A 68,965-nucleotide genomic window follows, 5' to 3' on the forward strand; every position below is an offset into this window, starting at 1 on the left:
TTTTTGCAGTTTTACAAGCCCTCACGGTAAAAATATGGAATTAAATGTCACTAATGGGCTCTTCTCAAAAAACATCAGCGTCTGTGTCACACTGATTTTGATTAACTGACTATTTTATTGTAATCAAACCTATTTTGATATTGTTGTCTTGTTTTTCCTTTAGCGAGGTGGTTTCCTTCCAATTGTAGCAGGACCAGTACGTCTGCCAGCTCCAATAGAGCTCCAGTGACCAGGAAGACCTCAGCATTCGCCAATTCCTGCTGAATTACCGCAAACAGAAAGAACTGGCAGAGGGCATTGGAATAGAGGACGATGACACTGAAGACGAGGTAATAGGTCTGTCTAAGGGCCAGTGGAATATCAGCTGTAGACTGTAGTGGTGGTTATATTAGATTCAGAGTGTAGAGGAGATGACCCTTTTATGACCAGCAGGAAGGCACACACACACACGCAGTGTCTTAGGTTAATGACACACCATATGGGGTTTACAATGGGGGTTGCTTTTATAAAACTGTTTGTAACAAAGAGTTGAGATTTGCAGAGGGACTCCCGGGCCATGCACATCTCCATTCTCGAAGATGAATAAGTGATAGAAGACGAATAAATGGTTGGGAAGTAACTATTAACCCTCACTATAAAGACATAAATGGTAACTATAAGTAACCACACAAGAGGTTTACTGCAGTGTAACTAAGGGAGGGTTCAGGGTCACCTGATCCAAGGCTGACTATATGCTTTATCAAATAGGAAAGTTGTAAGTGTAATGTTGAAAGTACAGAGGGTGTCTGTCTCCTGAATCCAGACTGGGAGCTGGTTCAGAGCAGAGCCCTGAAAGCTGAAGGCTCTGCCTCCCATTCTACTTTTAGAAAGAGCTAGTCTGAGAGTGAAGAGCTGTACCGGGGTGATGTGGTACCTTAATGTGTTTAAGATATGACGGGGCCTCATAATTCAAGACCTTGTTGAAATATTGCCATGTCTTTATAACTCAGTCTTCCTACGTGTCGCATCATTGCTGGAGATTTGTTAGGACAGCTCAGTGATCTGTGGTTTGTTGGGCTCCTCTGAAAATATGACACAGTGTCTGAGAGTAGTGGAAGACAGAGTCAGTGAGCCTTCACTACCATAACTTAGCCAGTGAGTATGTAGACATGAACTGACCTGTCACTGGAGATACTGTCACAACAGCTAGATATGTAGTTCTTTACTCCAGGACACCGTCCAGCTGCTGGGAGCAAGCCCTGAAGCAGTCAATGACATCTGCTGCAGCAAAACTTGCATTTTGCTAGTGTTTATACTCAAAATCAGTATATAATCAGTCTCAGAAAGCTCTTGTGGTTGTTAGTCAGTCCTACCTTCTCTGTTTCAATGTATATGTGAGAAGGGAATTGCATAAAAAGGTAGATGTGACTTTATAATCTGTAATATCTCAGGTATGAACCAAATTGGTGGATACCGTGCTGTTGGAGGCAAAGGAGCCAATGAGTAGAGAGGCGGTACCCCAAAGTTTAAAGCCAACTACAACTAATATTAATTTATTTTACGTGCATTTTCTTGAATATTGACTTGCTTGAATATTTGAATTTTAACATTGAAAACTAGTGATAAATATTACTAAGATTGTATGGATTAACTTTTTTCTTAGGTGCACCAGCACAAAAGTTAGGTGCACCCAAATTTTTCATCGCATCGCTTAACCCCACTGTTTTACATGTTTCACTTTATTTTAATTGCTGTCATACAGACAATATTGATTTGTAAATGATTAACTAACAAGCTTGTCGACACAAAGTTCTTTATTTGGAGCACAGTTCTACAGGAAAGATAAGTTACTGAAATAGTGCTTGTGCTTAAAGTGCTTTGGCACTCTTTGGCAATATTGTAGACAATGTTAAACTTGATCATCATCTGGGCCTCCTCTGACAATCTGTTTGCTGCTGCCTGCCGCTGAAAGGCAGTGGGGAGAGGGGCACTTGGGCAGGGCATTTATCACGACATGTAATGTGTTTTCTGGATACACTGGTGCTTTTTAAGCGTTCAGAGGTTGATGGCTCTGTGTCAGAGCACTGGCTATGAACTTCACACAGATCAGACGTAACGAAAAAGTTATCAATTGTTCTTTTCATCTTTTCTCATTACCCACAGCTACATCCACTTCTCAAGCGCCACAGCCTGGTGAGTATGTGATCTGCGTTCGCTTTGGAGGGGAGCACATCCCTAGCAGTCCATTCCAAGTCGCAGTGAGTGAGCTGCATTTAATCCTACGTGCCTACATGCTGTTTTGGCAACTTTCATGAATAAAACTGAGTTTTCAGTCTCAGTCAAAACAATCGCAAACAGGCAGAGTACAGTTGTCAAGAATGACCCTCGAGTTAGAGAAGCAGTAGTGTCTTATGATGAGTCTTAAGCTGCGTCAAGTCAACGACATGAAGCACCTATGGGCGAGATAACTCGAGTAGATAGGACGTGGGCAAGACCCAAGATAAGCTTTTCTCAAATTCTACATAAGCAATTTAAGTGAGTGCTAATAAGAGTGACAGATGCCACCGACTGAAGTAAATGCATAAGCAGTCCCAGATGCCAAAGCCCTGATTGAATATCTTTGTTAAAGCCAATAAAGTCACATATGTTGTGTTGCTGTGAAAGCAGGAAACTGCCCATGCTGTCCAAAAACAGCTTTTTTTCCTGCTGTAAAGGTGGACATGGGAGCTTATATGAGAATGACTCTTGGAGGAATCACATTGTTTGTCACAGCTGTACTGGCTTCATTTTTAATTGTTTTTATTTTTCAGCCATTTAGTACTGATGAAGTACTTTTAAAGTGCATTTAAGGAAAGTTCTCATTTCTCAGTGGAGTGTCAGTAAGACGGTATAAAGGAGTGGGGTCTGTATAAGAACACATTTTCAGATGAATAGGCAGTTGATGTAGAAATGGCGCGCATTACAAGTCGAACTTGATAATGAAGAGTGTTTACGTTGCTCCTCAGTACAGTAACTGCTGAGGTTACAGGATTTACGAGTGCCCTGGAGCACAGATCCATTCCCCTACAGAGGCTTTGTGATTGGTCCTGATGGCTGCAGCCGTTTCGCTATATCACTTTGACGCCGTTTTAATCCGCTCCAATGCCTTATCTTTTTCCCTCTCTCAATTCCCTCCATCATCCCTGCCTACACCCTCCAAGTACTGGAAGGAGCTCCGTCAGACAGCTCATGCAACAGAGCCAAATGCCCCAACAGCCCTGGGTATCTAAACTCAGCCTCCGGTCTCTCGGCTTCTCAGCTTCAGTTTTTGTTCAGCTTCTCCCTGTTGTCCCTTTGTCATCTATAGCACACATGGTCTCCTTTCATCAGACTGCATCATTGTCTGCTGTCTCTCATTGCAGGTGTTTCATCACTGAGAGGGTGCGTTCTCTCATTTCTCTCTCTCCATGTCAAAAACGGGATGCCTGAAACACATGGACAGTTCAGCAGAGCTGCATAATGTTAAGAAGCCACAGCCTTCTGATGTTACCGGTCCTGTATTAATTTCCTGTGTTCATTTAGTCTGTGACATGTTGTCGCTGTAACCAGAACTGTTGCCACAATCTCTTAACAACCTGTGATCTGACGTGTGCACTTGCGTGTCTCTCAGGCAACAGACCGACCAATGGGAATGATCTGGCTGGATGTGGCAAGTCTGAGACCATTTGACCTGGTGATTCCATTCACCATCCAGAAAGGAGAGGTCACAGGTAACAAGTCTACTTAATAAACAGATAGTTTGATCATAATGATGTGTGTGTGTCATTGTTTTTGTCCTCTGCTTTAGGTGAGGTCCGAATGGCATCAGGCAAAGTTGCTAAGCTTGACATCACAGACAACAACGATGGCACAGTTGCTGACAAGTACGCTCCCACAGAGGCCGGTCTGCATGAGATGGATATCAAATACGATGGCACCCACATCCCAGGTATCTGCATATGGTCAGGAGAAATGCGTGGGAATGAAGTGCATGGAGAAAATAGTTTGGAAGGAAGTCACTAACCGCTCTTTTTCTGTCTGTCAACAGGAAGTCCCTTGCAGTTCTACATGGATTGCATGAACGGTGCCTATGGCCCTGGCCTTATCCACGATCCATCTGGAGATGTTCCAAGACTACATGCCTGGAAACATTCTGCCCGAAACCCACTGCTCAGCTGCAGATATTCACTGGACATAGGAGAGCTTGACCTCATAATGACCTGTCCCCTCCACCCCCTGCATGAGACTGTACGAGCATTGAGCAGCTCCTTCAGCAGTGGACTTTTACACCCACAGTGTAGGAAGGAGCGCGACCGCAGGTCATTCTTACCAGCAGCTGTCAGACTCTATAATCCAGTTTAACATGGTTATCTCACTCATCACCTGTTTAATTGACATATCAAATGTTTTTAATTGCTGCTGCTCACTTTACAGCTTGTTTCTACACTGTATATTTCACCAGGATCATTCACCCCTTGTGTAAATATCTCTGTACACTTTATCTGTATATCTGTGTGTATGTATATAGAACCACTCTGCGTCTTCCTTCTATATTTTATATTCCTCTTGCTGTGTAACACCCACATTTCTCATTTGTGGGATAAAAAGGTTTATTCTATTCTATTTCAACATTAAACTCGATACTTTGTGAAAAAGTCAAAATATGGAGATTAAAGGTTCCATTTCAAGGCAAACAAATCTATTGTCGATGAGTCTGTAGGTGGGCGGCTTGATCCAAATATTTATAATATTGACAAACCAGCACTGGTATTGGTATCAGATCGATACTAGCTTTGTTTCTCTCTTCAGTCTGTCTGTAGACCACTGAACTGTATAAATGATTTTTTGGAATGAAAAAATCGTTAACTTTCCTTTTCCCTGGGGCTTTGCATCAGTCGCCTCCTCCCAGCCTCGTATTTCTGACAGTGTAATCAAACAGGTGCTTTGGTTTCATCTTCTCCACAACTGTATTTCCCCTCATGGTGGTTCTTATCATAAGTAATGTGCCAAAACGTTATTACTTGCATGGGCTCACAGTGGGTAGTTGTGGGCGGGAGTGTGTGAGCAGGGCAAACCCACGCTTAACCTCCACAGGGCAACAGAAGTTTGACCTTTGATGTCCCTATATGGGCCCAGATGGACAAATTATTCTGGATGGGTTTTCTAAAACCTGTAGTGGTCCAGTTCTTTAACCTGAGCCCCAAAGGGTTTTCTGAGCTTCCTGCTCGAAAATGAAATGCCCAAATTAATTGAGTGCAATCAAAACTCTGTGTATACAATCGTGGTATCAAAAGAAAGCTAACACTTGTGAAATGTCATCAGAGGTGTAAATATTGCAGCAGATATTACTGTGTCAAAGTTACTGAGACTGGAACACAGAAAAAGTGAGTAGATTTTATTCCCGCCTAATTTTTTTATTTATTTTTTTAACATATAACCCTTTTAAAAGCATGCTTCAGTTCACATTTCACAACAAACAAAGAAACAAACAACCTTTATTTGTCACATACACAATCATACAGGGTACAACATGTAGTGAAATGCTTGTGTCTGAGCTGCAGACATTTAATTCCCGAAATTCAGTATAAACATCATCTGTGCAAAGTTTTATGTTTCTAAAGTGAAACCGTGAAAAATGACAGCACTGCCAACACATAAATATCCAGACGTTGAACAAAAGGCCCAATTTTGCACACATTGAACACCATGTCAGTTGAATTTTTTAGGTATTAAACAGCAGAAATTATTTAATTTTATTAACAGGCCTAAAAATACTTTTTGAGCCAATATTTTTTCTTTTTTTACTTTTTTAAGTTGAACAACTAAACAACAAATATACATAATAATGCAGTTATAGAAAGGGCAGGAAAAATGTCACAGCTTGCAGTATCTTTTACAACTCATGTATACAAATACAAGTCGGTAAACAAAAAAGGAATACATTAGGAGAAAAAAACAAAAAAAATGATTAAGAAAGAAAAAAGGGTGCTCGAGGTATAAATAACGTATAAATCAAGTGAAACATTTGACACAGCTCCTGTGTTTTACATGCTTTGGAATTTGTGCTGTTCTTTAGATTCTCTAGATAACTGTGGTGGTTTTTGTGGTCTTCTTTTGCGGCTCTTTCAGTGAATTTTAGTCAGAGCGTGGTGAAGCTTGGTGTTTGGAATCGGTGATAGCTCTGGAAGATAACCAGCCTTTCTTTATCCGGTTACATGAGGTCTGATGAATTTGTGGTTCAGTTTTGTTTGTTTAGTGGACTTGTGTGCATTTACGTAACTGCTCTTTTAATCATGGCTTGTTTTCGTTGTGTTTGGTGGTTGTAGAAATGGTTTATATGAGATTTTAGCGGAGATGTGCCCACAGAGTGAATGTAAAATGCAAATGAAGCAGTAGAAACAGTCTACGTCATTTCCTGGATGCTGTACGAAAAGTAGCGGTAAGAAATCGAAGGCGTGACCGTTATGATTTTGAATATAATATCTGTGTGTGCGCTGAGTAAGTACTGAGTAAGTACTTTCAAGGCATAGAAATGACTCAAAATATTTATAACACTGTCTTTGCTCACTTATAGATCGTTAGACACACAGATAACATTGCATGTGCATGTGGTGTTTGAAGTACTTTCAAGTACAGATGAGATAACACCTTATCATATTATCATCGTCAGAAGTGAGCATATACGCACGCACTCTTATCTCTTCCATGTAAAGTTTTGAATATACCTATAATCCAGGTAACGTTTGATAACAGCGCACTAATACTATTAGCTTAATCTAAGATATGGGTGTCGGAATAGGTGTTCTCCCACTTATTGCGCTACCATGAAGTGAGGGGTACAAGTTAAACTGCCCAGGGTTAACATAGAAAGACAATCATCCACACTCACATTCACACCTACGGTCAGTTTAGAATCCGAAAAACGATGTGGGCTTCATAGATAATTGGCAAACCTTCTGGAGGAAACCTGGTCTTGTTAGGAGAGACGGCATCCATCCCACTTTGGATGGAGCAGCTCTCATTTCTAGAAATATGGACCAATTTATTAAACCCCCCAAAATATGACTATCCAGAGTTGGGACCAGGAAGCAGAGTTGCAGTCTTACACGCCTCTCTGCAGCTTCTCTCCTCTTGCTACCCCCCAAAAACCCATCTCCATAGAGACTGTGTCAGCTCCCAAACAGACAAAAAACAAACTAAAAACCAGCAATAAACAACTTAAACATAAAAAATCACAAAGAAAGAACAATACAGTATCCACATCTGAACCAAAGAGTAAAACAGTGAAATGTGGATTATTAAATATTAGGTCTCTCTCCTCCAAGTCTCTGTTAGTACATGACTTAATAATTGATCAACAAATCGATTTACTCTGCCTTACAGAAACCTGGTTGCAGCAGGATGATTATGTTAGTTTAAAGGAATCAACACCCCCGAGTCATTCTAACTACCAGAAACCTCGAAGCACAGGCCGAGGGGCGGTGTGGCAGCAATTTTTCACACCAGCCTATTTATCAACGAAAGACCAAGACAGACTTTTAATTCATTTGAAAGCCTGATGCTTAGCCTCGTCCACCCCAGCTGTAAAACTCAGAAACCAGTCTTACTTGTTATCATCTATCGTCCACCTGGGCCTTACACAGAGTTTCTGTCTGATTTCTCAGACTTTTTATCTGATTTAGTGCTCAGCTCAGATAAAATAATTATTGTGGGTGATTTTAACATCCATGTAGATGCTAAGAATGACAGCCTCAACATGGCATTTAATCTGTTATTAGACTCAATTGGCTTCTCTCAAAATGTAAAAGAACCCACCCACCACTTTAACCACACCCTAGATCTTGTTTTAACATATGGCATAGAAACTGAAGATTTAACAGTGTTTCCTGAAAACCACCTCCTGTCTGATCATTTCCTGATAACATTTACATTTACAATAATTGATTACACAGCAGTGGGGAGTAGACTTTATCAAAGTAGATGTCTTTCTGAAAGTGCTGTAACTAAGTTTAAGAATATAATCCACCCATTGTTATCATCTTCAATGCCCTGTACCAACATAGAACAGAGCAGCTATCTGAACGCTACTCCAACAGAGGTCGATCATCTTGTTAATAATTTTACCTCCTCACTACGTACGACTCTGGATACTGTAGCTCCGGTGAAAACTAAGGTCTCAAATCAGAAGTACCTGACTCCGTGGTATAATTCTCAAACACATAGCCTAAAGCAGATAACTCGTAAGCTGGAGAGGAAATGGCGTGTCACAAATTTCGAAGATGATCATTTAGCCTGGAGAAATAGTTTGTTGCTTTATAAGAAAGCCCTCCGCAAAGCCAGAACATCTTACTATTCATCACTGATTGAAGAAAATAAGAACAACCCCAGGTTTCTCTTCAGCACTGTAGCCAGGCTGACAAAAAGTCAGCTCTACTGAGCCAACCATCCCTTTAACGTTAACTAGTAATGACTTCATGAACTTCTTCACAAATAAAATTGTAATCATTAGAGAAAAAATTACTAATAATCATCCCACAGATGTAATATTATCTACAGCTACTCTCAGTACCATTGATATTCATTTAGACTCTTTTTCTCCAATTGATCTTTCTGAGTTAACTTCAATAATTACTTCCTCCAAACCATCAACGTGTCTTTTAGACCCCATTCCTACAAAACTGCTCAAAGAAGTCCTGCCATTAATTAATGCTTCAATCTTAAATATGATCAACCTATCTCTAATAATCGGCTATGTACCACAGGCCTTCAAGGTGGCTGTAGTTAAGCCTTTACTCAAAAAGCCATCCCTAGACCCAGCTGTCTTAGCTAATTATAGGCCAATCTCCAACCTTCCTTTCATATCAAACATCCTTGAAAGAGTGGTTGTCAAACAGCTAACAGATCATCTGCAGAGGAATGGCTTATTTGAAGAGTTTCAGTCAGGTTTCAGAGCTCATCACAGCACAGAAACAGCTTTAGTGAAGGTCACAAATGATCTTCTTATGGCCTCTGACAGTGGACTCATCTCTGTGCTTGTCCTGCTAGACCTCAGTGCAGCGTTCGATACTGTTGACCATAATAATCTATTAGCGCGATTAGAGCACGCTGTAGGTATTACAGGTACTGCGCTGCAGTGGTTTGTATCATGTCTATCTAATAGACTCCAGTTTGTTCATGTAAATGGAGAGTCCTCTCCACACACTAAGGTCAATTATGGCGTTCCACAGGGTTCGGTGCTAGGACAAATGCTGTTTACATTATACATGCTTCCCTTAGGCAGCATCATTAGAAGACATAGCATACATTTTCACTGCTATGCAGATGACACCCAGCTCTATCTGTCCATGAAGCCAGGTAACACACACCAATTAGTTAAACTGCAGGAATGTCTTAAAGACATAAAGACCTGGATGGCCGCTAACTTTCTGCTTCTTAATTCAGATCAAACTGAGGTTATTGTACTCGGCCCTGAAAATCTTAGAAATATGGTATCTAACCAGATTCTTACTCTGGATGGCATTACCTTGGCCTCCAGTAACGCTGTGAGGAACCTTGGAGTCATTTTTGACCAGGACATGTCCTTCAACGCACATATTAAACAAATATGTAAGACTGCTTTCTTCCACTTGCGCAACATCTCTAAAATTAGAAATATCCTGTCTCGGAGTGATGCTAAAAACTAGTTCATGCATTTATTACTTCCAGGCTGGACTACTGTAATTCTTTATTATCAGGAAGTCCTAAAAACTCGCTGAAAAGCCTTCAGTTAATCCAAAATGCTGCAGCAAGAGTACTGACGGGGACTAGAAAGAGAGAGCAGATTTCTCCTGTTTTGGCTTCCCTTCATTGGCTTCCTGTTAAATCCAGAATTGAATTCAAAATCCTGCTCCTCACATACAAGGTCTTAAATAATCAGGCCCTGTTAAAAGGGAGTTTTCCTTCCCCACTGTCGCCAAAGTGCTTGCTCATAGGGGTCATATGATTGTTGGGTTTTTCTCTGAATCTATTATTGTACCATCTACTGTACAATATAAAGCGCCTTGAGGCGACTGTTGTTGTGATTTCGCGCTATATAAATAAAACTGAATTGAATTGAACTTCAGAAAAAACCCAATCAACAGCTGTAACCATATTTATACAATTTTCATGTATTTTTTAGCGGCTCCTTGGTGGAGGAGACAGCCACCCTCAGGGCTTCCAAAGCTAGTATACTCTTACTGCTGGTCCCAAGCCTGGATAAATGAGAGGATTACATCAAGAAGGTCATATGATGTAAAAATGTGTTTGGATTCATCTGCTGTGATTCCCTCCTGGGTAAATAAGGCAAGAGCCAAAATATCAGATACGGTACTTTTTGTTTTTTCTTTTTAATCAAACATAACTCAGTAGTGCTCCATTTTCACCTAATGTTAATGTACAGTAAGTACTAATTGTGGGCTAGCAGAAGCTAGGAGGTTAGATAATCAAGGTGATGACTAAGTAATATTTGTAAATGACAGAGTAGCTCTTGATTCCACAGAGCTAGGTGATCAACTATTTGGCACAGCTGACAGACTTTCTTTCAGCTAATTGACCTGTTGGAGTCGTGGTTCAATAAGCCGTCCGTTTGTGAGGTGAGTCAATTTCATCAAGCAGCAGCTCATTAGCTGACTGGCTGGTTAACTGTCTCAGTAACGGAGCCAAACTCCTCCTTGAGCAGTTTGAACACGTTGTCCGAGAACTCGTCTCTCGGCCTGCCCGTGCGTTCAGCAGGAGGTCGGGGTGGTGTGGGATGTAAGAGGACGGGCAGTGCAGCTCATTGAGAGTAAACCAGAAGGTGTCCGGACCCACCTGGATTAAGTGTCGGAACACACTGTGCAGGAAAGGGAAAGAAACACAGGAACAGGATTAGCTCTGAGCTGTGTTTTGCTTTGTATGTAATATCTATTGTATGGAAAACACCTTCCTATGATCCAAAGTGACAGACTGAACCAGTTTTGCTGGCTTTAACATGCGAACCAACAGTTTAACTATAAGCTCATTAACTCAACACTGCCTTTCTCTTCAGGTTTGTTTTTTAAATCACCTCCAAGCAGGAAAATACTTAAGTATATTAAAGCATGTGTTTTTACTTGTGGCTGCTATGTTGCTACCCAAACACTTAGATCAATAATTCAGAATGATGTGAGTTATTAAAGGCTGCTTGCATACTGCATTCTGAGCTATTTTTTTATTCATTTACTTTGTTTATTCACAGCTTCCATCTGTCCTTTACATTACTGTAGCTCTCACAGTGCACACATTTTGCATCAGCTGCCAGTGTAAAGGTGAAATGAGTTCCCTTTCAGATTCGTACACACAGTATTGGGATATCACGGCCCTACGTGTCCTGAAGACACTTCTATTCATGCCTGTAAGGCAACTGACCTGTGATGATATGCCACATATAAACTCATCATCACAGTCATTCCTCACTTTTTATGCTCTTTACCTGGCTAGGAACACTTTTGCCAAGTTGGGATTGCTAGCTATTGCTAGTTAGCTCTGTGGTGTGGCAACCTGAAGTTAGCCTAACTGCTCCTGTTGGTTTTAGCCACCACTGCTGAACTACATCTGCGTATTTCTGGAAGTTCCTTTCTCAAGGGACAAAATGAGTGAGGGTGATATTTAAATCAGGCCCACAAACTGATTTACTAAAGTTTCCAGCAAAGGGTTAAAAGTCTTATATTACAGGTAATATACGTTAAAGTCATGAATACTGGTGTCTTTACCCAGAACATGCAGGAACCTGATTATTCCTGAGGTATTCAATTGTCAGGTCCCATGTTCCTCTCCTTCAGGGAACAAAAGCTATAGCCACAGTGCTTTGTTTCATGTTCAGTGTTCAGAGACAATGAATGACTCCTGAAGTCACATTTTGTTGTGTAACACCCAGCACCTCTCCAAATATGATGTTAAGCATTCAATTTAAATTCAGATTTTACTGATAAATCATGTCACGTGGCTATTAATGACCAACATGGCAATACAATGTCAACTGGATGGCACAGTTTTAATTTATGGCATTCTGTCTGTGTGTAACACTCACACACATTAGTAACTAAATGAAAGATTGAGTTACTTACTACAGCGGTCCTTAATAAAGACTTACCTTAAACAGGCTTCTTGCAGTCTGATGGGTTGTCTGGATCTCAGGTAGGGTAGACAGGCTTCACAAACAGCATCTAGGTCTGCTTCAGCTGAGAAAACCAAACACAGGACATTTTTACTATATTTTATTCATATAAAAATTGTAATACTTTTACCTTTTATCCAGAAATTACAACAGAAATCAACTTGAAAAAGAAAATAAAAACGAATAAAATGCAACAAAGCCAAGTTAATTTCACGGATTAATCACAGCGGCAGAATACAGTTTGAGCTCGGTGCCTGGTCTTCGGGTGGATCACTCCCTGCAAATATGTTACTCATAAAACTCCAGGAGCATACAGGTGGATGCTGGGGTGGTGGATGGGCTGAAACAGCAGGCAGTGGTGCAGCAGGATGTGAGGAAAGTGGGGCACGTTACATGTCCAGCTCCAGGCTTGGCTCCATACATGGTTACAGTTGTGAATGCTTCTTTTCTGATTATGTCCAGTGCGTGCACATAATGACACTTTATATCCAAAAGAACAAATCCTTTAAAAATATGATCCTGGTTCCGAATAATATGGGGTAAAGATACCACTGCTGGTTAATCTCCTTTTTAAACCCTTCCTTGTCCCACCCACTGTGAACTGAAGCCACAGACATACTGAAACCCACTTCACAGAATAATCACAAAGAGCATCTCAAACACACAACGTGTATCGTGCCTGTTTATCTGCACACTATACTGTATGAGAGAGTTTGCTGTACACAAAGTGCCGTAAGCTATGTTAAAGGAACAGTTTCACAAACAACCTGATTTCTTACAAAATGAAACAATTGTCTTTACACTGCAGTCCTTGTCACTGTTAGATGTAACGCTGGCTCTGGAAAGGCTGCAGACAGCTCTGTCACCTTTGTGACTCTTTTCCTCTGTCAGCGATGAACCTCAGTGGGAGTGAATATTGAATATTTTCAACATGCTAATGGACGTATTTTGAGCACAAAGTAAACAAAAATAACAACAACAACTTCTCTGAGCTTATCAATTAAATGGCTTTGCATTCGCTGATTGAACAATCACGTTTTTCTCAGTTGGGTATAAGAAGAGCTGCTTGCAGTCGTAGCTGTGTGTGCAGTTTGGACCTGAGCAGCATCCTGCTGGCACAGCTGGCTGTGGTCCGTATCATCAAAGTCATGTTTAAAATATGTTTAATGACAGAGCTGCCACAGTGAAGAGGCATTTTTAGCAACAACATCACCGTCACGTGTTTAGGATGCTGAACTGTTTCACAGTTTAAGGTTTTTATAATAAAACAGAGATGCCCTGATTTATGCTGTGATACCAATGGTTGATTTTCATTCACCACCACCCGGTGGTGAAGGAGCTTCAATGAGTTCTTTGACTTTTTTGGCTTTTTCTGACGACTCATCTCCCCACACACAGCTTTAATGTCAAATCAGGCTAACAACCTAATTGTTAACCTTAGCATAGAGACATCTTCATCTCTGTACTAATGTACAGACACAAACTTGTATTGCTGTTGTCTCACTCACAGGAAGAAAGCTGACTATAACTCATTCATTTAAGAAGAATCATAAAGTTTATTCCTACAAGAAAGTTACAGCCCTGTGATCAAATAGGCTTTGATAAGATAAGATAAGATAAGATAAGATAAGATAAGATAAGATAAGATAAGATAAGAGGTCATCTATCTTCAATGTGGTTTACATAAATGGGCTTCATGTTGCACCAATCTCCATTAAGTGAGGCGTCAACTAAGAATAGTTGTCTTGCTCTGATTTGTCCATGTTGTGGCTGCTTTGATCATTGCCAGATCCCAGGTACAGTTCTACAGGATGATGCACTCATGTTGTGTCTTGGTGAAACTGTGCTGTTTGTGAGCACTGTGTCTCTATTCTCTCACCCAGATCCAGTCTCTGGCACAGTCAGCCCAGCCCCTGCAATACAGCCAGCTGCAGTTTGTAGGCCAGGGTGTGTGTGTAGACAGGCCCAGCCTTGGCGCTTTATCGGAGCCTGCCGTGCCAGAGAGGCGCTCAGCTTGGGCAGAACCTCTTTAGAAACCCTCCTCCTCACAAAGTCCCCTCATGTTTCACCCATGTAATGTACAAAAATGTAATGTACAAAAGCAGCAAGCTGTCAAAATTCAATAAAACCTTCCCGTTGTGTACTCCTGGATGAATTGTAGTATTTACAAAACGCGTATATATCCAAAAGCTGATGAAACAATTTCCCAGCAGCAGCTCTGAGTGAATAAATGACTGTTTACAGACTTAACGTGTCTGTATTTGTCAGCTCATCAATAAAAATATGAATAACAAATTTAAAAATATTCCAGCTGATGACAGGAGCTGACGAGTAGCCTAATTTACACCCACAAGTTGAATCAGCAGACACTTGCACCAAAGATCACAAAACACTATCAGCTTCATTTATCCCAAAGTCCTACTTTGTGATTCTCTGAGACAGTTTGAAAAGCAGCCTCTAAGAAGGCATCCACAGTGATTTTTCTGTGCTGATAGAAGAAATGTTAGTTTAAAGAGTCTTCACATTACAACCCCCCAAAAAAATAATAGAACTATTTCTGAATGAAATAAGACTGTTGTTGGGAACAATCTTTGATTCTTTCACTATTAAGAGTTTAAAAAAACTAAAGACGACTTGAATAATTTGACTCACGTAATGAAAAGAGAGGTTTGTTTTACTTACCCTGAAGGCTCTGAGGACTGCTAATGGGTCATCGGCTGTGAGTGTCTGCAGGAGTGCTGGCCAGCAGCGATGAGCCATAGGCAGCAGTTCATTTTCCCTCTCACTCAGCACCTGAACGCACAACTCCAGCACGTCCAGTACCTAAAGACAAAGACGCACAACACACCTAACAATTATCTCTGTTTTGATCCTGATTAAATGTGAGCTGAAACTAATTACTGAGGTCTTCATTGAGAGCCCAAACTCCTGAGCAGGCACGACTTCAGCACAGACTTATTTCTGTTTCACTCCTGGACCAGACTGAATGTTTTTCCTTGATGAGCATTACACCAGTGAACAGTCATCCACACAGTTCTGACAGGATGAATTGTACCAACGCTGGCAGTCCTACCCTCACAAGAATGATTATTTTTGTTACTAGTCCAACAGTTGACTCTACATAAAACTACCTTGAGTCGGAGCCTGAGGCTGGGATCAGACAGCAGATGAATGCAGCGCTCCATAACATCCTTAGTGATGCTGAGGTGGGAGGGAAGCTCTGCTTTCACATCAGGACTACCAGCATCTTCAACATCCTCACACTCAGTGGGAGGGACCTCTGCAATGGAGCACATGTACAGTTAGACCGCCAGTTTAGCAGTGAGGTTCAGATTTCTATGACTCTTAATTACAATGATCCATCTCCTCTACACTCTGAATCTAATATAACCACCACTACAACCTATAGCTTATATTCCACTGGCCCTTAGACAGACCTATTACCTCTGTCTTCAGTGTTATAATCATCCTCTATTCCAATGCCCTCTGTCAGTTCTTTCTGTTTGCGGTAATTCAGCAGGAATTGGCGAATGCTGAGGTCTTCCTGGTCACTGGAGCTTTCCTGGAGCTGGCAGACGTACTGGTCCTGCTACAAGTGGAAGGAAACCACCTCGCTAAAGGAAAAACAAGACAACAATATCAAAATAGGTTTGATTACAATAAATAAGTCAGTTGATCAAAATCAGTGTGACACAGACGCTGATGTTTTTGAAAAGAGCCCATCAGTAACATTTAATTCATACATTTTTACTGTGAGGGCTTGTTAAACTGCAAACACGTATAGTGCCGCTGTATAAATATTATTATGAATATTAATTCTACAACAGAAAACGACTCAGCATTTAAACCATCACGACGTATTAAATGTTTCCAAAGATACTGATAATTTGATAACGAGTGAAGTTATATATCCTGAAACGTACTCCTTGATAGAAATTTTGAAAGGCACTGCAGAAAACATAAAGTTAAGCAACATAAAAATTGTGGCAGTGCATGCAATGAGTCACATTTTCTTCCTTGTCCTCTTTGACTCCCAGTATACGTGAGACTCAAGCTGACATCACTGTTGAAATCTTACCCAGTGCCTTCATGAGCGCGTGCAGCGCGGAGCAGAAAAGAGCAGCTGTGCGCTCGTAGCTGAGATCCAGATCCTGAACCATGTCCCCGACCAGCAGGCTGCAGTCAGAGTGAGTCAACAGAACTGTCAACACCGGTGGAGCCTGGCCAACAAGACAGGATTATATAAAATACAGTACAAGCTCAGGGCAGCACAGGCTTAAGTAGATCAAGGAGGAAATCGGGTAAACCCTCCAGCAGTTATTTCTGTGTCCATTTTGGGTTAAAAACAAAAAACACGTCATAACTACCTGTGGATGCTGGCTGAGCCTCTGAAGGTTGAGTGATATGTCATTAAGCAGGTAGTCAGAGTTCTCATTGATCAGTTCCTTGAGGGAAGCGTATCCACAGACCTTATTGATGTTCCATATGGAGCTCAGCGCCGCCTGGCTGACCAGCAGCGTCTCCTCACCAGCTTTCTCCAGCACAGGATACAGCCAGGTCGTCAACAAGGGACGGAAATCGCGGCCCAGCGCCTCAGCACAGCAGGCGAAGGCCTCCAGTTGGATGCACAGCTGACAGATGTTGCTGTTGAGCTGGTGGATCGTGGATGCAGATGTTGATGATGAAGGAATCACTTGGAGAGAGCCGGCATCACTGTTGCATATGGAGAGGAGTCTGGATGGACTGAGCAGCTACGCAAAGAGACAAAACACATGTTAATGCACTGCTTTTTAGCCACTTTACACATGCACTGCAGCTCTGAAGTTTTCAAGATATTATCCATGCAAGTGAGAACGCAAATGTCTGACACAGTTACATCAGACATTAAACAGCCTTTAGCCTTCCTGCTCCTGAAAGCCTGTATTATATCTGACTGTGCTCATGTGGGGACAGCACAGATCAGCCTTTCTCAAAGTCAAGAGTGAGGCCAATTTAGGATCTTCACTCAAATTTAAAATACAAGGGAAACTGATGTATTTCCTTACATAAACAAAAACAACACATGCTGTTATAAAATGCTCATCCTACGCAGTCATATGCAAAGTGTTAAAATCAGTGTGTGATCCACCTGCCACTAAGAGATATTATTTCTCTTGGTAGATGGAAAAAATAGAATCAAACTCACTGTCAGTAGCTACAACAGCACATTTGTTATAATATGATGAATCAAGCATTAGATATTAAGAAGGCAAGAAATTGCACAAGTGAACAAGGCACACCTGTGACGTGAAAACCACTTCAGGTGCGACATCATGAAGCTCAGTGAGAGAAGGCCAAGGGTTTGCAGCGCTGTCAACAAAGCAAAGGGCGGCTACTTCAGAATCTAAAATATAAAACATGTTTAGAGTTTTATCAATCTTTCTTGCTGCTTAATTCCATATATCTTGCTTCATATATTTGATGTCTTTAGTTTGCATCTATAGTGTAGAAAGTAGTAAAAATAAAGACCTGCAGCTCTTTATTTTAGATTTTGTCTGAAACAAGAGATTGTTTTATCTCCGTCCTCTGACTGTCTTAGGATAAATTTCCCGATTCGGATTGAATCGGCCGGCGACAGTGTGCTCAGATTGTTCTTGAATGTAGAGCTTGCAAGTATCTATTTAGCACTAAAAGGTTTTCGTCAGCTTAATTTAACTGACAGTACTTACCTGTAACTTGTGTTAGTGTCAGTTAGACAGTGATAAATAAAGAACAGTGATTTGAACTGATTACCCTTAATGCTTTATAGCAGTTCAGTAACTTTCTGTTTGCACTTGCTTAATACAGCAGCAGTCTGGAAGAATCACACCCATCAGATTGACATGTGATAGCTACACGTTGCTGACTGGTTTTCTCATGTCTGCAGGTATGTCCAGTACAGACAGTATTCCATACTTTATAACAAGTTCTGTAACATTCTGTTTGCACTTCCTTAATAGTTATAAATGCCATTAGATTGTAACATCTACTGTTTTATTGAGTCATATATGTCTCACTTACCACCTCTCCCACCCCCCAGGTTCCATCAAACCCCCTCCATACGCTGTCCCCCCTCTCCTCATGGGGGGGACAGCACAATGGAGCCTGCCCCACCCTCCCCCATCCACCCCAAGTGGCAAATGTTGGGATGAGGCATGAAGGTATTCCACGTCACTTTCGTTATCCTGGGCAGGATTGTTGTTGGAGGTACTTATGTACTTATAAATCCCATTAGGGATTGTAACATCCAGTCTAGATATTAGGAAATAGCTTAAAATCAGTGCATATTTAACTTGTTACACTGCCTTAATGTTGCCTGCATGGGATCTCTCATCAGCATATGACTGTACCCTGGATGATGATATGTGAGTGAGTGAGGAGCTTGAACTTGATTCGCTAACAGAAACTAATTTAGCTAGCTTAGCACACATGTCTTGTGGCAAGATATATGCACCTAAATGCTTTAAGTCATTGGCTGTTTGCAAATTCCCACCAACCTGCAACTTTGTGAGCTGACTGTTTCGGGATTTTTCTGTTTTAGACAACAAAAAGAAAAGAAAAAGATCTACAGATTCAGGCTTTTCCTTACCTGTGGTAGTCGGAGTAGAATGACGTCACTGACACTGGTTTAATATGAAAACAAACTTTCTCAAACAAAAAACAAAAACAAAAAAGAAGAAGTGAGTCGGCGTGTCATCTTTACCGAGCACCATACATGTTTTGCCTCACATTAAAATTATTATTTTCCTTTTCAAAAATAATTTGTCTTCAGAGAAGTCAAATATATCAAATTTGCACGTATTCCACGGCCCGGCAGGTGGCGCAGAGCACTTGTCGCTGGCCCCTGGCAGGTTGAAGCACAGACCGTCGATGGTTCGAGTCTCACTCGGTCAAAATCATCTCTGTAGCTTCGGCCTGCTAGCGGGATTCCTGGTCTGCGCAGGGAATCCCGAGTTTTTTTTCTTTCTTTTTTTTCTTTTTTGGGGTGTTGGGGCCTTTATTATAAAGCTGGGACTATCTCCGTTGTCATGGCTACCAACAACAACGCCAGCTTGGGGGAGAGCAGAGAGCCGATAGCCGATAAGCATAGACTCATTCATCCTTTCTCCACTTTCTTTTCATAGCTACTGCTGACGCTGGGACTTGTGTGGCTTTGCAGTTTTGCCTTGTTGGGAGCTTTTAAGGACCAGCCTTGAATTTTACACATTTGACGTCACTGACATTGGTTTAATATGAAAACAAACTTTCTCAAACAAAAAAAAACAAAAAAAGAAGAAGTGAGTCGGCGTGTCATCTTTACCGAGCACCATACATGTTTTGCCTCACATTAAAATTATTATTTTTCCTTTTCAAAAATAATTTGATTGATATCATGCCTTGTATGGTGTCAGGAAGACACACGCACACACACACACACACATATGCATGTCTTAACCGTCACGTGGTTAAGTGAATTGTGTGTAACCTCTGTTGTCAATAAAAGAGTGAGGCGGACGCAGAGGAGTTGGAGTTGCTTGGACAGGCGAGTGGCAGCTCTGCTCTCCGACGCTCCCCTTGCAAGTAAACGTACTGAGGTGTCTGTGTGTTTGCTTTCAGTAACAGTTTCTGTTTACCAGCACGGTTGACTTAAACCCAACAGAATCATTCATTGTAAATTACTTCTGATGTTTGAGAAAATATCTACACAGGTATGCAGAAACCCACTTTTACTAACAATCACTCCTGTATATTGTAATCTTAGACTGTGATTCTGTGTCCAAGTTTATCAGGTCAGATGGATAATATACGAGTAGAAAAACCTTTCAAAGAATAAGCCATTCCAGATGAAATAGCATAGCTCAGGTTTTGTGCAACTGCATTTCATAAAGTGAAAAACATTGTTCTCATCAAAGGAAGCATTACATTTAGAAAGTTTGGGGTCCTGAGCAATGACTTTTTGGGTTCAAAGGGATGAAAAGCTGCTGGAGTGTGCTAATGTCTGTAGAAAAAGGTTTTTATGCAACTGGACGTGTCACTCTCTTTTCAGGAAAGTGCAAATTTGATCTAATCATATTAGAAATGTTGTGTTTCAGACACAGATGTTGCTAGATTTACTATTTTGAAGCGAGTATAATATTTTGTATAAGGATGAGGGTGTTTATGTATGAACTGGAACAAAAAGTGAAGATTTCTTACACCGTGGTGCGTAACTCCCTACAAACAAAAGTGCAAACTGGGTCCAGTTATGTCTTGATGCATGCTCAATCATCCAGGTAACTAAATCCCAAAAGGTTCATTCTGTTAGATGAGATAAGACTTTATTGATCCCACGGCGGGGAAATTTTTTCCTCAGCTCAGGTACAGATAGCAGAAGGAAAATACAAATAAATATAAAACATAGAATAGAATAGAATAAACCTTTATAATCCCACTGATTATAAAATTTGGTGTTACAGAGCTCTTACAGCAAGGGAAAATAAAATATAAAGGAAGACACAGGGTGGTCCTATGAACGTAAGCAACCAAAGTTCGTATATACAGGTAACAATGTACAGAATATGTATAGAAAAATTGAGAAAATTGTACGGAGATATGTATAAATGTAGAGTAAACTAACAAGCTGGTGAGTAAGATGACCAAAGGAATGTTAAGCTGCATTATAGAGTCTGACAGCTGCTGGTAAGAATGACCTGCGGTAGCGCTCCTTCCTACACTGTGGGCGTAAAAGTCCACTGCTGAAGGAGCTGCTCAGTGCTCGTACAGTCTCATGCAGGGGTGGGAGGTGTTGTCCATGATGGATGTTAGCTTAGACAACATCCTCTCCTCCCCAACCTGCTCGATGGACTTCAGCGGACAGTCCAGGACAGAGCTGGCCCTCCTGACCAGCTTGTTGAGTTTCCCCCCGTCCCTCTCTGCCATTCCACCACTCGAGCAGACCACAGCATAGAAAATAGCAGACGCCACCACAGTGTCATAAAATGTCCTTAGGACTGTCCTGTTCACCCCAAAGGATCTCAGCCGCCGTAGCAGGTGGAGACGACTTAGACCCAGTAGAGTGGTTGAAGGAAAAGGGGACAGGTGAGGTGCATTTCATGTCCCCGGTGCTGTGGGGGTTGCAGAGAGGTGTGACGAGCTCTGGTGGATGGGGGAGGGAAGGGCTACTGAATCAAACCTGTTAAACAACTGGTTCAATCTGTTAGCCAGAACCTGGTCTCCAGACTCTGGACCCCCTCCGCTCACAGTGCTCCGTCCAGTGATGGTGTTCAGTCCTCTCCACACACCTCTGGTGTTGCTCTGCTGGAGCTGCGCCTCCACCTTCCTCCTAAAAGGAAGCATTACATTTAGAAAATAAAATACTTGTTTTATATTTGTTTGTATTTTTGTAAGATAATACACTATATACACGGAGTTTATCTGGACGTAGTGTTTTCAGTGTCATCCAAGTGACTCTAGAGGATGAAAACCTGTTGGAGTGTGTGCTAATGTCTATAGCAGGGGTGTCCAAACTACGGCCCGCGGTCCATTTTTAATTGGCCCGCACTTCAACTTTTGCTTGAGTGTATGGCACTTCTTAGTTTTAACACCAGGGGAGCTGCTGTTGATCAAGGCAGTTGCTCCACCAGAAAGGACAATCCTAGAAGAAATTTACCCCAAGTTACTGAACATGGCAGAACCAAAGAAGCGAAAGGTAGAAAGTGAGTGCAGAAAATTTCAGACACGGTGGGAGAGTGAATATTTCTTCAAAGAATCCAAGGGGAAGGGTCTGTTTATCTGCACTGAAACTGTGGCAGTTATGAAAGAGTGTAATGTACGACGTCATTATGAAACCAAACATCAGGTCTATGCATCCTACACTGGTGCTGAGCGAGAGCAGAAAGTAAAGCAAATGGTAGCTGTCCTGCAGGGTCAGCAACAGTATTTTTTTTGTGCTCAAAAAGTCCAGGAAAAGGCTACAATAGCCAGCTATGAGGTGGCCCAACTCCTCGCAAGACGTGGAGTTACAGAGGAGCTGCTCGATCTTAAGAGTCTAAAAGGCACAACAACAGGTATGGATACTTTTGAAGCTGTGTCAGACTCAATTGACAAAATGGGACTTAAATGGGACAAGCTGTGTGAAGATACAACAGACGGGGCTCCAGCTATGGCGGGTGCACACAAAGGAATGGCGTCTACGATGTGCGCTGAGGTGAAAGAGGCTGGAGGTGAGGCTGTTGAAATGCACTGTACTGTTCACCAAGAAGCCCTTTGTGCCAAGACAGTCAATCTTGGAGATGTAATGAACACTATTGTAAAAACTGTCAACATAATTCGAGCAAGTGGACTGTACCACGGAGAACTTCAGGCTTTCCTTTCTGATGCGGATGCTGAATATGGGGATCTACTCTACCACTCGGAGGCGCGCTGGCTAAGCCGCGGTGCCGTGCTGAAGCGTCTTTACTCCCTGAGATCAGAAATTGACCATTTTTGAAAGAGAAGGACCGACCTCTTGATGAGCTGAATGACCCTCTATGGTTGGCAGACCTTGCATTTTTAGATGATCTTACTGATCATTTAACCACCCTGAACAAGAGCCTACAAGGGAAAGAGCAGCTTGTACCACAACTTTATGCGCACATGAAAGCATTTTGTGTGAAGCTCAATCTCTTTAAGACACAACTGCGCAACTTCAACGTTGTGCACTTCCCCACACTGTCCAAGACCAGAACTGCTTATCCACAGGCCAACCTTTCTGCTAAAAAAGGGAAATATGTGTCTGTGATTACATGTCTCGAAACAGAATTCAGACAGCGCTTCCAGGATTTTTCTGCCAGTTCTACAGGAGCTTGGAAAAGGAAAAGTGTCCTCTGATGAGACGCCACGTGAAAAAAAATGATCAGTCTATTTGGCTCAGATTTGCTCCTTGGTCAAATGACATTTGTCCGGATTTTTGGCACAAGTGGTGTCAGATCAGCAAAAGTAAAACGAAAACAAAATGGGTACATTTTCAAATCCTTTGTTTATGGACAGAATTCGTCCTGTTGGACACAAGAAGCAGACTCCAAAAAACTTTGAGACTCTGCAGAAGTCTGATTAGGCTGCTGTTTATCCAACTGGCTCACTGTGGTTTTTATGAAGTCATCTGTAATGTGTCACCTTTTCTGTAGAATGAAGAAGTGCTTCCCTTCTTTTAAAGGAAATACAGGCTTACAAAGATCCTCTAAACATGTTTCTGAAATAATCCTAAACACAATCATTAAATCAAAACTGCAAGAAACAATTTATTTAATCACTCTTCTTCACTTAATTCCTTAACTTAGTAAAAAACAAAACAAAACAAAAATAGACAAAAACTCTTCTGCTGTCTCACCTCTGTCAGTGTTCATGCTGTTGCAAGAACAGGTGGAGGTGCAGGTGGAACTTTGACTTCACTGTGGTTTCTATGTGCAGGCAGGAGTGTGACATCTCAGAACAGCAGAGGATTGTGGTGCGCGGTGACTCCTGCTGCGACGCCCCCGTCTGAGTGTCCTGAGCTCCTGGTCCTCAGCAGACGGCCCACACACTCATTTATCACCATGTCTTTATCCTGCCTGTAAGAAAGCAAAGACAAGGCTAACATTACAAACAGCCAGCAACCAATCCCTTTTACTCCACCGCCCAAAAACCAGTGAGAAACACTAGCTAGTATTAACTTGGAATCAAAGTCCACTAGGGCTGCCACAAACAATTATTTTGATAGTCAACTAGTCACCGATTATTTTTGCGATTAGTCGACTAATCGGATCATGCATCCATTGGACGTAAAACGTACAGCTTATTGCACCAGCAGCATCTGCTCTTATATAACATTAGCTTACAGTTTTAAGTGTTTAGGGCAGGGGTGCCCAATCCTAGTCCTCGAGAGCTACTGTCCTGCAGCTTTTAGATTCATCCTTGTTCCAACACACCTGAATCAAATGAATGTCTTGTTATCAGGCCTTTGCCAAACTTGATGACATGCTGAAGAGGTCATCAAACCATTTGATTCAGCTATGTTGGAGTAGGGATGCATCTAAAAGCTGCAGGACAGTAGCTCTCGAGGACTAGGATTGGGCACCCTGGTTTAGGGTATGTGCTAACTAAAAATAAAGACAAGATGATAGTTTATTAAATTTAATGAGATTTACAGATTGTTTCGGTAAAGTTTAATAAACTCCTTGCTATCTAAAATATAACGGGACACCGGAGTATATTCTGAACATCTCACACTTCTGATAATCAGTTGTCTGCTTGACGTTTATTCGGCCGTGTATGAACTATAACTTTAATCTCAGCCAAACCGATTTACTCAGGAACAAATAAAATACTAAAAAAAAAAAAAAAAGGCCAAACAATAACATTTTTAAGTTATCTAACTGACTTATATATGTTCAACCTGAGTAGCGAAAGACGGTGGTGCGTTTGAAAACGATTTGCCTGGAGTCCGGTGTTCTCACGGGCTCTAGTGAGCCTTGCCCCCGGCTAGCTATGGAGCTAGTGGGTAACAGACGTCTCCGAAAACGTCGGAGCGCTTTTGAAAATATGCGGTGTCTTGATAAACTGAGCAGATATTTGAGGTTTACACAGCTACATTCTCGCCTGAAAATATGTTAAACGTTTATTTTGTGACCCAGAAAGATTAATAAGAGTAATATTAAAACTAACTAGCTGCCGCCATTGTTGAAAACTGAGCAGGGCCGCGCTATGAATTCTGGGACACTGCTTCTTCTTCTTCTTCGGAGTGTAACGGCAGCTGGCATCCTTGTACATGCAGTGCTGCCATCTTCTGTTTCAGTCCGTTATTACACTCTTAAATCCTACTACTTATTCCTGCGTCTTTTGTGATCTTACAAAGCTTCAAACCACGCGTCGACTATTAAATCAGTCGTGACTGTAATCGTGACTAGTCGACTAATCGTGGCAGCCCTATTCAGCAACAAAGACGCCATCAAAAAAGTCACGGCCATCAGAGCAACATCAGAGAAACAATAAAGTCTAACCATGGAAGGTATATAGAAATATATGCATAAAGACACAAAAACAAAGAACATCGACAATGAGCACCTTTCGTTTTGCTGAAAGTGATATAGCTTTCTCTTCCCATCAACTGAAACCACCAACATTTCAGGTGTGCATGCTGGGCAGCTGAAGCTGACATCACAGCACAGCTGCTCTTCCTCATCAAGAAAGCTGTGCTGCAGTGCAATCAACTATTACATTTAGGCAAAGATTACTTTTCATCCCTAAATGATTGACGGTCAGAAACTCTGACCTTGTCTCTACAGACAGCAGAGCTGCTGCCTTCCTGTGGGTAGGAGTTCATTTTTACCCATCACCCCAGTTAAATTTCACTGGGGTCTGTCTCATTTATATGCCAGAACCAACACTTTGAAGCACTTTTCTTTGTAGCTCAATGGAGACACACATTTATGATCAGGTCCCCCAGTTTCAGACACACTTGCACAAGCACACAGATGACCAATATCTCACAGTGGTTTAACACAGATCTGTCTGGGCTAAAGTACAGACATCGAACGCTATGACAGACCGAGGCAACTATGACCCTTGCAATTTTAGAAGAAGTCTGCTTGAAAGTAATCATGGACAGAATTCATGTTTCAAATTATTCTAAAAATGCACTTCAGCAAGTTTTTTTTTTTATAATGCCTACTAAAGATGTTTTCAAAGGGTTTCCCAGATATGGGTTATTTCTAGTCCCAGATTAAAAGAATAATTCAGTGAAGACCTCCATTTAAACAACTTTAAGCCTAGCACTAGGCTTAATCCATGTCTGGGAAACTGCAGCATTATCCATGGAGGCATGAGCATTTAGCATAATATAGACAACAACCTCTTTAACTTACCCTAAAATCTGACTTGACTAACTCCAAGAAGGGAAACCCTGCTTTTACTGTCCAGGAAATGGAGATCAGTCACCCAGTGCAAGTGCAACTGTCATTTAAACTCAGTCTACAGTCAGACCAAAAGCCACCTCGCCAAATGTATTTACACAGCTGTGTGGCCAAAGGCAGGGGGCAGCTTGGGTACGGCTGTAAACATTAGCCTCTTTAACTGCAGCTGAACGCCATCCCTCATTGTCTGCTACTTACAATGCAGTTAGAAAACAAGATCTACGGGTTTTCCTAATATCATTCACCACTGAAAAATATTTTGGTCTGTTAGATATTTCAGCAGCATACACAATTTACATCCAATACTGCAACAAGCTTACTTACCAGCATTTTTTTTATCAGATAAACTCAAATGAAACAAGTTGGTTAATTGGAAACAATTTCAACTTTCAAATCATGTCACTCTGTGTTTATTGGAAAGGAGATTAAAATGCATGATAGGCTGAACCCACCCGAGGGACTCATAAAGTTTGATCTATGAATTCCTGATACATTTTTGCTTTATAGAGGCAGAAATGTTGACCATGAAAGCTTTTTGTAGTGAACTATGCTGCTTTCACCTACAAAGCATCCAGAGCACACAGTACATGTTGCTATAAGCTACACCACATAGCTGCTACAATTTAAACACACCCACAATTTGTGTATAATCGCTATCGCCAGACTATGTCTCAAGAGCATATGACCTGTTGATAAAACTCACTGTTATGAAGATAGATTGGTTCCAGTGTCTTCATGAAACGCTGCCTTTATCCATCTTCTGGGGCGTGCCTGCAGTGGACTTGTGAACAGTTCCTTGTGAGGGAGCTGCTGGTGGAGCTCACAAGGTCCTCCTTCATTCCTACCATGAGCTTCAGTCTTCCTGATCTTTCTCAAACACGCCTCTCTCAGTGGGTCAACAGAACATCTGGCACAGGACAGCTGTGATGAAAGAAAAGGAAGAGGTTTCTCCAAACCTCTGGACCAAGGAAACCCAGCTGGGTCCTGATGGTCTCCCACACTACTTTCACCCCGGGTGGACGTAGCTGTCGATAATAATCGGCACTCTGTTCACTGTTAGGAAAGGAAAAGAACAAGTTACACTACAGTACTGATACCTTCTGCTGCTCTTTTCAAACTTGCCACCTTACCAGGCTGTAGAGTGCTCTGAACACTTAAACACTTTGAAATCCATTACACACTCACACTCACAGTCTTAGGTGAAAATCTCCAAGGACAGCATTACACTTTTGCTATGAACAGTAACTCTGGAGCTCTGTGGAGTGTGCAGATGATCTCATTACTGTCTAAAAATGGATAACAAAACCGAAGGAGTGCCGAATCATTGACAAATACAGAGTAACAGGTGTGCAGCATGGCTAACTAGGTAGCAACAAGCCTCTAACACAGCAGCGTGTATGCTAGCGGCTAATCTAGCGAAGAAATGAACAGAGTGCTTTTAGGTGTTGTAGAAGGATAAGATGATAAGCTGTGTGTCTTTTTCAGAATGACCTGCTTGTATTTACCTTCATTGATGAGTGGGACTAGGTAGGTGTGCTGAAAAGAGGCCAAAAAGCTGAGGCTGAAGAGCGTGGTGTAAAGCTAGTGGCGCCGCCAGCAGGTTTCCAAGCAGGGATTCCTGGTAGCAGGAAGGCTTTGGCTTGGTACGCCGTCCAACATTGGCAGTCCCATTTTGTGAAAGGCAACGGAAAACTAGCTAGGTTTCCATGTGTAATTTGTGTGCAACAATATTGCACAAGAAACTTAATAGCTCATTTAGAGAACCCCTGCCCCGCCCCGCCCCGCCCCAAAAAAACCAAGTGTTGAAGAACAGAAGATAAATGTCCTTTTTTTTCAGGTTCTCCCTGGCCGGTCGCTTGGCGTAAGACGTGTGACGGAGCGCTCCGGTGCAGAGCGTCCCGAGTTCGACTCCCTCACGGACTCGCTGCCACGGCCCTGCCTTGGGGGACGGGGAGACGCCAAGTTGCGTCTCCCTTTTTCCTGCTCTCCACAACTCCTCCGCATGCTATACATCCCTTTTATTCATCATGTTTGTAAGACAGCTAACTAAGAATATCTGACTTTTAAAGAATATTAACTAACACGTGTGAAATGTATTGTTTTTTTTCTTAATATGTCACATTGCCTGTGTGACTGAAAGGTAGTTTTTTAGGTAGTGTTACTTCTATTTTTCTTAATATCACAGGTAACTATTTAAATGACTTACATATTTTTTCTCAAGCTCTAGCTCGACATGCAGGACAAAGGTAAGTCCGTACTTAATGTCAACACAAATATTTAGAAAAGTTTTAAAAATGATGTAGTGAACTGACTGTAGTCTCTTGTTTTTACATTAGGTATAGCCTGTGGCTGAGGGATCAGAGGTGAGGTAAAAACACATAACAGAAGAAAAGTAAATTGAACAACTCGGTGATCTGTGAATTCATGCTTTTCTTTTTGTCTTTTTGTCTTCAGGTGCTTTACACTTGTCCTCTCCCAGCATTCAGCACTTCAGACACTCAACGTCCAAGACGGAGCTAACAAAGAGAGATACTCCACCCAGAAGACAGCCTTACCCCAGCCCGATGAGAAGGATGGATGACCAAATGACAAACTGGAGAGTGGTGCTGTGTTCCAGCTATGTAAGTTATCACCTCACATTGGCTACAAACTGTCTTGAAGACTAAATCCTTCCAATAGCTGGTATAAATCATCGTCCTACAGTACTGTAGGTTTAAGTTTATTTATAGTTATTGTGTGTATATGTTGAGTTTAAAATTGCATTTTAACAACATGCTGCAGCTACCAACAATGGAAATGCTGTTTTGTGTTAAAATGATGTCTTTGGTGTGTTATTGCTTTGCAGGGAAGCTGAGAGTGGACAGAGCTGCACAGAGGACCAACGATCCACTCTCAGCACTTCATACCTGACTGGCCACAGCACCACCCCTCCTCCCCCAGGGTGAGGGGGGTCCTGACCCCGCCTGCACAGAGGGAGTTGTGAACATGCACTTCTGTGTCGGTGGGTTTAGGAGCCTCCTCACACACACACGGATGAAGCCTGTCACTGGAAGATGTCTCCATTGCATCAGCAGGACGTAAGCATTTGTACAATATTGCAGTTTGTGATGTTTTATACATGTTTTTATTGCTTCATTTCAAACTAGGAGATATAAAATAAACCAGTTTTCATAATATTTTCTGTGCATTTAGTTGTTTTCTTAATAAGTTATTCAGAACATCATTGCAACCTGTCAGCTTTTTATTGAGGATGTAGAAAGTTGCCGGTGGCCCGAGTGTGTACAGTGGGGTGTTGTGTTTGTCACATGGTGAAAGTGACCTCATGGGGAGCAAAAAGAACAACTGAACAATTTGGGGATTCACAGACTTTGGTAATCGTTAAAAAATGAAGAAAAATTGTTCTGTGTGAACAAGAAGCTCAAATATAAACCATCCTGACACACTGACACAAATGATCTGCTATCAGTGTTTTCATGAGCCTGGGTGAAGCTAATTTGCATGAGTTTAACCTCCCTGTCAAAAACTTGCATGACTCTGTTAGTACTGTAGCTTTCTCCTGTTTATTTATTCATTTGCTTATTGTAGAAGATTAATACGTTCAACAACCGATTCTTACGTGGCCTGAATGTTTGAATGTTTGCAGTTTCAGGTCCTACTGATCAGTTTTAAGTATTGGAGAAAGTGAGCAGCAATTTAATCAAATCCTGGGATGAAATGGGACAAAAGGGTAATGTGACAGCCACATTAGTTCCCTTCCCTCGTTTAACAATGTGTAAGCAGACTGCTTTAACCTGCAATTTACTGCATGTTGTTAGGCTGCATGGTGCAACCACAGTCTGCTAACCACCCGTGGTGATCGAAGGTTTTGAGCTCTTGCTCGAGCTACTGATGAAGCTTTATCAATGCTTGTTAAGTTTCCCAACCACATTTCATCCCGATGGTCCAAGGCTTACATCTTTATGCTCACAAATGTACTTCTGTAATTAATCAGTAACCAATTTATTACTTTAAGTTACAGTTTGAGGGGCATTAATGAGCATAAATTAGATTTAACTGGATTATGTGTTTAGGTCAAGAGACACAGACCTTCATCTTTAAGAGGCTCTTCTTAAATGTCTGATCATGTTTGTGTTTGTCTGCAGCATCACTGCAGCAGAGAGGGTATAACACAAGGCCACAGTCATGTGGTATTCTGTCCTGCTATTAAGTGAATAAAATACTGAAAAAAACATCTAGACACTAAATACAGTCACTGGCCACTTCATTAGTTACACCTTGCCAGTACTGTTTTGGACCTTCTTTTACCTTCAGAACTGCCTTAATTCTTTGTGGCACAGATTCAACAAAGACCTGGAAAGATTCCTCGCAGATTTAGTTTCACATTGACATGATAGCATCACACAGTTGCTTCAGATTTGTCGGCTTTGCATCCATGTTGCAAATCTCCTGATCCACCACATACCAAAGATAATCTGCTGGATTGACATCCGTTATAAGATGAGTATACTGTGGTCATAAAACGATGGACATGGTCAGCAGCACAGCTCAGGGAGGTTGTACCTCTGGAGAGGCCTCTTCCTACACCTGAAGTTTTTACCAGTGAAAAGAACGGAGGTTTCCTCATACAGTGTTTCATCAACAGAGGAGAATTTGTTCCTCAGACTGTGCAAAAATTGCATTCATGGTTATCCTGCTGCGAGGGTGAGCTCTGAGATGGGCCCAAGCCATGCTTCCTCCTCAGCAGTCTTTATTTAACCTGATATGTCAAACCCAATAATTGTGGAAGACTCCTCTGACTCTGGAGAAGCAGTTCTGCTTTTTTTTTTTAATGAGCAGTAATGATACTTGTAATAAATGTAGCCTTTCTGCAGCTCTGGAGGCCTGGATTGCTGAATTGAACACTGGAAATCCCACCCTTGAAAACCCGTAGCTGGTCAGGCCCCTGTAGCCGGAGCAGTGGAAGGTGGCGTAGGCCCTGCTAACTGTCTCCCAGCAGGTAATCCTGAGCAGACGGGAAAACATGATGGCTGGGTGACGGTCAGGAGGAAGCATAAACAGAAGCCCTGATGCACCACCAACCTGTTCATGTGTCTAACTGTTTTCCCCACTCAGCGACACACCCGCCAGGGATCAAACTCTGGTAATTGGTGATTCTTTTCTGAGACACGTGAAGACAGCAGCAACCATAGTCAATTGTCTTCCAGGGCCAGAGCAGGCGACACTGAGGGAAATTTAAAACTGCTGGCTGACGGTAAACCTGAATTCAGTAAAAATATAATTCACATCAGCGATAATGACACCCGGTTACATCAATCAGAGGTCACTAAAATCAATATTGAATCAGTGTGTAACTTTGCAAACACAATGTCAGACTCTGTAGTCCCCTCCCCAATCAGACCAGGAGTGACATGTTTAGCTGCATGTTCTCCTTAAATTGCTGGCTGTCTGACTGGTGTCCAAGAAATGATGTGGGCTTGATAGATAATTGGGAAACTTTCTGGAGGAAACCTGGTCTGGTTGGGAGACAATCCCACTTTGGATGAAGCAGCTCTTATTTCTAGAAATCTGGCAAATTTATGAAATCCCCTGAAACATGATTATCCAGTGTTAGGACATGTAAGCAGAGTTGCAGTCTCACACACCTCTGCAGCTTCTCTCCTACTGTTATCCCCCTAAAACCCCATCTCCATAGAGACTGTGTCAGCTCCCAAACAGACAAAAAACTAACTAAAAACCAGCAAAAAAAAAAAATGACTTAAATGTAAAAAAATAAAATAAGAAAGAACAATACAGTATCCTCAACAGCACCAAAGAGTTATTACATGACTTAATAATGGATCAACAAATCGATTTACTCTGCCTTACTGAAATCTGGTTACAGCAGGATGATTATGTAAGTTTCAATGAATTAACACCCCTGAGTCATACTAACTATCAGAGCCTTTGAAGCACAGGCCGAGGAGGCGGTGTGGCAGCAATCTTCCACACCAGCTTATTAATTAAACAAAGATCAATACAGAGTTTAATTTATTTGAAAGCCTGATGTTTAGCCTTGTCCATCCCAGCTGGAAATTTAGATCAAAACTTTAAAAAGCCCCCCGTAAAGCTAGAACATCTTACTATTCATCACTGATTGAAGAAAGTAAGAACAACCCTAAGTTTCTCTTCAGCACTGTAGCCAGGCTGACAAAGAGTCAGAGCACTGTTGAGCCAACGATTCTTTTAACGTTAACTAGTAATGACGTCATGAACTTCTTCACAAATAAAATTTGAACCATTAGAGAAAAAAAATGACTCATAATCATCTCACAGATGTAACATTATCTGCAGCTACTTTGAGTATCATTGATATTGAGTCTTTTTCTCCAACTGATCTTTCTGAGTTATAGCTTATTGGCTTATTTGAAGAGTTTCAGCCAGTTTGTCCTAAAAAACACCTTGAAAAGACTTCAGTTAATCCAAAATGTTGCAGCAAGAGTACTGACAGGGACTAGAAAGAGAGAGGTGATGGCGATGGCGTTCATTTCGCTTTCCTTGAAGCTTGGTGCGAAATTCTGGCAGTAGACTGGAGCAAAGCAAAGCGTATGTAAAGGGACAATAAGAGGAAATGATGAAAGGAAGAAGAAAAATAAAAAATGGTGGAAAAAAGGATCAGAGCCTAAATTCTAAAGCTGCAGCTTTGCATACTGGCAGCTCCAAGATCTCACTGACATGTAATCATAGACTGTATATAAACATAGGCCAGTGTGATGTTATTGATTTGTAGACTTTAATTTTGAACAAAGGGCAACCTCTGGGTGCACTTCATCATGCTATTTATTAATCTCTGGCTCTCACAGCATGTCTTTTGTTCTGTCTTCCTTCTCTCAACTGGTCCCAGCAGATGGCTGCCCCTCCCTGAGCCTGGTTCTGCTGGAGGTTTCTTTCTGTTAAAAGGGAGTTTTTCCTTCCCACTGTTGCCAAAGTGGTTGCTCATAAGGGGTCATATGATTGTTGGGTTTTTCTCTGTATGTATTTGTAGAATGCACTCCACACACACACACGGCTCGATACAGCGAGATGTTACGTTTATTTCTGACTTTTTTTTGTGACACTTCACAGTCTAGACAGCACCCGTCTCAGCTTTTTACAGCCCCTCCTCTCCTCTCCCGTCTCACTAAAAAGGGGGAAAGAAGACTGTCATCAGACCAAACGCCACCAGCTGTTTTCTCCCCTGCAGCCGAGCCACGGACCACACCTCCGCCACAGTATTGTTGTAGGGTCTACCTTACAATATAAAGCACCTTGAGGCGATTGTTGTTGTGATTTGGCGCTGTATAAATAAAATTGAATTGAATTGTGTCAAGTCCATGATTCTGTTCCCACATTCAGTTATTTCCTGTTTTATTCTGGTAGCCTGTGTCTCCTGTGTCTAGTGTTTAATTACACCTCAGCATTTTTTGTTATCAGATTTAGTTCAGCTGTGTGTTTTTCCTCAGCTGTCTCCACTCTGCCTACATGTATTTAACCCCTCATTGCTGTTTTGTCCTGTTCTCCTGGAGTCCTGCTTCAGTCTGTTTTGTTTCTGTCCTGCTCTGATGTTGTTTGTTTACTGATGGCCAAATAAAGCTTTCTGAAGCTTTTACTGAAAAAGGTTTCATTACTTGAAACTTTTCAACACAGTTGTCTTTGGTGACATCTGGTGGCCTGAAATATGAAGAGCAGGTTGAATCACAACTTAAACTGCTTCATTATGATCGCTCACTCTACAGAGCCCTGTTGCCAGTTTCTGTTTAATATCATGTGACGGTGCTGTGTGATATCGTTCTACCACTGTGGTGCTTTGAACAGGTCTATTTGATTAATAACTAGTTTTGATGAATAAACATTCCTTGTTTAAACATGTGTCATGGTGTGGTCTCTCTTTGCTTGTGACTTCTTGACGTTTGTAAACATTTAGTGAACTTTATGAGTTTATTTCTGCCTTCTGTGTCCTGCATCTGAGTCCACACTCTACCTGCCACACAGCAGACCACGACGGCTGTAACTAGAGAGCGGTCGAGGAATCTGGCTGTTTATTTGAAGCAGCTACTGCAGTCCATGGAAACTGGTACAGTTAGCAAAGTGTGATCAGTGTGATTTAGAGGAGTGAAATCATTGAACAAAGTGAGGAAGCTGATCCACTTTGACATGTCTGTTGTGAAAAGACTTTATTGGATTCCTACATCCAGGTAGGTCTGGATAGCTGCTTGTCCCTTAAAAAATTATTCTTCATTTAAAATCCGCATTTTGTATACACTCAGATCTTGGTCTATTATTGAAAGTGTTACATTTCACAACAACAAATATCTAAAAAAAGAGGAAAATGCTTTACACAACAGTAATTTTTTTTTTTTTTTTTTTTTTTTTTTTTTTTACTAAACTTAATATAATGCATTTTCACCTATTTTATGAACCAGTTAACTACAATTGAGCTTAATCTTTTTTTTTTTTTAAGTCTACATAAATATCACATCATCATCAACCCGTCCCTTCATCTGGTTTTGTTGACTGTGGAGAACAGTGCACATGGAGACTCTCCTGTTTCCTGACTTCTGTCTCTGAAAACAGAGAAGAACATTTCATGATTTGGAGGATATAGCATCAACTGAAATCATTTCCATTAATGGTGAAAAAGAACAGTAAAAGCAGCGAGTTTGTTTCTTAGACATGAGAGGACAGTCTCTCTCACCTCTTGGCTGCACTGCCTCTGTTAAATCTAACAGCAGTGTACTCAGTAACTTCCTGTTCCTGCATGTGTCTGTGAGGCTGAGCTGCTCTGATGTTGGAGTAGAGAGGATCTGCCTGGTTGTTGGAGAAGTGGATGCTGGTATACTGAAGATCATCCTGCTCCTCTGGCTGTCTCTGATCAGGTAAACACTGTATAGGAAAAAAGTCTCAGCTACAAATGTCATCAAATGTATTTGAGTTAAAGAACAACAGCAAAGAAGTATTTGTGAGTCCACCAGGAAGTTTAAAACCACAATGTTGGTTATTTGTACAACACTGATGTGACTGTTTTCACCTGTCCTCTGTTGTTGTCATGTTTCGCTGTGTGGCAGGCAGGGATTGGACCCAAACGCAAACTCAAGGGGACAGAACTTGAACTCAAAAGCACAGCTTTATTGCTGGAGAACAGAAACAAGCAATGCAAAACTAAACTGGGAAAAACTAATCATAACGCATACCAGGAGACACGGGGAGAATCACACACAGCATGAGGGACGACGCGACACTGACTCAGAGAAACACAGGGTTTAAATACACTGGGAAGTAACGAGGGGAATGAGACACAGAAGGAGAGCACAGCTGGGAGAAATCAGGACTGACGAGACAAGGAAGCAAAGCAGGACACATTCACATAAGACACGGACCTTCAAAGTAAAACAGGAAGTATGACACAGAGACACGAACTTGGCACAGTGGAGACAGCAACTAAGAAACACAGAGACATAAACCATAAGACAGAGGACTCTAAGAACCGAAAGACACAGAGGGAAACTCAACATGCAGACAGACCACACAGAACAGAGGGACACAGAGAAACACGAAGGGCAAGGGATCGAAACTAGAAACGATACAACTCACAAGAACAATACTACAAAAATCATAAAGAATTAAACATGCTGGGTCAGGGGACCCAGGACCCTGACAGTTGTTGGCTCTGTCTTCAGATTTAACAGGTTCCTTGGACATCCTCTTTTTTCTGGTTGGGACAATTAATGTTGAACAAAATAATGACATTCATAAACTGTTAAAATCAAAGTTTATCTCCCAAACAATAATGTAACAAATCTGCTCACTGAATCCACAGGAAGACAGAGAAGAATATGACAGGCAGGAGAACAGCAGCAGTTACTACAGCAGCTTCTAATGTTCCTGCTCCTGTGGAAACAAAGATCAAAATAAAACACTGACAGTTAAGTTAGCATTACAACAACTGAGCACAGAGTTGATTCAGGCACGAGATCAAGTCAAACTAAGCCACAACATTGTAGAATAAATGTTACTGTGCCTGGAATTTTAGATAATTGTACTCTTTGTAAATCTGCACAAGAACTTGTTCATGCATGAATAGCCAGTAAAATAAGCTACTGTAAGACTTGAGTTCACTGAAACTCATGTAACACTTTCCTTATTTTATGGCCTCAATTATCTGATTGTAACATAAAGTGGAGTTACTGCAGAGGTTAGAACAGTTAAAGCGGTGCTCTGATCACTGATGTACTGGCATATAGTCAGAGTTAGACAACTTAGATTAGTCCTTCAGCACAATGAGTTAACTGGTGCCATCGCAGTATTGAAAATTTGAGCACTTAATGAACAAAGTTTTAGGAAGACATATCCTCCTCCAGACTCCTGCTACACAACTGCTGATGTCAGAAGTTCATGTGAGAAAAACAGAAACATTACAGTTAAATTTGAAGTTAAACCAGCATCACTTCCTGAGTACAGTTCCTAGATCATTAAAATGCAAATTCTCATGACCACTGATCAACGGCCATGAGTACTATTCAAAGAGGAATAGCAAGCTACATTGTAGCCACAGCTGCCCAGGGGCACACTGACAGAGGAGAGGCTGCCGGACACCGGCGCCACCGGGCCCGCTGACCACCACCAGAACATGTTCCCTCTAAGCCTGAGGGAAAAAAGAAGGAACGCACACATGTAAAGGAAGCACTCAAAACATGCGGTTATCCTAACTGGGCGTTTATAAAGTCAGCAAAGAGGCACAGAAAAGAAGATCAGACACCAGCGAGGGAGGATAAGAAAGACAGAGGCAACAACATTGTCATCCCCTATGTAGCCGGTGTATCAGAAAAACTCAGGAGAGTTTTCTCCAAACACGACATCCCAGTGTACTTCAGACCCAGCAACACACGCAGACAGAAACTGGTTCACCCGAAAGACAAAACTCCAAAACACAGACTTAACAACGTGGTGTATGCTGTACAGTGCAGCGAGGAATGCCCAGACCTCTACATTGGAGAGAACAAACAGTCACTTCACAAGTGCATGGCACAACATAGAAGAGCCACCTCCACAGGACAAGACTCAGCAGTCCATCTGCATCTAAAGGATAAAGGACACTCTTTCGAGGATGCCAATGTTCACATTTTGGACAGAGAGGACAGATGGTTTGAAAGAGGAGTGGAGGAAGCCATCTATGTCCACTGTGAGCGACCATCTTTGAACAGAGGCGGTGGTTTACGACACCAACTGTCTGCCATCCATAATAATAATAATAATAATAATAATAATAATAATAAACTTTATTTATAAAGCACACTAAAAAACCAAGGGTATACCAAGGTGCTTGACAAAAAATAAAATAGGAAAAAGGAGATGGGAGGGAAAAGAGAAAGGACCTGGCACGTATCAATTATAAAACCTTGACAATCATATGATATAAAAGTAGTTCACAAGCATAACGGATAAAAATGTACCAACGCACACCAAATGTTAACTAGGTGGAAAAGCAAGATTAAACAAATAAGTCTTCAGCCGTGATTTAAACAGTGGCATAGAGTCAGACGCCCGGATAGCAACAGGAAGGTTGTTCCATAAGACTGGGGCAGCTACAGCAAACGCGCGGTCGCCGCGAGACTTCAGCCGAGAACGAGGTTGCTCCAGAAGAAGTTGGGTAGCAGATCTAAGTGCTCTGACAGGAGTGTGTAACCTAAGAAGCTCATTGAGGTAGCTCGGCGCCAAATTATTAATAGTTTTGTAAGTGAAAAGTAGTATTTTAAATTAAATACGGTATTTAATTGGAAGCCAGTGCAAGCTTCATTTTTCCCATTCTGTTTTCAGTGGTGAAGAGTTTCCTGGGAGACAAAGGACTCATTCCAGATCAATCAATAAATATGGAAAGTATAAAGTGAAGTTTTTTGTTTGTTTGTTTGTTTCCCAGCGTTTTCTTATGTTGAGCTTTTCAACTTCAGTTCCATGTCCATTACAGCGACACACAGCTTTGTGTCTTGTTTGACAGATATAAATGTTTTTTATTTCAATTTTGTTGTCTTTCATAATAAAACATTTGCCAAATATGATGATTTTTGTTGTTATTTGTACCTGCGATGTCATTAAAACACAGTTTCGATAGCTACATGGTTAAGATACAGCTCATAAAAGAAACACATAGAATATTGATACACTGTGTGAAATTTGTGATAATCTGCATTGAATCAAGACAGCCTGTTTATTTCAGGTAAGAGAAAAGTTTAATAAATGACGTTTTTAAAGAGCCTTATAAATGTGATGTCTAAAGTTAACACCAATGAAAAGCCACCATTTTAATATAGAACCTTGGTTATGGCGCTTGAAGATGTAAGCATCAGAGAAGAAAGGACCCACTGACTGGAAGCTGTCAATTACTATTACTACTATTAGTCAGCAGTATCCATAGCCATATGTTCTTCACAATAAAAGTTATATAACGATTACTTTCCTGTTGTTATTGTTGTCTAGCCACACAATGAAGCTAATTAGAGCATTATAAGGCCTTCCTACAGCTGACAACCGGAAATGAATCCAAATGCCCTCACAAACCTTGAAGAACTACAACTATGCCCGTTGACTGGCACAGTTTGTCACGTGTGTCGCTGAAATGATATTTTGATGTCATTTGGTCTATGTTCCAGAATTTTAGGTTAGTATTAAACAGAGGTTTAACCTGCATCGGTTTTAGGAGTTGAAAGCTAAACGTTTTGAATAGTATTCATTTATTTCTCCTCTGACTTTGGCCTGGGTCTTGTGGTTCCAGTGAAAGGAAATCTTAACGCTTCAGGTTACCAAGACATTTTGGACCACTTTGTGCTTAAAACATTGTGAGAACAGTTTAGGGAGGGTCTTTTTCCCTTCCAACACGACTGTGACCTAATGCACAAACATGGTCCATAAAGACATGATTGAATGTGTCTGGCATAGAAGCAGAGTGGCTTGCTTTGAGCCCTGATCTTAATCCTATCCATTGTGATGAACCAGAATGGAGATTGTAAACGTCCAACATCGGTGTTTGACCTAACAAATGCTCTTCTGGATGAATGGGCACAAAAAACAGAAAAAATCCACAGACATGTTAAAAAAAATCTTGTAGGAAAAACCTTGGCTGACAAATGGAAGCCATTAAAGCTGCAAATGGTGAGCAATAAACAGAAGTTTCAGCATTTGCTGCATTGTCAACATTTTTAAAGATGCGTCTGTCCCCCCGCTGTACCTCCTCCTTCTCGCTGAGGCTTCAAGACCAACCGTTCTGCTGCTGCCAAGGCCATTGATACTGTTTTGTCCCTCTCTGCACCCTGTAGACGAACGCAACCACAGAGAAACAAATCAGAGGAATAAATGTGAATGATATTGCTTACACTGAACAGCAACACCCAGGTGAGGATTATCTAATGCCAAATTTTCCAAACAATGAAAAAATCGTGTCCTTTTTCTCACCATGTCTGGAGTGTAGAGGTCAGCCAATGTCGCTCAGATCTGCTGCACAGCTTGAGGCTGGTCCGGGAAGAACCTCTCCAGGACTCCAGGTCTGGCGAGCACTTGCTGAACCTTCTTGGTACCAGCCAGGTGAGCGCTGATATCTGGACCCATCACAGCTCGAGAGCGCTCCATCAGAAGACGAGCATCCCAGCTCTGCAATTGAAAACAGACAATCAATTCTCTGCTTGTCTTTTTATCATTAGATGTATTTCAGTATTAAAAAGTTCAGTTTATTGGGACACTTTGTGCAAGAAGAATTTTCCCCCCATAAAATAGCCTCTACCATTTCACTAACTTTTGGAATCTTATTTCACTGCTGCTAATAACGTTTTACACTCTGTCACAGGTTTTTTAGCTTCGTTCGTACAAACTTTCTCGTGGTTGAGATTCTTGACCAAACAGCCAGCACACCGACCAGCAGAGCGTGACAATAGTTGGTTTATATTACGCTGAGATTTGACAGACAGAGACAGAAGAATGAAGGAGAACAACACAGAGTCACGCTGTCAAGGAGAACCTGGACGGTAGATTCAGCAGTTTGGCTTGAAACTTGCAAACTGTTTTAACTTGTTATGTCCGATTAAGTTTTCCTTCCAGGGTGCTCGCCAGTTTTCTTTCACTTGTTTCCTGTTCCTGCCAGCAGAATGCACACACAGCTGCAGTAACTACACACAATGTTGCAGAGAACATGGAGCAGCAACAAACATGTGTCGGTCTCTAATCTCCCATTCAGACTGACACAGCGACAGGTCTGTTCAAATAACATCAACAATGAGCACCTTTCGTTTTGCTGAAAGTGATATAGCTTTCTCTTCCCATCAACTGAAACCACCAACATTTCAGGTGTGCATGCTGGGCAGCTGAAGCTGACAACACAGCACAGCTGCTCTTCCTCATCAAGAAAGCTGTGCTGCAGTGCAATCAACTATTACATTTAGGCAAAGATTACTTTTCATCCCTAAATGATTGACGGTCAGAAACTCTGACCTTGTCTCTACAGACAGCAGAGAGCTGCTGCCTTTCTGTGGGTAGGAGCTCATTTTTACCCATCACCCCAGTTAAATTTCACTGGGGTCTGTCTCATTTATATGCCAGAACCAACACTTTGAAGCACTTTCCTTTGATCACTTGTAGCTCAATGGAGACACACATTTATGATCAGGTCCCCCAGTTTCAGACACACTTGCACAAGCACACAGATGACCAATATCTCACAGTGGTTTAACACAGTTCTGTCTGGGCTAAAGTACAGACATCGAACGCTATGACAGCGGAGTGTGCAGATGATCTCATTACTGTCTAAAAATGGATAACAAAACCGAAGGAGTGCTGAATCATTGACAAATACAGAGTAACAGGTGTGTAGCATCGCTAACTAGGTAGCAACAAGCCTCTAACACAGCGTGTATGCTAGCGGCTAATCTAGCAAACAAATGAACAGAGTGCTTTTAGGTGTTGTAGAAGGATAAGATGATAAGCTGTGTGTGTTTTTCAGAATGACCTGCTTGTATTTACCTTCATTGAAGGAGTGGTCAGTGTGGGTATAGCCATGAGGCAAAAAAGACAGCTGAAGCTGAAGAGTGTGGTGAGAACATGGTGCCGCCGCCGCCAGCAGGTTTCCAAGCAGGGATTCGGGTAGCAGGAAGGCTTTGGTAAGCCGTCCAACATCCAGTCCCATTTTGTGAATGCCAATAAAAAAATAGCTAGGTGTCCATGTGTAATTTGTGTGGAACAATATTGCACAAGAAGCTTAATAGATTTAGAAAAACAATAACAAAAAAAAAATAAAAACTTGAAGAACAAAAGATAAATGTCCTTTTTTTTCCAAAGTTTACTCGCCCTGCTCAGTGGTGTACAGCGTTAAGAGGCCAGCATTCGGACTCCAGAGTTTAACGACCCTAGTTCGAGTCTCTGATAGTAGTCCGTCTGCTAGAGCAGGGTAGGCCCACAGTGAAAGACGAAGCTCAAGCCTGCCTCCATTTTTCTCTCTCTCTTTTTTTCATTTCTTTTTACTTTTTTCAAGCCGCAATTAAAAGCTCAGGGAAACACTTAGTTTTAAGGCGGCCTTTAAGGCACCCTATATATCAGTCCATACAGCCCCGGTAAGGGCCAATCTCATGTATCAGTTACACATATATCAACCAAGGAAGAAAACAGGCCCAAACCAAAGAGGTGTGCAGGGAAAAAATCAGGTGTGAGTGTGTGAAATTTACTAAGTATTGGAGTGCAAAAATGCCTGGTCTCCAGCTCATTTCCAAAAGGCTGGGTGCGTGATGTGCGCGTTGTTGTCTTTAGATAGAGGAATTTTCCCGCTTTTGTTTGCCCGACATGTGGCGGGCTAGCAGCTTAGTAACATAGAGGCCCGGGTTCGAGCCCTAGGCTCACCTACCCTACCTCTCTATGTTCATCTGCTAGGGGGAGGTCCAGGCACGGGACCTTGGAGTGAAAATTCCAAGGCCTGGACTTCCCCTGATTTTCATTTTCTCTGTGTTTTTTCTTTTACCTGCCAGCAACAAACAGCCCAGCCCCATTTATGGGACCTCCTTCTTGTCATGGCTACCAAGGACCACTCTTCTTCTGCCAACAAGTCATTGCCTGACAAATAATTATTTCCTATGTTTCCCTAGGGGCTTTTTTAATCTCCAATATCTTTACATATCTTGCTAGATAGACTTCCCTCAACAGGGTTTACAAACGCCTTATCCTCTTTGTCCACTTCAAATAACTTTAAACAACTATTCTTAGATTTCTTGCAACATCTGCTGTCCTCTTGCACAGATTACGCTTTTTAAAAAACAAACAAACACTTTTCTTTTTAACGTCAACCACATTTTTGGAACTAGATAAATAAAGCATATATAAAAGTCACTACCAAAAACTCATTGCAGCTTCTACCTTGTTATAGGAATGTTGTTTGTGGCTCAAGATGACTTGATTTCATCCATGAAGGATACATTTGATATATGTTTTCACATATTATAGACCAACAAGTTATTATAGCAGTTTAAATACGAGCGATCGGTTTTTGGAAGACGATCATTTTTTTAGCACAACACCGCTAAGCACCAACTCATCCATCCTTTCTCCTTTTCTTCTTTTCATGCCGCCACCATGGGAAGCGCCCACAAATGTGTCATTTCACACTGGCAGCAGGCTCGCAGAGCTAGCTGTGGTGCTTGTTCTTCTTCTCTGACTTTGCTGTTTCACCGTGTTTAGATAACGTGCCATCCGCAAACGGTCGCACTCATTTTCGTGCTTTAGCTTTGTACTCACGCGCACACACACGTGCACACATGCACACACACACACACACACACACGTGTGTGTTAGTTTAGTCTGTTTCAACCTCTCTTCGTGTGGAAACACACATATCTAGAACTATTCTTTAAGGATGTCTGCATTTCACACAACTGTCTAATAGGATAAAATAATTGACATTGTATACCCAAAGGTCAAGTCTGGATAAACGTGTATATGATCTCCAACTTGAATGCAAAGCCAAGGCATATAATTGTGTGGTGTGTCAACTCTAATGTGTTTCCTCTCTGTGCAGGGGATGACTGAAGCTATCACCTTGCTAATCCTTGCTGTCCAAACTGGCCTCATTGAGCTGCAGGTCATCCACAGAGCCTTCCTCCTCTCTATCGTCCTCTTTATTGTTGCTGCTTCCATCCTGCAGTCCATGCTGGAGATAGCTGATCCTATAGTCCTAGCCCTGGGAGCATCTAGAGGCAACTAAGATAATATACCAAAGACTTTTTTCATGTGTTTATTTTTAAGAAAACTCTGTGTCCCACTGTTTGTTTTATTTTTACTGATCATAAACAACTATTAATAACTATGGGCAGTTAGTTAATTATCACAGAATTCATTATCTATGGTCATCAGTACAACTCATGCTAACATCATAAATTAAGTAATACTACGGTGTACTGTCCTTCTTTCTTCATTCCTAAACAGGCAGTTTGTCTTTTGACATCAATCTGACTGAAAGTGTGTTTGCAAAGCCTGCTATCAACCTGCCTGCTTTCTCATATGCTGGTTTTGCTGCCCGTCCCGTAGGAGTTTGTGGAAGCACTTCCGTGCAGTTTCTCTCTGTCTCTTCCTGCTGATCTTTCCAGCGTACATGGCTTATATGATCTGCCAGTTCTTCCACATGGACTTCTGGCTTCTCATCATCATCTCCTCCTCAATCCTCACCTCTCTCCAGGTAACACACAACCGCATCGCAGTGTGCAAAAACGTTAAATTAAATAGTTTAAACTTGCTCTACCCAAACAGTTCAGCCCAATAATAATTAAACATGTATATTTGCTTGTTTTTTAATTCCATAATAACTCTGAAACACTCTACCGCCAGGTGCTTGGCACTCTGTTGATCTGTTGTTCTCTTCATGGTGGAGGAGTTTCGTACAGCTCCAGTGTAGAACATGGATGAAGTCATATATTGTGTAAATGGGAGCTACAGATTGCTGGAGTTTCTGCTATGTGTCACACACACACACACACCAACTCTTTGCTAAGTTCTGACTGTAAACAGACACTGTCATGTAATGCATCAGCACTGTCTCTGCCTCACTGTCAGTGATTTGTTACCTCACCAGGTTGCGGTGTGCGTGGTGTGCTATGGTGTATCAGAGACTGTATTTGGCGAGTGGAGTGTGATGGGAAGCACCATCATCTTGGTCCACTCGTACTATAACGTCTGGCTCAGAGCCCAGCTGGGCTGGCAGAGCTTCCTGCTCAGGAGAGATGCTGTAAACAAGATAAAAAGCCTCCCTACAGCTAGCAATACACAGCTGGAGCAGTACATCTCTCTTATTACCTTTTAGTCGCATTGGTTGATGTGTTAAATGTGCTATAAAAACTCAATTTGACTTTGACATTTCTCATTTGAAGAGTCTGTTTGTTTATTTTGATCGTTTTTGTACAGCTGATCAGAGTTGGTTTCACCCGAGGTCGTTAACTAAAACAACAATTTGTTCAAAAGACAAATTTTTGTGAGATTTAACAAAGTAAAAGGTTTGATTATTCAATTCTCTGTTAATTCAACTCAGTGTTTACAGCAGTAAAATAATTTCTTTTATTTCCACAGTAGCTTTCCTGGAGAGATCTGCAGTACTTACCTGCCTAATGCTCTCAGCCACCTTGGATGGACAAGACTGCCAAATGCCTCAGTGTGCTAGTGAAGCGCAGCTGTTTCTTCTAAGCCCGATTTGAAAAAAAGATTTAAAATTGGTTTTGTTTTTTGTTTGTGTAAACACTTTGCACTGACCATTATTGGAGAATTAAAAAGCGCCTAAGTCAAGGAATGTGTGTGCACATAACAGAAAACTTGGCAAAGAACCAATTTTAAATCTTTAAGCACTTTGTTACTAGCAGCCTGTCACAAAAACACATTTTGTATAGTGGTTTTCTTTTTTCTTTTTTTTTTTAAATCTTGTGAATAAAATGTATACAAATGTGTGTGATTAATCACAATGTGTTAGTGTGTAATCACCCTGAGACATGCATGCCTGTCTGCTAGCGTCAGATCTAAAGCCATTTCTGATTTGGAGATGCAGGCTGCAGATTCTGTCCAGATTATCCCAGCTCTGGTCACTAAACATCCAGTCTTCACTTATCAAATGTGTAAAATTCAAGACTGGTCCCAACAAGGCAAAAACTGCATAGCCACACAAGTCCCAGCGTTTCCCACAGCAGCAGCAGCAGTGAAAAGAAAGTGGATAAAGGATGAATGAGTCTGTGCTTATCGGGTCTCTGCTCTCCCCAAGCTGGCGTTGTTGTTGGTAGCCATGACAAGGGAGATAGTCCCAGCTTTATAAATAAAGGCCCCAGCACCCCGAAAAAAAGAAAAACAGAAAAGAAAAAAAAGGTCGGGATTCCCTGCGCAGACCAGGAATCCCCCTAGCAGGCCGAAGCTCCAGACAGGAGTCGGCATGAGTGATTGAGTGAGAATCGAACCATCGCCTGTCTGTGCTTCAAGCTGCCAGGGGCGGGCGGCAAGTGCTCTGCGCCACCTGCCGGGGCGTGGAATTCGTGCAAATTTGATATATTTGACTTCTCTGAAGACAAATTATTTTTGAAAAGGAAAAATAATAATTTTAATGTGAGGCAAAACATGTATGGTGCTCGGTAAAGATGACACGCCGACTCACTTCTTCTTTTTTTGTTTTGTTTTGTTTTTTTTTTGTTTGAGAAAGTTTGTTTTCAACTTAGACCATTGTCAGTGACGTCATTCTACGCGACTACCACAGGTAAGGAAATGCCTGAATCTGTAGATCTTTTTCTTTTCTTTTTGTTGTCTAAAACAGAAAAATCCCGAAACAGTCAGCTCACAAAGTTGCAGGTTGGTGGGAATTTGGCAGAACAGCCAATGACTTAAAGCATTTAGGTGCATATATCTTGCCACAAGACATGTGTGCTAAGCTAGCTAAATTAGTTTCTGTTAGCGAATCAAGTTCAAGCTCCTCACATATCATCATCCAGGGTACAGTCATATGCTGATGAGGAGATCCCATGCAGGCAACATTAAGGCAGTGTAACAAGTTAAATATGCACTGATTTTAAGCTATTTCCTAATATCTAACCATTATGATAAATGTTTGCCTGCAACTGACACAGCCAACACAAATGTCATTGAAAAAAACAAAAGCCTGTGATAACATGTTTTTGTTTTTCTAGAATAGAAGAAGCACATTTTAAAAAGCCAGTAGAATAAATCTTTGTTGTTACTGCATGATTAGAATGAAGTAACAACAAGTCTGGCTGGAATAAGAAGTGGTAATCTGTGTACTGTGCTAGTGATCTGCATAATTCACCTTAGATGGTCATCTGTTTGGATGGCTGAAGTGGGCTAACGCCACAGCTAATTTCATCAGGCTGCTAATGAAACATCTAAAATGATAGATGGTTAACTACACAACGGAAGCAAGAGCATTACAATCACTTGATTTAATGAAAGATTTTCCCCCAAACTTTTGATCCAAATGAGCAAAGTACTGCAACCATCTGAACCTTCTAGGTGTTACATGTTACAGTGTTGCACTCTGGCCAGCTTTAAAAATGGAAAAGTCTTTGTGTGGTTTACTGGGTTCTGTAAATGAGGCTCCTTTCATTTGTGAGCGTGTTGTTCTTCTCTTCCCTTTTGTCCACCCTTACAAGGTGAAGGTGCTGCCCACCCATGATGCCAGCAAGGTGCGTGCAAGTGGATCCGGCCTTAAAACCACTGGAGTGCCCAGCTCTCTGCCAGTGAAGTTCAACATTGATGGCAAAGATGCAGGTGAGGGACTGCTGGCAGTGCAGATCACTGTGAGCGCATGAACGTGGACCACACAATAATGTAACCAAAGTGTTGATATTTAGGTAACAGTTTTTATTTTCTCCTGAAGGACCCAGACGGGAAGCCCAAGAAGCAAATATCTGTGACAACCATGATGGGACCTACCTGGTGTCTTATGTGCCAGACATGACTGACAGGTACACCACACTCATTAAGTACGGAGGAGACGAGATCCCTTATTCACCCTACTGAATCAGGGCTCTGCCCACCCGAGATGCCTCACTGTATTTGATCCTGTCTCCCTCAATACTATTTAATATCTAAATGCTTGATTCATCATATTATAACAAATGTGCTGTTGTAGCTACTGACAGTGAGTTTGATTATATTTTTTCCATCTACCAAAGAGAAATAATATCTCTTAGTGGCAGGTGGATCACACACTGATTTTAACACTTTGCATATGACTGCGTAGGATGAGCATTTTATAACAGCATGTGTTGTTTTTGTTTATGTAAGGAAATACATCAGTTTCCCTTGTATTTTAAATTTGAGTGAAGATCCTAAATTGGCCCACTCTTGACTTTGAGAAAGGCTGATCTGTGCTGTCCCCACATGAGCACAGTCAGATATAATACAGGCTTTCAGGAGCAGGAAGGCTAAAGGCTGTTTAATGTCTGATGTAACTGTGTCAGACATTTGCGTTCTCACTTGCATGGATAATATCTTGAAAACTTCAGAGCTGCAGTGCATGTGTAAAAGTGGCTAAAAAGCAGTGCATTAACATGTGTTTTGTCTCTTTGCGTAGCTGCTCAGTCCATCCAGACTCCTCTCCATATGCAACAGTGATGCCGGCTCTCTCCAAGTGATTCCTTCATCATCAACATCTGCATCCACGATCCACCAGCTCAACAGCAACATCTGTCAGCTGTGCATCCAACTGGAGGCCTTCGCCTGCTGTGCTGAGGCGCTGGGCCGCGATTTCCGTCCCTTGTTGACGACCTGGCTGTATCCTGTGCTGGAGAAAGCTGGTGAGGAGACGCTGCTGGTCAGCCAGGCGGCGCTGAGCTCCATATGGAACATCAATAAGGTCTGTGGATACGCTTCCCTCAAGGAACTGATCAATGAGAACTCTGACTACCTGCTTAATGACATATCACTCAACCTTCAGAGGCTCAGCCAGCATCCACAGGTAGTTATGACGTGTTTTTTGTTTTTAACCCAAAATGGACACAGAAATAACTGCTGGAGGGTTTACCCGATTTCCTCCTTGATCTACTTAAGCCTGTGCTGCCCTGAGCTTGTACTGTATTTCATTATAATCCTGTCTTGTTGGCCAGGCTCCACCGGTGTTGACAGTTCTGTTGACTCACTCTGACTGCAGCCTGCTGGTCGGGGACATGGTTCAGGATCTGGATCTCAGCTACGAGCGCACAGCTGCTCTTTTCTGCTCCGCGCTGCACGCGCTCATGAAGGCACTGGGTAAGATTTCAACAGTGATGTCAGCTTGAGTCTCACGTATACTGGGAGTCAAAGAGGACAAGGAAGAAAATGTGACTCATTGCATGCACTGCCACAATTTTTATGTTGCTTAACTTTATGTTTTCTGCAGTGCCTTTCAAAATTTCTATCAAGGAGTACGTTTCAGGATATATAACTTCACTCGTTATCAAATTATCAGTATCTTTGGAAACATTTAATACGTCGTGATGGTTTAAATGCTGAGTCGTTTTCTGTTGTAGAATTAATATTCATAATAATATTTATACAGCGGCACTATACGTGTTTGCAGTTTAACAAGCCCTCACAGTAAAAATGTATGAATTAAATGTTACTGATGGGCTCTTTTCAAAAACATCAGCGTCTGTGTCACACTGATTTTGATCAACTGACTTATTTTATTGTAATCAAACCTATTTTGATATTGTTGTCTTGTTTTTCCTTTAGCGAGGTGGTTTCCTTCCACTTGTAGCAGGACCAGTACGTCTGCCAGCTCCAGGAAAAGCTCCAGTGACCAGGAAGACCTCAGCATTCGCCAATTCCTGCTGAATTACCGCAAACAGAAAGAACTGACAGAGGGCATTGGAATAGAGGATGATTATAACACTGAAGACAGAGGTAATAGGTCTGTCTAAGGGCCAGTGGAATATAAGCTATAGGTTGTAGTGGTGGTTATATTAGATTCAGAGTGTAGAGGAGATGGATCATTGTAATTAAGAGTCATAGAAATCTGAACCTCACTGCTAAACTGGCGGTCTAACTGTACATGTGCTCCATTGCAGAGGTCCCTCCCACTGAGTGTGAGGATGTTGAAGATGCTGGTAGTCCTGATGTGAAAGCAGAGCTTCCCTCCCACCTCAGCATCACTAAGGATGTTATGGAGCGCTGCATTCATCTGCTGTCTGATCCCAGCCTCAGGCTCCGACTCAAGGTAGTTTTATGTAGAGTCAACTGTTGGACTAGTAACAAAAATAATCATTCTTGTGAGGGTAGGACCGCCAGCGTTGGTACAATTCATCCTGTCAGAACTGTGTGGATGACTGTTCACTGGTGTAATGCTCATCAAGGAAAAACATTCAGTCTGGTCCAGGAGTGAAACAGAAATAAGTCTGTGCTGAAGTCGTGCCTGCTCAGGAGTTTGGGCTCTCAATGAAGACCTCAGTAATTAGTTTCAGCTCACATTTAATCAGGATCAAAACAGAGATAATTGTTAGGTGTGTTGTGCGTCTTTGTCTTTAGGTACTGGACGTGCTGGAGTTGTGCGTTCAGGTGCTGAGTGAGAGGGAAAATGAACTGCTGCCTATGGCTCATCGCTGCTGGCCAGCACTCCTGCAGACACTCACAGCCGATGACCCATTAGCAGTCCTCAGAGCCTTCAGGGTAAGTAAAACAAACCTCTCTTTTCATTACGTGAGTCAAAATTATTCAAGTCGTCTTTAGTTTTTTTAAACTCTTAATAGTGAAAGAATCAAAGATTGTTCCCAACAACAGTCTTATTTCATTCAGAAATAGTTCTATTATTTTTTGGGGGGTTGTAATGTGAAGACTCTTTAAACTAACATTTCTTCTATCAGCACAGAAAAATCACTGTGGATGCCTTCTTAGAGGCTGCTTTTCAAACTGTCTCAGAGAATCACAAAGTAGGACTTTGGGATAAATGAAGCTGATAGTGTTTTGTGATCTTTGGTGCAAGTGTCCGCTGATTCAACTTGTGGGTGTAAATTAGGCTACTCGTCAGCTCCTGTCATCAGCTGGAATATTTTAAATTTGTTATTCATATTTTTATTGATGAGCTGACAAATACAGACACGTTAAGTCTGTAAACAGTTATTTATTCACTCAGAGCTGCTGCTGGGAAATTGTTTCATCAGCTTTTGGATATATACGCGTTTTGTAAATACTACAATTCATCCAGGAGTACACAACGGGAAGGTTTTATTGAATTTTGACAGCTTGCTGCTTTTGTACATTACATTTTTGTACATTACATGGGTGAAACATGAGGGGACTTTGTGAGGAGGAGGGTTTCTAAAGAGGTTCTGCCCAAGCTGAGCGCCTCTCTGGCACGGCAGGCTCCGATAAAGCGCCAAGGCTGGGCCTGTCTACACACACACCCTGGCCTACAAACTGCAGCTGGCTGTATTGCAGGGGCTGGGCTGACTGTGCCAGAGACTGGATCTGGGTGAGAGAATAGAGACACAGTGCTCACAAACAGCACAGTTTCACCAAGACACAACATGAGTGCATCATCCTGTAGAACTGTACCTGGGATCTGGCAATGATCAAAGCAGCCACAACATGGACAAATCAGAGCAAGACAACTATTCTTAGTTGACGCCTCACTTAATGGAGATTGGTGCAACATGAAGCCCATTTATGTAAAACCACATTGAAGATAGATGACCTCTTATCTTATCTTATCTTATCTTATCTTATCTTATCTTATCTTATCAAAGCCTATTTGATCACAGGGCTGTAACTTTCTTGTAGGAATAAACTTTATGATTCTTCTTAAATGAATGAGTTATAGTCAGCTTTCTTCCTGTGAGTGAGACAACAGCAATACAAGTTTGTGTCTGTACATTAGTACAGAGATGAAGATGTCTCTATGCTAAGGTTAACAATTAGGTTGTTAGCCTGATTTGACATTAAAGCTGTGTGTGGGGAGATGAGTCGTCAGAAAAAGCCAAAAAAGTCAAAGAACTCATTGAAGCTCCTTCACCACCGGGTGGTGGTGAATGAAAATCAACCATTGGTATCACAGCATAAATCAGGGCATCTCTGTTTTATTATAAAAACCTTAAACTGTGAAACAGTTCAGCATCCTAAACACGTGACGGTGATGTTGTTGCTAAAAATGCCTCTTCACTGTGGCAGCTCTGTCATTAAACATATTTTAAACATGACTTTGATGATACGGACCACAGCCAGCTGTGCCAGCAGGATGCTGCTCAGGTCCAAACTGCACACACAGCTACGACTGCAAGCAGCTCTTCTTATACCCAACTGAGAAAAACGTGATTGTTCAATCAGCGAATGCAAAGCCATTTAATTGATAAGCTCAGAGAAGTTGTTGTTGTTATTTTTGTTTACTTTGTGCTCAAAATACGTCCATTAGCATGTTGAAAATATTCATATTCACTCCCACTGAGGTTCATCGCTGACAGAGGAAAAGAGTCACAAAGGTGACAGAGCTGTCTGCAGCCTTTCCAGAGCCAGCGTTACATCTAACAGTGACAAGGACTGCAGTGTAAAGACAATTGTTTCATTTTGTAAGAAATCAGGTTGTTTGTGAAACTGTTCCTTTAACATAGCTTACGGCACTTTGTGTACAGCAAACTCTCTCATACAGTATAGTGTGCAGATAAACAGGCACGATACACGTTGTGTGTTTGAGATGCTCTTTGTGATTATTCTGTGAAGTGGGTTTCAGTATGTCTGTGGCTTCAGTTCACAGTGGGTGGGACAAGGAAGGGTTTAAAAAGGAGATTAACCAGCAGTGGTATCTTTACCCATATTATTCGGAACCAGGATCATATTTTTAAAGGATTTGTTCTTTTGGATATAAAAGTGTCATTATGTGCACGCACTGGACATAATCAGAAAAGAAGCATTCACAACTGTAACCATGTATGGAGCCAAGCCTGGAGCTGGACATGTAACGTGCCCCACTTTCCTCACATCCTGCTGCACCACTGCCTGCTGTTTCAGCCCATCCACCACCCCAGCATCCACCTGTATGCTCCTGGAGTTTTATGAGTAACATATTTGCAGGGAGTGATCCACCCGAAGACCAGGCACCGAGCTCAAACTGTATTCTGCCGCTGTGATTAATCCGTGAAATTAACTTGGCTTTGTTGCATTTTATTCATTTTTATTTTCTTTTTCAAGTTGATTTCTGTTGTAATTTCTGGATAAAAGGTAAAAGTATTACAATTTTTATATGAATAAAATATAGTAAAAATGTCCTGTGTTTGGTTTTCTCAGCTGAAGCAGACCTAGATGCTGTTTGTGAAGCCTGTCTACCCTACCTGAGATCCAGACAACCCATCAGACTGCAAGAAGCCTGTTTAAGGTAAGTCTTTATTAAGGACCGCTGTAGTAAGTAACTCAATCTTTCATTTAGTTACTAATGTGTGTGAGTGTTACACACAGACAGAATGCCATAAATTAAAACTGTGCCATCCAGTTGACATTGTATTGCCATGTTGGTCATTAATAGCCACGTGACATGATTTATCAGTAAAATCTGAATTTAAATTGAATGCTTAACATCATATTTGGAGAGGTGCTGGGTGTTACACAACAAAATGTGACTTCAGGAGTCATTCATTGTCTCTGAACACTGAACATGAAACAAAGCACTGTGGCTATAGCTTTTGTTCCCTGAAGGAGAGGAACATGGGACCTGACAATTGAATACCTCAGGAATAATCAGGTTCCTGCATGTTCTGGGTAAAGACACCAGTATTCATGACTTTAACGTATATTACCTGTAATATAAGACTTTTAACCCTTTGCTGGAAACTTTAGTAAATCAGTTTGTGGGCCTGATTTAAATATCACCCTCACTCATTTTGTCCCTTGAGAAAGGAACTTCCAGAAATACGCAGATGTAGTTCAGCAGTGGTGGCTAAAACCAACAGGAGCAGTTAGGCTAACTTCAGGTTGCCACACCACAGAGCTAACTAGCAATAGCTAGCAATCCCAACTTGGCAAAAGTGTTCCTAGCCAGGTAAAGAGCATAAAAAGTGAGGAATGACTGTGATGATGAGTTTATATGTGGCATATCATCACAGGTCAGTTGCCTTACAGGCGTGAATAGAAGTGTCTTCAGGACACGTAGGGCCGTGATATCCCAATACTGTGTGTACGAATCTGAAAGGGAACTCATTTCACCTTTACACTGGCAGCTGATGCAAAATGTGTGCACTGTGAGAGCTACAGTAATGTAAAGGACAGATGGAAGCTGTGAATAAACAAAGTAAATGAATAAAAAAATAGCTCAGAATGCAGTATGCAAGCAGCCTTTAATACCTCACATCATTCTGAATTATTGATCTAAGTGTTTGGGTAGCAACATAGCAGCCACAAGTAAAAACACATGCTTTAATATACTTAAGTATTTTCCTGCTTGGAGGTGATTTAAAAAACAAACTGAAGAGAAAGGCAGTGTTGAGTTAATGAGCTTATAGTTAAACTGTTGGTTCGCATGTTAAAGCCAGCAAAACTGGTTCAGTCTGTCACTTTGGATCATAGGAAGGTGTTTTCCATACAATAGATATTACATACAAAGCAAAACACAGCTCAGAGCTAATCCTGTTCCTGTGTTTCTTTCCCTTTCCTGCACAGTGTGTTCCGACACTTAATCCAGGTGGGTCCGGACACCTTCTGGTTTACTCTCAATGAGCTGCACTGCCCGTCCTCTTACATCCCACACCACCCCGACCTCCAGCTGAACGGCACGGGCAGGCCGAGAGACGAGTTCTCGGACAACGTGTTCAAACTGCTCAAGGAGGAGTTTGGCTCCGTTACTGAGACAGTTAACCAGCCAGTCAGCTAATGAGCTGCTGCTTGATGAAATTGACTCACCTCACAAACGGACGGCTTATTGAACCACGACTCCAACAGGTCAATTAGCTGAAAGAAAGTCTGTCAGCTGTACCAAATAGTTGATCACCTAGCTCTGTGGAATCAAGAGCTACTCTGTCATTTACAAATGTTACTTAGTTATCACCTTGATTATCTAACCTCCTAGCTTCTGCTAGCCCACAATTAGTACTTACTGTACATTAACATTAGGTGAAAATGGAGCGCTACTGAGTTATGTTTGATTAAAAAGAGAAAACAAAAAGTACCGTATCTGATATTTTTGGCTCTTGCCTTATTTTCCCCAGGAGGGAATCACAGCAGATGAATCCAAACACATTTTTACATCATATGACCTTCTTGATGTAATCCTCTCATTTATCCAGGCTTGGGACCAGCAGTAAGAGTATACTAGCTTTGGAAGCCCTGAGGGTGGCTGTCTCCTCCACCAAGGAGCCGCTAAAAAAATACATGAAAATTGTATAAATATGGTTACAGCTGTTGATTGGGTTTTTTCTGAAGTTCAATTCAATTCAGTTTTATTTATATAGCGCCAAATCACAACAACAGTCGCCTCAAGGCGCTTTATATTGTACAGTAGATGGTACAATAATAGATTCAGAGAAAAACCCAACAATCATATGACCCCCTATGAGCAAGCACTTTGGCGACAGTGGGGAAGGAAAAACTCCCTTTTAACAGGGCCTGATTATTTAAGACCTTGTATGTGAGGAGCAGGATTTTGAATTCAATTCTGGATTTAACAGGAAGCCAATGAAGGGAAGCCAAAACAGGAGAAATCTGCTCTCTCTTTCTAGTCCCCGTCAGTACTCTTGCTGCAGCATTTTGGATTAACTGAAGGCTTTTCAGCGAGTTTTTAGGACTTCCTGATAATAAAGAATTACAGTAGTCCAGCCTGGAAGTAATAAATGCATGAACTAGTTTTTTAGCATCACTCCGAGACAGGATATTTCTAATTTTAGAGATGTTGCGCAAGTGGAAGAAAGCAGTCTTACATATTTGTTTAATATGTGCGTTGAAGGACATGTCCTGGTCAAAAATGACTCCAAGGTTCCTCACAGCGTTACTGGAGGCCAAGGTAATGCCATCCGGAGTAAGAATCTGGTTAGATACCATATTTCTAAGATTTTCAGGGCCGAGTACAATAACCTCAGTTTGATCTGAATTAAGAGGCAGAAAGTTAGCGGCCATCCAGGTCTTTATGTCTTTAAGACATTCCTGCAGTTTAACTAATTGGTGTGTGTTACCTGGCTTCATGGACAGATAGAGCTGGGTGTCATCTGCATAGCAGTGAAAATGTACACTATGTCTTCTAATGATGCTGCCTAAGGGAAGCATGTATAATGTAAACAGCATTTGTCCTAGCACCGAACCCTGTGGAACGCCATAATTGACCTTAGTGTGTGGAGAGGACTCTCCATTTACATGAACAAATTGGAGTCTATTAGATAGATATGATACAAACCACTGCAGTGCAGTACGTGTAATACCTACAGCGTGCTCTAATCGCGCTAATAGATTATTATGGTCAACAGTATCGAATGCTGCACTGAGGTCTAGCAGGACAAGCACAGAGATGAGTCCACTGTCAGAGGCCATAAGAAGATCATTTGTAACCTTCACTAAAGCTGTTTCTGTGCTGTGATGAGCTCTGAAACCTGACTGAAACTCTTCAAATAAGCCATTCCTCTGCAGATGATCTGTTAGCTGTTTGACAACCACTCTTTCAAGGATGTTTGATATGAAAGGAAGGTTGGAGATTGGCCTATAATTAGCTAAGACTGCTGGGTCTAGGGATGGCTTTTTGAGTAAAGGCTTAACTACAGCCACCTTGAAGGCCTGTGGTACATAGCCGATTATTAGAGATAGGTTGATCATATTTAAGATTGAAGCATTAATTAATGGCAGGACTTCTTTGAGCAGTTTTGTAGGAATGGGGTCTAAAAGACACGTTGATGGTTTGGAGGAAGTAATTATTGAAGTTAACTCAGAAAGATCAATTGGAGAAAAAGAGTCTAAATGAATATCAATGGTACTGAGAGTAGCTGTAGATAATATTACATCTGTGGGATGATTATTGGTAATTTTTTCTCTAATGATTACAATTTTATTTGTGAAGAAGTTCATGAAGTCATTACTAGTTAACGTTAAAGGGATGGTTGGCTCAGTAGAGCTGACTTTTTGTCAGCCTGGCTACAGTGCTGAAGAGAAACCTGGGGTTGTTCTTATTTTCTTCAATCAGTGATGAATAGTAAGATGTTCTGGCTTTGCGGAGGGCTTTCTTATAAAGCAACAAACTATTTCTCCAGGCTAAATGATCATCTTCGAAATTTGTGACACGCCATTTCCTCTCCAGCTTACGAGTTATCTGCTTTAGGCTATGTGTTTGAGAATTATACCACGGAGTCAGGTACTTCTGATTTGAGACCTTAGTTTTCACCGGAGCTACAGTATCCAGAGTCGTACGTAGTGAGGAGGCAAAATTATTAACAAGATGATCGACCTCTGTTGGAGTAGCGTTCAGATAGCTGCTCTGCTCTATGTTGGTACAGGGCATTGAAGATGATAACAGTGGGTGGATTATATTCTTAAACTTAGTTACAGCACTTTCAGAAAGACATCTACTTTGATAAAGTCTACTCTCCACTGCTGTGTAATCAATTATTGTAAATGTAAATGTTATCAGGAAATGATCAGACAGGAGGTGGTTTTCAGGAAACACTGTTAAATCTTCAGTTTCTATGCCATATGTTAAAACAAGATCTAGGGTGTGATTAAAGTGGTGGGTGGGTTCTTTTACATTTTGAGAGAAGCCAATTGAGTCTAATAACAGATTAAATGCCATGTTGAGGCTGTCATTCTTAGCATCTACATGGATGTTAAAATCACCCACAATAATTATTTTATCTGAGCTGAGCACTAAATCAGATAAAAAGTCTGAGAAATCAGACAGAAACTCTGTGTAAGGCCCAGGTGGACGATAGATGATAACAAGTAAGACTGGTTTCTGAGTTTTACAGCTGGGGTGGACGAGGCTAAGCATCAGGCTTTCAAATGAATTAAAAGTCTGTCTTGGTCTTTCGTTGATAAATAGGCTGGTGTGAAAAATTGCTGCCACACCGCCCCCTCGGCCTGTGCTTCGAGGTTTCTGGTAGTTAGAACGACTCGGGGGTGTTGATTCATTTAAACTAACATAATCATCCTGCTGCAACCAGGTTTCTGTAAGGCAGAGTAAATCGATTTGTTGATCAATTATTAAGTCATGTACTAACAGAGACTTGGAGGAGAGAGACCTAATATTTAATAATCCACATTTCACTGTTTTACTCTTTGGTTCAGATGTGGATACTGTATTGTTCTTTCTTTGTGATTTTTTATGTTTAAGTTGTTTATTGCTGGTTTTTAGTTTGTTTTTTTGTCTGTTTGGGAGCTGACACAGTCTCTATGGAGATGGGTTTTTGGGGGGTAGCAGGAGGAGAGAAGCTGCAGAGAGGCGTGTAAGACTGCAACTCTGCTTCCTGGTCCCAACTCTGGATAGTCATATTTTGGGGGGTTTAATAAATTGGTCCATATTTCTAGAAATGAGAGCTGCTCCATCCAAAGTGGGATGGATGCCGTCTCTCCTAACAAGACCAGGTTTCCTCCAGAAGGTTTGCCACCTTACTTGACAATATTTTCACTAACAATATGGAAAACAACATTGTGAGTGGATTATTAATTAATGACATCAGTGATCACCTACCAGTTTTTGCAGTTTATGACACTAATTATAAGAGAAATCAGCATGAGGAACAACTCAGATACAGACGTGTAAGGACAGAAGAAACTATGAATGCACTTAAGAACGATCTATTAAATCAGGACTGGGACAACGTGTACGAAGAAACTGATATTGATATTGCATATGGCATATTTTTAAGAATATTCATGGAGTTGTACGATAAAAACTGTCCAACAATAAAATACAACAGAAAGCACAAATATTCAGATAGACCATGGATCACTAAGGGTTTACAAAATGCATGTAAAAAGAAAAATACACTCTATAGGGAATTCCTAAAACAAAGAACAAAAGATGCTGAAAATAAATATAAAAAATACAAAAATAAGTTGACCAATATTATACGTGTATGTAGAAATGAGTATTATAGTAAAATATTGAACAATAATAAACATAATATGAAGGGAATATGGGATGTTTTAAATGGTATCATTAAAAATAATTCTGGACAACAAAGTTATCCTCAATACTTTATCGACAATGGCAATATTATGGAAAACACTGCTGATAAGGTCAACAGCTTTAATCATTATTTTGTAAATATTGGACCAAAACTGGCAGAACAAATTCCTGAGTCACTGCCATCAGTAGACTGTAGTGAAAACCTGATTGATAGGAACCCTAACTCAATGTTCCTCACATCAGTGGAGGAAAAAGAAATAATTGACATTGTACACATGTGTAAATATAAAACATCTACTGATTGTAATGATATTGACATGAAAATCGTCAAGAAGGTCATTGAAGGAATTGTAGGACCTCTAACATATATTTGCAACTTATCATTTCAGACTGGAAAAGTTCCAAACAAAATGAAAATAGCTAAAGTTGTGCCGCTGTATAAAACTGGGGATAGACGCCACTTCACAAATTACAGGCCTGTTTCTTTACTACCACAATTCTCCAAAATCCTAGAAAACCTGTTTAATAAACGATTAGACAAATTCTTAGATAAATATAAATTACTCTCTGACAGTCAATATGGATTCAGATCAAAAAGATCAACATCTCTGGCATTAATCGAATCAATTGAGGAGATTACGAATGCTATAGATCAGAAACAGTATGCAGCTGGAGTATTTCTGGATCTCAAGAAAGCATTCGACACAATCAATCATGACATATTAATTAATAAACTGGAACGGTACGGGATCAGGGGGGTTGTACTGCAGTGGGTGAAAAATTATTTAAGTAACAGGAAACAATTTGTGAAGCTGGGTGTCCATTCCTCATCATGCTTGGACATTGCTTGTGGTGTTCCACAAGGCTCTGTACTGGGTCCAAAATTATTTATTATTTATATAAATGATATTTGTAAGTCATCTGATATATTAAAATTTGTATTATTTGCAGATGACACAAATATTTTTTGTTCTGGGGGGAATCTAAAGGAGCTGCAGGATACAATTACTTCAGAAATGTGCAAAATTAAAAAATGGCTTAACAGGAACAAACTATCGCTAAATCTAAGTAAAACTAAAATAATCTTATTTGGGAATTCCCTTAGAAATGCACAAGTGCAGATTCATTTAGATGGTGTGGAAATTGAAAGAGTACTTGAACATAAGTTTCTTGGTGTGATTGTAGATGATAAATTAAACTGGAAGTCTCATATAAAACATATTCATAACAAAATTTCAAGAAGTGTCTCAATCTTGAGTAAAGTAAAACACATTCTGGACCACAAATCACTCCACATTCTCTATTGTTCCCTGATTGCACCGTATTTGAATTACTGTGCTGAGGTTTGGGGCAATACTTACAAATGTTCGCTATCATCAATCTTTATATTACAAAAAAGGGCCATAAGGATAATCCATAAAACTGGTTACAGAGATCATACAAATCCACTGTTCTTAAAATCAAAAATTCTAAAATTCACAGATCTGGTTCATTTTCTTACTGCACAAATTATATATAAAGCAATAAATAACCTGCTTCCTGACAATATTCTAAAAATGTTTTCTAAAAGGGAACGGGGATACAATTTGAGGGGGGAATTAAATTTAAAACATCCTCGTATCCGTACAACATCAAAAAGTTTTTGCATCTCTGTGTGTGGAGTGAAGCTGTGGAACAGACTAAGTAAAGATATGAAGCAATGTCCGAGCATGGCGCAGTTTAAAAAGCGGTTTAAGGATATGGTTTTTACAGGGTACAGGGAAGAGGTAGAGATTTGATAGGGTGTTCTTGTCTAATATTTTCATGTGTGTGCGGGTGCACGGGTATATTGGTATGGGTATATATATATATTTGTAGGTTGTGTATCCTTGAGGTGTTAATGGGGTTATTGAAAATGTGTATATGTGCGTATGTGTATATACGTATGTATGGATAGATAGAAACATATATGTATATATTAAAAAAAAAAAAAAAAAATACACATGACATATAATGTAATTGCAAGGAGGTATTTCTGTAGTCTATTGATACTAGATAGTGGAAAAGGGGTGGGATTAAATAAGCTTATGCTTCTTCCTGCTCCTTTTTGAACATGAAAGTTATTTGGAGTTGTGGTTGCTCGTTTTCCTTTTGTTTTGCTTTGTTCATTTGTCTCTTTTAATTCTATTTTGTTGTACTTTTTCAACATGTTCAAAATAAAGATTCAATCAATAAAAAAATCAATCAATCAATTATCTATGAAGCCCACATCGTTTTTCGGATTCTAAACTGACCGTAGGTGTGAATGTGAGTGTGGATGATTGTCTTTCTATGTTAACCCTGGGCAGTTTAACTTGTACCCCTCACTTCATGGTAGCGCAATAAGTGGGAGAACACCTATTCCGACACCCATATCTTAGATTAAGCTAATAGTATTAGTGCGCTGTTATCAAACGTTACCTGGATTATAGGTATATTCAAAACTTTACATGGAAGAGATAAGAGTGCGTGCGTATATGCTCACTTCTGACGATGATAATATGATAAGGTGTTATCTCATCTGTACTTGAAAGTACTTCAAACACCACATGCACATGCAATGTTATCTGTGTGTCTAACGATCTATAAGTGAGCAAAGACAGTGTTATAAATATTTTGAGTCATTTCTATGCCTTGAAAGTACTTACTCAGCGCACACACAGATATTATATTCAAAATCATAACGGTCACGCCTTCGATTTCTTACCGCTACTTTTCGTACAGCATCCAGGAAATGACGTAGACTGTTTCTACTGCTTCATTTGCATTTTACATTCACTCTGTGGGCACATCTCCGCTAAAATCTCATATAAACCATTTCTACAACCACCAAACACAACGAAACAAGCCATGATTAAAAGAGCAGTTACGTAAATGCACACAAGTCCACTAAACAAACAAAACTGAACCACAAATTCATCAGACCTCATGTAACCGGATAAAGAAAGGCTGGTTATCTTCCAGAGCTATCACCGATTCCAAACACCAAGCTTCACCACGCTCTGACTAAAATTCACTGAAAGAGCCGCAAAAGAAGACCACAAAACCACCACAGTTATCTAGAGAATCTAAAGAACAGCACAAATTCCAAAGCATGTAAAACACAGGAGCTGTGTCAAATGTTTCACTTGACTTATACGTTATTTATACCTCGAGCACCCTTTTTTCTTTCTTAATCATTTTTTTTGTTTTTTTTCTCCTAATGTATTCCTTTTTTGTTTACCGACTTGTATTTGTATACATGAGTTGTAAAAGATACTGCAAGCTGTGACATTTTTCCTGCCCTTTCTATAACTGCATTATTATGTATATTTGTTGTTTAGTTGTTCAACTTAAAAAAGTAAAAAAAGAAAAAATATTGGCTCAAAAAGTATTTTTAGGCCTGTTAATAAAATTAAATAATTTCTGCTGTTTAATACCTAAAAAATTCAACTGACATGGTGTTCAATGTGTGCAAAATTGGGCCTTTTTGTTCAACGTCTGGATATTTATGTGTTGGCAGTGCTGTCATTTTTCACGGTTTCACTTTAGAAACATAAAACTTTGCACAGATGATGTTTATACTGAATTTCGGGAATTAAATGTCTGCAGCTCAGACACAAGCATTTCACTACATGTTGTACCCTGTATGATTGTGTATGTGACAAATAAAGGTTGTTTGTTTCTTTGTTTGTTGTGAAATGTGAACTGAAGCATGCTTTTAAAAGGGTTATATGTTAAAAAAATAAATAAAAAAATTAGGCGGGAATAAAATCTACTCACTTTTTCTGTGTTCCAGTCTCAGTAACTTTGACACAGTAATATCTGCTGCAATATTTACACCTCTGATGACATTTCACAAGTGTTAGCTTTCTTTTGATACCACGATTGTATACACAGAGTTTGTGATTGCACTCAATTAATTTTGGGCATTTCATTTTGGAGCAGGAAGCTCAGAAAACCCTTTGGGGCTCAGGTTAAAGAACTGGACCACTACAGGTTTTAGAAAACCCATCCAGAATAATTTTGTCCATCTGGGCCCATATAGGGACATCAAAGGTCAAAACTTCTGTTGCCCTGTGGAGGTTAAGCGTGGGTTTGCCCTGCTCACACACTCCCGCCCACAACTACCCACTGTGAGCCCATGCAAGTAATAACGTTTTGGCACATTACTTATGATAAGAACCCACCATGAGGGGAAATACAGTTGTGGAGAAGATGAAACCAAAGCACCTGTTTGATTACACTGTCAGAAATATGAGGCTGGGAGGAGGCGACTGATGCAAAGCCCAGGGAAAAGGAAAGTTAACGATTTTTTCATTCCAAAAAATCATTTATACAGTTCAGTGGTCTACAGACAGACTGAAGAGAGAAACAAAGCTAGTATCGATCTGATACCAATACCAGTGCTGGTTTGTCAATATTATAAATATTTGGATCAAGCCGCCCACCTACAGACTCATCGACAATAGATTTGTTTGCCTTGAAATGGAACCTTTAATCTCCATATTTTGACTTTTTCACAAAGTATCGAGTTTAGTGTTGAAATAGAATAGAATAAACCTTTTTATCCACAAATGAGAAATGTGGGTGTTACACAGCAAGAGGAATATAAAATATAGAAGGAAGACGCAGAGTGGTTCTATATACATACACACAGATATACAGATAAAAGTGTACAGAGATATTTACACAAGGGGTGAATGATCCTGGTGAAATATACAGTGTAGAAACAAGCTGTAAAGTGAGCAGCAGCAATTAAAAACATTTGATATGTCAATTAAACAGGTGATGAGTGAGATAACCATGTTAAACTGGATTATAGAGTCTGACAGCTGCTGGTAAGAATGACCTGCGGTCGCGCTCCTTCCTACACTGTGGGTGTAAAAGTCCACTGCTGAAGGAGCTGCTCAATGCTCGTACAGTCTCATGCAGGGGTGGGAGGGGACAGGTCATTATGAGGTCAAGCTCTCCTATGTCCAGTGGAATATCTGCAGCTGAGCAGTGGGTTTCGGGCAGAATGTTTCCAGGCATGTAGTCTTGGAACATCTCCAGATGGATCGTGGATAAGGCCAGGGCCATAGGCACCGTTCATGCAATCCATGTAGAACTGCAAGGGACTTCCTGTTGACAGACAGAAAAAGAGCGGTTAGTGACTTCCTTCCAAACTATTTTCTCCATGCACTTCATTCCCACGCATTTCTCCTGACCATATGCAGATACCTGGGATGTGGGTGCCATCGTATTTGATATCCATCTCATGCAGACCGGCCTCTGTGGGAGCGTACTTGTCAGCAACTGTGCCATCGTTGTTGTCTGTGATGTCAAGCTTAGCAACTTTGCCTGATGCCATTCGGACCTCACCTAAAGCAGAGGACAAAACAATGACACACACACATCATTATGATCAAACTATCTGTTTATTAAGTAGACTTGTTACCTGTGACCTCTCCTTTCTGGATGGTGAATGGAATCACCAGATCAAATGGTCTCAGACTTGCCACATCCAGCCAGATCATTCCATTGGTCGGTCTGTTGCCTGAGAGACACGCAAGTGCACACGTCAGATCACAGGTTGTTGAGAGATTGTGCGTTCGGAGAACCGGATTAGCGAGCTCAAAGTTAGCGCGATGATTTGATCTTGGATGTGTCATTTGATCTTGGATGTAGTAAGCGAGGTACGAAGAACAGGCCCCAGTTCTGGTTACAGCGACAACATGTCACAGACTAAATGAACACAGGAAATTAATACAGGACCTGTAACATCAGAAGGCTGTGGCTTCTTAACATTATGCAGCTCTGCTGAACTGTCCATGTGTTTCAGGCATCCCGTTTTTGACATGGAGAGAGAGAAATGAGAGAACGCACCCTCTCAGTGATGAAACACCTGCAATGAGAGACAGCAGACAATGATGCAGTCTGATGAAAGGAGACCATGTGTGCTATAGATGACAAAGGACAACAGGGAGAAGCTGAACAAAAACTGAAGCTGAGAAGGCCGAGAGACCGGAGGCTGAGGTTTTAGATACCCAGGGCTGTTGGGGCATTTGGCTCTGTTGCATGAGCTGGTCTGACAGAGCTCCTTCCAGTACTTGGAGGGTGTAGGCAGGGATGATGGAGGGAATTGAGAGAGGGAAAAAGATAAGGCATTGGAGCGGATTAAAACGGCGTCAAGTGATATAGCGAAACGGCTGCAGCCATCAGGACCAATCACAAAGCCTCTGTAGGGGAATGGATCTGTGCTCCAGGGCACTCGTAAATCCTGTAACCTCAGCAGTTACTGTACTGAGGAGCAACGTAAACACTCTTCATTATCAAGTTCGACTTGTAATGCGCGCCATTTCTACATCAACTGCCTATTCATCTGAAAATGTGTTCTTATACAGACCCCACTCCTTTATACCGTCTTACTGACACTCCACTGAGAAATGAGAACTTTCCTTAAATGCACTTTAAAAGTACTTCATCAGTACTAAATGGCTGAAAATAAAACAATTAAATGAAGCCAGTACAGCTGTGACAAACAATGTGATCCTCCAAGAGTCATTCTCATATAAGCTCCCATGTCCACCTTTACAGCAGGAAAGAAAGCTGTTTTTGGACAGCATGGGCAGTTTTTCACAGCAACACAACATATGTGACTTTATTGGCTTTAACAAAGATATTCAATCAGGGCTTTGGCATCTGGGACTGCTTATGCATTTACTTCAGTCGGTGGCATCTGTCACTCTTATTAGCACTCACTTAAATTGCTTATGTAGAATTTGAGAAAAGCTTATCTTGGGTCTTGCCCACGTCCTATTACTCGAGTTATCTCGCCCATAGGTGCTTCATGTCGTTGACTTGACGCAGCTTAAGACTCATCATAAGACACTACTGCTTCTCTAACTCGAGGGTCATTCTTGACAACTGTACTCTGCCTGTTTGCGATTGTTTTGACTGAGACTGAAAACTCAGTTTTATTCATGAAAGTTGCCAAAACAGCATGTAGGCACGTAGGATTAAATGCAGCTCACTCACTGCGACTTGGAATGGACTGCTAGGGATGTGCTCCCTCCAAAGCGAACGCAGATCACATACTCACCAGGCTGTGGCGCTTGAGAAGTGGATGTAGCTGTGGGTAATGAGAAAAGATGAAAGAACAATTGATAACTTTTTCGTTACGTCTGATCTGTGTGAAGTTCATAGCCAGTGCTCTGACACAGAGCCATCAACCTCTGAACGCTTAAAAGCACCAGTGTATCCAGAAAACACATTACATGTCGTGATAAATGCCCTGCCCAAGTGCCCCCTCTCCCACTGCTTTCAGCGCAGGCAGCAGCAAACAGATTGTCAGAGGAGGCCCAGATGATGATCAAGTTTAACATTGTCTACAATATTGCCAAAGAGTGCCAAAGCACTTTAAGCACAAGCACTATTTCAGTAACTTATCTTTCTGTAGAACTGTGCTCCAAATAAAGAACTTTGTGTCGACAAGCTTGTTAGTTAATCATTTACAAATCAATATTGTCTGTATGACAGCAATTAAAATAAAGTGAAACATGTAAAACAGTGGGGTTAAGCGATGCGATGAAAATTTGGGTGCACCTAACTTTGTGCTGGTGCACCTAAGAAAAAAAGTTAATCCATACAATCTTAGTAATATTTATCATAGTTTTCAATGTTAAATTCAAATATTCAAGCAAGTCAATATTCAAGAAAATGCACGTAAAATAAATTAATATTAGTTGTAGTTGCTTTAAACTTTGGGGTACGCCTCTCTACTCATTGGCTCCTTTGCCTCCAACAGCACGGTATCCACCAGATTTGGTTCATACCTGAGATATTACAGATTATAAAGTCACATCTACCTTTTATGCAATTCCCTTCTCACATATACATTGAAACAGAGAAGGTAGGACTGACTAACAACCACAAGAGCTTTCTGAGACTGATTATATACTGATTTTGAGTATAAACACTAGCAAAATGCAAGTTTTGCTGCAGCAGATGTCATTGACTGCTTCAGGGCTTGCTCCAGCAGCTGGACGGTGTCCTGGAGTAAAGAACTACATATCTAGCTGTTGTGACAGTATCTCCAGTGACAGGTCAGTTCATGTCTACATACTCACTGGCTAAGTTATGGTAGTGAAGGCTCACTGACTCTGTCTTCCACTACTCTCAGACACTGTGTCATATTTTCAGAGGAGCCCAACAAACCACAGATCACTGAGCTGTCCTAACAAATCTCCAGCAATGATGCGACACGTAGGAAGACTGAGTTATAAAGACATGGCAATATTTCAACAAGGTCTTGAATTATGAGGCCCCGTCATATCTTAAACACATTAAGGTACCACATCACCCCGGTACAGCTCTTCACTCTCAGACTAGCTCTTTCTAAAAGTAGAATGGGAGGCAGAGCCTTCAGCTTTCAGGGCTCTGCTCTGAACCAGCTCCCAGTCTGGATTCAGGAGACAGACACCCTCTGTACTTTCAACATTACACTTACAACTTTCCTATTTGATAAAGCATATAGTCAGCCTTGGATCAGGTGACCCTGAACCCTCCCTTAGTTACACTGCAGTAAACCTCTTGTGTGGTTACTTATAGTTACCATTTATGTCTTATAGTGAGGGTTAATAGTTACTTCCCAACCATTTATTCGTCTTCTATCACTTATTCATCTCGAGAATGGAGATGTGCATGGCCCGGGAGTCCCTCTGCAAATCTCAACTCTTTGTTACAAACAGTTTTATAAAAGCAACCCCCCATTGTAAACCCCATATGGTGTGTCATTAACCTAAGACACTGCGTGTGTGTGTGTGCCTTCCTGCTGGTCATAAAAGGGTCATCTCCTCTACACTCTGAATCTAATATAACCACCACTACAGTCTACAGCTGATATTCCACTGGCCCTTAGACAGACCTATTACCTCGGTCTTCAGTGTCATCGTCCTCTATTCCAATGCCCTCTGCCAGTTCTTTCTGTTTGCGGTAATTCAGCAGGAATTGGCGAATGCTGAGGTCTTCCTGGTCACCGGAGCTTTGATTGGAGCTGGCAGACGTACTGGTCCTGCTACAAGTGGAAGGAAACCACCTCGCTAAAGGAAAAACAAGACAACAATATGAGCATAGGTTTGGTTACAATAAAATAAGTCAGCTAATCAAAATCAGTGTGACACAGACGCTGATGTTTTGAAAAGAGCCCATCAGTAACATTTAATTCATACATTTTTACTGTGCGGGCTTGTAAAACTTCTGTATGAATATTATTATGAATATTAATTCTACAACAGAAAACCACTCAGCAATTAAACCATCACGATGTATTAAATGTTTCCAAAGATACTGATAATTTGATAACGAGCAAATTATACATCCTGAAGTGTACTCCTTGATAGAAACTTTGAAAGGCACTGCAGAAAACATAAAGTTAAGCAACATAAAAAATGTGGCAGAGCATGCAATGAGTCACATTTTCTTCCTTGTCCTCTTTGACTCCCAGTATACGTGAGACTCAAGCTGACATCACTGTTGAAATCTTACCCAGTGCCTTCATGAGCGCGTGCAGCGCGGAGCAGAAAAGAGCAGCTGTGCGCTCGTAGCTGAGATCCAGATCCTGAACCATGTCCCCGACCAGCAGGCTGCAGTCAGAGTGAGTCAACAGAACTGTCAACACCGGTGGAGCCTGGCCAACAAGACAGGATTATAATGAAATACAGTACAAGCTCAGGGCAGCACAGGCTTAAGCAGATCAAGGAGGAAATCGGGTAAACCCTCCAGCAGTTATTTCTGTGTCCATTTTGGGTTAAAAACAAAAACACCTCATAACTACCTGTGGATGCTGGCTGAGCCTCTGAAGGTTGAGTGATATGTCATTAAGCAGGTAGTCAGAGTTCTCATTGATCAGTTCCTTGAGGGAAGCGTATCCACAGACCTTATTGATGTTCCATATGGAGCTCAGTGCCGCCTGGCTGACCAGCAGCGTCTCCTCACCAGCTTTCTCCAGCACAGGATACAGCCAGGTCGTCAACAAGGGACGGAAATCGCGGCCCAGCGCCTGAGCACAGCAGGCGAAGGCTCCAGTTGGATGCACAGCTGACAGATGTTGCTGTTGAGCTGGTGGATCGTGGATGCAGATCATTTAGATGTTTCAATAGCAGCCTGATGAAATTAGCTGTGTCGTTAACCCACTTCAGCCATCCAAACAGATGACCATCTAAGGTGAATTATGCAGATCACTAGCACAGTACACAGATTACCACTTCTGATTCCAGCCAGACTTGTTGTTACTTCATTCTAATCATGCAGTAACAACAAAGATTTATTCCTACTGGCTTTTTAAAATGTGCTTCTTCTATTCTAGAAAACAAAAAACATGTTATCACAGGTTGGTTTTTTTCAATGACATTTGTGTTGGCTGTGTCAGTTGCAGGCAAACATTTATCATAATGGTTAGATATTAGGAAATACCTTAAAATTAGTGCATATTTAACTTGTTACACTGCCTTAATGTTGCCTGCATGGGATCTCCTCATCAGCATATGACTGTACCCTGGATGATGATATGTGAGGAGCTTGAACTTGATTCGCTAACAGAAACTAATTTAGCTAGCTTAGCACACATGTCTTGTGGCAAGATATATGCACCTAAATGCTTTAAGTCATTGGCTGTTCTGCCAAATTCCCACCAACTGCAACTTTGTGAGCTGACTGTTTCGGGATTTTTCTGTTTTAGACAACAAAAAGAAAAAGAAAAAGATCTACAGATTCAGCATTTCCTTACCTGTGGTAGTCACATAGAATGACGTCACTGACAATGGTCTAAGTTGAAAACAAACTTTCTCAAACAAAAAA

General features: G+C 41.2%; 1 protein-coding gene and 5 long non-coding RNA genes across 18 annotated transcripts; 3 read left to right on the top strand and 3 right to left on the bottom strand.

Moving 5' to 3' along the window:
* Nucleotides 1-10,739: 10,739 nt before the first annotated feature.
* Nucleotides 10,740-14,302, bottom strand: LOC112845524 (uncharacterized). The gene is made up of 3 exons (XR_003218367.1): nt 14,031-14,302; nt 12,128-12,215; nt 10,740-10,849 (listed from the first exon to the last, which is right to left on the bottom strand). It is a non-coding gene; the product is annotated as an uncharacterized LOC112845524 (long non-coding RNA).
* Nucleotides 14,303-21,427: 7,125 nt separating this feature from the next.
* LOC109200765 (uncharacterized) lies at nt 21,428-27,610 on the bottom strand. 6 transcript variants are annotated; one of them, XR_003218364.1, is made up of 5 exons: nt 27,561-27,604; nt 27,247-27,310; nt 26,759-27,108; nt 23,496-23,715; nt 21,428-21,470 (listed from the first exon to the last, which is right to left on the bottom strand). It is a non-coding gene; the product is annotated as an uncharacterized LOC109200765 (long non-coding RNA). The 6 variants fall into 6 exon arrangements; XR_003218361.1 differs by having other exon boundaries at nt 27,247-27,341; nt 27,561-27,599; XR_003218362.1 differs by having other exon boundaries at nt 27,241-27,310; nt 27,561-27,575.
* Nucleotides 27,611-28,194: 584 nt separating this feature from the next.
* On the top strand, nt 28,195-29,098 carry LOC109200766 (uncharacterized). Its single transcript, XR_003218365.1, has 3 exons — nt 28,195-28,423; nt 28,510-28,676; nt 28,901-29,098. It is a non-coding gene; the product is annotated as an uncharacterized LOC109200766 (long non-coding RNA).
* Nucleotides 29,099-39,046: 9,948 nt separating this feature from the next.
* LOC109200764 (uncharacterized) lies at nt 39,047-41,553 on the bottom strand. 6 transcript variants are annotated; one of them, XR_002060893.2, is made up of 3 exons: nt 41,071-41,553; nt 39,514-39,708; nt 39,047-39,371 (listed from the first exon to the last, which is right to left on the bottom strand). It is a non-coding gene; the product is annotated as an uncharacterized LOC109200764 (long non-coding RNA). The 6 variants fall into 6 exon arrangements; XR_002060895.2 differs by lacking the exon at nt 41,071-41,553 and adding an exon at nt 40,335-40,465; XR_002060894.1 differs by lacking the exon at nt 41,071-41,553 and adding an exon at nt 40,073-40,328.
* LOC112845523 (uncharacterized) lies at nt 40,651-41,537 on the top strand. Its single transcript, XR_003218366.1, has 2 exons — nt 40,651-40,913; nt 41,051-41,537. It is a non-coding gene; the product is annotated as an uncharacterized LOC112845523 (long non-coding RNA).
* A 1,556-nt stretch (nt 41,554-43,109) lies between the features above and the next one.
* Nucleotides 43,110-44,802, top strand: LOC109200763 (RING finger protein 145-like). Of its 3 annotated transcripts, none has more exons than XR_002060892.2 (3): nt 43,110-43,171; nt 43,618-43,765; nt 43,915-44,802. XR_002060892.2 is itself a non-coding variant. In XM_019356366.2 (3 exons), the coding sequence occupies exons 2-3, from the start codon at nt 43,682-43,684 to the stop codon at nt 44,384-44,386; spliced, it is 312 nt and encodes a 103-aa protein (XP_019211911.1). In that variant the 5' UTR covers nt 43,110-43,171; nt 43,618-43,681; the 3' UTR covers nt 44,387-44,797. The 3 variants fall into 3 exon arrangements, 2 of the variants coding, with proteins under 2 accessions (XP_019211911.1, XP_019211909.1); XM_019356366.2 differs by having other exon boundaries at nt 44,159-44,797; XM_019356364.2 differs by having other exon boundaries at nt 43,116-43,286; nt 44,159-44,797.
* Nucleotides 44,803-68,965: the final 24,163 nt, after the last annotated feature.

This window comes from Oreochromis niloticus, unplaced genomic scaffold (genome assembly GCF_001858045.2).
Source record: "Oreochromis niloticus isolate F11D_XX unplaced genomic scaffold, O_niloticus_UMD_NMBU tig00007756_pilon, whole genome shotgun sequence".
NCBI classification, from domain to species: domain Eukaryota; kingdom Metazoa; phylum Chordata; class Actinopteri; order Cichliformes; family Cichlidae; genus Oreochromis; species Oreochromis niloticus.

Excerpts from the sequence above, each read along its gene's own strand:
- LOC109200763 (XM_019356366.2), top strand. The coding sequence starts at position 43,682 with ATGGCTTATATGATCTGCCAGTTCTTCCACATGGACTTCTGGCTTCTC. Across the intron at positions 43,766-44,158 it reads CAATCCTCACCTCTCTCCAG|GTTGCGGTGTGCGTGGTGTG; the intron begins GTAACACACAAC and ends TTACCTCACCAG.